Source organism: Bos javanicus, chromosome 8 (genome assembly GCF_032452875.1).
Source record: "Bos javanicus breed banteng chromosome 8, ARS-OSU_banteng_1.0, whole genome shotgun sequence".
Lineage (NCBI taxonomy): Eukaryota > Metazoa > Chordata > Mammalia > Artiodactyla > Bovidae > Bos > Bos javanicus.
In genome coordinates this window covers 83512369-83564021 of record NC_083875.1, presented here as the reverse complement: position 1 = coordinate 83564021, position 51653 = coordinate 83512369, and the positions used below count along the sequence as shown (strand labels likewise).

At 43.1% G+C, this 51653-nt stretch overlaps 1 long non-coding RNA gene across 2 annotated transcripts; it reads right to left on the bottom strand.

Moving 5' to 3' along the window:
* Nucleotides 1-6112: 6112 nt before the first annotated feature.
* Nucleotides 6113-35570, bottom strand: LOC133253012 (uncharacterized). Of its 2 annotated transcripts, none has more exons than XR_009738155.1 (4): nt 35406-35570; nt 18105-18200; nt 7173-7221; nt 6113-6517 (listed from the first exon to the last, which is right to left on the bottom strand). It is a non-coding gene; the product is annotated as an uncharacterized LOC133253012 (long non-coding RNA). The 2 variants fall into 2 exon arrangements; XR_009738154.1 differs by having other exon boundaries at nt 6128-6522.
* Between the last annotated feature and the right edge of the window lie 16083 nt (nt 35571-51653).

Genomic DNA, 51653 nt, shown 5'->3' with positions numbered 1-51653 from the left:
GGGCCAAGACCCTGATAATCACCTTCCCAAAGCAGACAGGTCGTAAAACCCAGGTTACCACTGGAATTATTTTTGAAGTTGTGGGTATAGTTTAAGGCTGTTCTGGCCACAGGAATGAGGTCTTGTAAGACAACGGGACAGGCTCATACTGAGAAAATAGTTCTAGTAGCCTAGTGGTAAGGATACCATCTACCCTTTCCCATCATCAGGCCTATCTGCTCATGGAGAGGCCACGGAGTCTATATTTCAATTTCAAAATGTAGGCCCCCTGCTAGGCTTCCACTGATACCATCCTAGCTGGGATGGGGGTGTTGCCTTGATACTGTTCCCCATGTTGCCTCCACTGACCCTGGGGACTGTGATCTTGTAACTGCTGAGTGGTGGTGAAGGCCTGACTCTCCACTAGGCCTCAAAACACTGCCCTAGTGAGGAGGGTTACTGCGGGTTCCAGAGGTAGAAGTCCAGGCTCCCTACGTGGTTTCCCACTGACATGGTAGATGGTGTGAGCATGTAGGGGGAGGGTTTTCAATCTCTCAGTAGGTTGAAAGTTTGAGCTCGCCTCTTGGCCTTCTCTGACACCATCCTGGTGACAATGTTGGGCATCTCAGGCATCTTGTTGGTGGGGATGAAAGTCTGGGCTAGTCACCCTTTTCCAGCAGAGATTTATGGGGCCTCAGTATTTTCTGTGGTGTTGGATAGAGGACAGCCATTGTTGTCTGAAAGTTCTGTAAAAGACTAAAAGGAAACCTCCAAGAACCTTCCAGTTCTTGCTCCTCTCAAAATTAATCCATGGTCAGAATCCAACTGTGTGGATCACAAGCTGGGGGCTCTGTTGTATAGACACCCTGCACATTTTTCTCCAATCCAAAAATACTAATGAGCACAGACACAAACAACCTTCAAAAAGTTTTCTGTCTTGGAGTAAGTTGCTGTGCTGCTGGGAAAGTGATGCTCAAAGGCAGAGGGCGCTAAGTTTAGTAGCAGTTCTAACATTTTAAAAACACTTAAAAAAAAACCCCAAACAAAACCAATTATATGCTAAGGCAATTGTCCAATTCCATCAGTCATATTTTGCCTCAGAATATTCTGACCATACTCCTAATACCTATTAAGCGTCTGTGTCCTCAAGAGAGGGATACTCTCTAACAGAGCAGACTCTGCAGGACTGTGATCCTCCAGGGATTCCTCCATTGACACTCCTTTCTTAGTTGGCAGCTGGCTGTCCAGTTGTTGAAACTTCCACTTGGATATGATTAGTATTTCTTTTTAAAGGCTCAGATTGTTGGGTGGTATAAACATTTTGCTTCACCACATCAGACGAACCCTTTTAGATTTAATTTTTAAATCAGATGACTGCAAGTCCTCAAGTTAAGAAATTGATTGTAAATATAATACATTCCCCCGCTTCTGTATCCTGAAGATCAATTCTGGGAGGCTGGCTATTTAAAGATAGATGTTGAGGGTCTATTTAAGCTCCTTGTTGAGCTTAAATAACAGCTCAACAAGGAGACAGTTCAACAGAAGACAATCTCTTCTGATTGGACTTGAAAGTTTTAATGCACCTTAAATTTTACTAAGGCTATTTGTCCAGTTGTGTCTAAAACCTACTGGGCTGATCCCAGGTAATAGTCACGGCAATTTCCGGATGATGATCTAAGGGCTCACTGTGAAAAGGCCCAGCAGCAATGTTCTCGAGGAGACTTAGTCTCTCCAAGAAGATAGGACCTCAATATATGAAAATTGGAATGATGATAAAAGATTCAAATAATTTGAAACCAATGGGAGCCACATGATTAATCAACCAATGACTTGTACATATCTTGCTTTGCAGGAAGGACAGAACTTTTTCCAGTTCTGAGGGGCTGGAGTTTGAACTGATTCAGGGAGAAAAACAAGGTGGGATTCGAAAACATGGACTGGGCAGAGAAGTCAGCCTAGATATGCATGAGGCATATTCCCAGAAGGGGATTAACGCATAGATGTTGGAACCCATATGGGGCTTTCTCAGGCACTGAGAAGACCAGTCTACCTTGGACAGAGGATCAGCTAAACTGAATGAAGGAGAGAAGATTTTTATCAGTGTATGATAGGGGCTAGGATGTGAAAGGCTTTAAAAATCAGGTTGACAATCAGTTAATACTTAATGATCACTCCCCAGGTGTGATGCAATGGTCTAAAGACTTTTACAGGTGTTTTAATTCTCATATTATATTGTTATTGTCAATACTAATGTATAGCTGAGAAAGCTGAAAAACTGGGAACTGGTTGGAGTAAGATTGAAGAGCAGGTATGAACTGAGGTCACCTCTGCTTTACGGCCTCTTGTTACTGTTGAGCAGTTTAACTGGTCCTCTTGGCAACAGGGACCTACTGACAAATTTGGTGCCTGGTTCTCTGTGAGGGTCAGGTTCTCTATTAGCTTATGCTGCGTATTCACCTCGCAGTGCTATTGGAAGCTCAAACTTTTCCTGGAACTGCATTTGCATCTTGTTCCTGTGGGACCAAGAAAGGCATTACCGAATCGCTTAGCGCCTAATGCCTGAGTCCAGGCACAGCGTGAAGGGCTGAGATGGGCTCTGATCCAGTTGTACAGAATCTCACATCAAGCCTAAAGGAGCCTGTGACCTGCCATTGGAGTTGGGAAGTCAGTCAGGGGAATAACATTCATTTATTTTTTCCTTCATTCATTCAACCAATATTAAAGTGTCATCTATGTGTTAGGAACTGATCTGGGTATATGGAATATGGGCAATCCAGTCTCATGTAGGTTAACATTAATTAATGAGATAATTTTAGATGTTTGTGTGAGGTCAACAGAAGAGAGTGATATAATAGGAAGTAAAATAGGTGGTGGTGGGAGGCCTGAATTCATGACGTGTGATGGACCTGAAAGATTCAAAGGGGAGGCCATGTGAAGAATGAGAGGTCTGTATTCTCAGCAGAGGCAACAGAAATACAAAGACCCTGAGGGGAGAGGGAGTCTGATGAGGTGGAAAAAAGAAAGGCCAGTGTGACTGGAGAGGACAGAACAGGAAGGGCAATGAGACATGAAGGCTTGGAGAGGTGGCAGGGTCAGGCTAGCTAGGGCCTTTAGGAGTTTTAGTAAGGAGTTTAAATTTTATTCTCAGTGTGCTGGGAAGTCATTGAAGTTAATGAAGAAGACTCATTTTATTAACACGTCTCTGGAAAGGTTTGAACAAATTTTGTCAAAATGCCCTTCTGAAGAAGAGTCATTGGTGACATATACCTGCTGTTACAGCTAATGGTTAGGTGGGTGAGCACGCTCCCATGAGAAGCCCCCCTAAGGTGAGGCAAAGGGTAGGTTGTCCTGGATTCTTCTCAGTGCCTGGAGACCAGAGGGAGCAGCTCTCGGGAATAGCGGATTAGGCCTCCTGTAGGTTTGGGGCATGCCTCACATAGAGAGGTGGGGTCTGTGCCTGCATCCCTTGAATCTCAGCATATTTGTGACTGTTTTGGCCAAGAGTGTGGTGGAGTGCTGCTGGGGGACTTCTGAGGCTGAATCATAAAAACCAATGCATAAAAAATACTCTTGGAGGCCTGAGCTGCCATGCAGGGAGTCCAGCGTTAGGCCACAGAGGCCATATGGATACAATTCCAGATGAGCCCAGTCTTCCAACCATTCCTGCCAAGGTACAGGGCTTGACAGTAAAGGGCTTGGTAATCATCTGTCAGCTGGATACCGCTTGGTATTCATCTGTCAGCTGAATATCACTGAGTGACCTTCATGGCTGCTTTATGAGACCGAAGAATTGATCTGCTGAACCCTATACAAATTTCTTAACCATAAAACCAGGCAATATAATAAAATGATGGTTGTTGAAAGCCACTATGATTTGGGAAGATTACACAGAACTATACAAAAAAGATCTTCATGACCTAGAGAACCATGATGGTGTGATCACTCACCTAGAACCAGACATCCTGGAATGTGAAGTCAAGTGGGCCTTAGGTATGAACAAAACTAGTGGAGGTGATGGAATTCCAGTTGAGCTATTTCAAATCTTAAAAGATGATGCTATTAAAGTGCTGCACTCGATATGTCAGCAAATTTGGAAAACTCAGTAGTGGCCACAAGACTGGAAAAGGTCCATTTTCATTCCAATCCCAAAGAAGGGCAATGCCAAAAAATGCTCAAACTACTGCACAATTGCACTCATCTCACACGTTAGCAAAGTAATTCTCAAAATTCTCTAAGCCAGGTTTCAATACTATGTGAACTGTGAACTTACAGATATTCGAGCTGGATTTAGAAGAGCTAGAGGAACCAGAGATCAAATTGCCAACATCCATTGGATCATCAAAAGAGGAAGAGAGTTTCAGAAAAAATCTACTTCTGCTTTATTGACTATGCCAAAAGCTTTGACTGTGTGGATCACAACAAACTGTGGAAAATTCTTTAAGAGATGGGAATACCAGACCACCTGACCTGCCTCCTGAGAAATTTGTATGCAGGTCAGGAAGCAACAGTTAGAACTGGACATGAAACAACAGACTGGTTGCAAATTGGGAAAGGAGTATGTCAAGGTTGTATATTATCACCCTGTTTATTTAACTTATATGCAGAGTACATCATGAGAAATGCTGGGCTGGACGACTGAGCTGAACTGAAGACTTGGGATACTTTGTTAAGGAGCAATAGTAAGGATGATATGAGGACAAGAAAGAATGGCCACACAGGGACAGATTGGCCTGCAGGGTAGACTCCAGTACTCCAGACCTTGGAGTCTGTCTGCATTCTGTCGGCAGAAGGCTGGGTTCTTCAACTATGGCTGCCATGAGGGTTTTACCAGTCCCTGGGGGGAGGGCAGTGACATGCCCAATGGCCAGTGGCTACTCAGGAAGGACCTCAATTATCTCAAGTATATGATTCTTAGGATCATTTCCTCATAGACTGTCCATGAAAAAACTGTTCATTGTGTTTACAAGACCCTCAACTACCTTTGGAAGCTAATGCCTTTGGCCAGAAATCAAAAGCAGCAGAATACTAACTCCAGAGCTGCTTCAAGACCTGTTACTTCTCTTCTGTGTCATCTTGGTTTTGAGAACTGAGTCCATTCTGAGACAAAATATGGGCATTGTTTCCAAACAAAATAAATCAAGATTCACAGTCTTTTTTCATAATGAAAGTTTCTGAAAAGAAAAAGCTGCGTTGGTCCCAGGTCTCTGGATTGGTAGGATGACCTCTGGGTTGGCTTCTTTTTCTTTAAACTGGAGTATAATTGCTTTACAATGTCATGTTAGTTTCTTCTGTATGATGAATTGAAACAGGTGTAAGTATACATGTATCCCCTCCTCTTGGACCTCTCTCCCATCTCACCTGTGTCACAAAATGAATTTATAAATGAGTGCTTAAGAAAAACCCCGAAAACAGAAGAAAAACATTTCTTTGGCAAAATGATAGTGGGAATGGAGCTAGTTTGCTTTGGGGCAAACTTCTTATAAGGATTCCCTGCGGCTATTCCTAATCACAAGGTAAACTGGGTTCCCTTTACTTCATTTACGTTTTATAACCGGCTCTTATTGGCCGTGAAACCGTATCTTCACTTCTAAAGGTGAGGAGCCTGAGGACAAAGGCACGATGGCTGACTCAAAGTCAGAGGTGAACAGTGTCCACACAGTTCTTCCCCTGGCACCTGGTTAAGAACCACGGGAGGTAATTCAGCCTGTGCTGTCTCAGACCCTGAGTTCCATAGGTCATTCCATCAGATCTCTGTCAAGAATGAGGTAGTGCCAACAGGTAGAAACTACTAATGGGAATGCAGATTTCTTCTTTCCAGAATTCATTGGCTATACTTTTGCTCTTTTTACCTTTAATCTCTCTTGCACTTCATTACCCACTGTTGAATACTTTGGGGAACATATTTTATACACACATATCTACATATGCATGTATTCCTATTATTTTATCTAAATTTTCCATTGTTCACTGATCCCAACTTGGGATTATCTAATTTAATAGTTAGCAAGTATCCATACTATGAGGACTCTATGGAATTTTAAAAAGTTTAAACTAATAACATAGGTTTCCCATTTCTTGAGGCCATACTTACCGTACTCCCTTAGAGAATTACAAGGTTATCATCAACATGTAGATACAAATGGTTTTAATACATATGAGTTAAATAAAAGAATAGTTCTGGACACTGAATAACAGAAAAATTGGCAGAATGTTAGTTGTTCTTATGTGCCAAGACCTTAAATGTTAATCTTCTTGTGATTCACGATTGTGAGAATCCATACTGTTTTTGTTTGTCTTCCCAGTCTTGATGCTCCATCATAACGCTGCTGACCTATACACTGGGTTACCAGAAACACAGTATTTGACGTATCTTTTTATGAAGCCACCTGGAACTCACTTTTGAGGAAGGGTCTGCATTTCCTTTTCTGGACAGGGGAAACTGTTGCACTGAAAGGTTAAGTGTCTTGGGTAGATTCGGCAAGCCTGCTGTCTCCTGAGCTCCGCATGCTGTTTCGTTTATTATTTCTCTTTATTGCTTCTGTGCTGGCAATAAAGTAGGGTTATAAAATTAGAGGGTGGTCACCACGTCCGGTTTCCTAAATTTCCATGTCATGTGGGAAGTCCAAAAGTTTGTGATCAGTGCCCCTGGGTATTTTCATCTGTCTTAGTTGAGGGCTGTGGCGAGCGACCGAACATAATTAAAAAAAAAAATAGGGGCAAGGAAACAAAGCCAAGGTTGACATTTGGAGCAAACTTGTGCCTTCTGGAAAGCAAGGTTAGTTATTTAAGGCACATTCGCCACCTTGAAGGCCCTTCTCTTGCACAAGGACCGTGTAGGCCACAGACAGCCCCCAGAACCCGCAGCCGGGACCACATGGGCAGAGCCCTTGACCAGCGGGATGACCACCCTCTGAAGCCAGAGGAGCGCCAGCGCGGACAGCGTGTGTGGGAGGCTCAGGCCCCGCTGTGTGCCCCCTGGCTCTGTCACCACACAGCTTCCCCAAGTCTTGAGCTACCCTGCAGATTGTTTGACTTTTGCCCCTACTGACCACTTCTTTGTAAGTGAGAAGGAGTGGCTCTCTTTGAAGAGGGGATACTCAAGGAGGCCTAACCACAAAAACTATCCCCAGAGAGGTTTTCTTTGCTACTCGTCTAAAGCAGAGATCAATTTAAGAAAAAAAGAAGCAACAAACCAGCAAACACTCCCTGTGCCCCTGCAAATATTCTCCCGAGATGGGCCATCTGAAAAAAAAAAAAAAAAAGAAACCTGTTTTATTGTCTCGCCAGGAATATTTTCTAATGGTATCGATAACTACCTTTGGGTGAGGCCTATGTAATACCCTCTTCTGCAGTTTTTATAACCATTCCATGAGGTAAGAACTGCAATATCCCCATGCTACACAGAAAAGGAGCTAGACCTACTTGTCCAGGGTCACACAGCTGCTAACTCCAGTGGGTGTCTGGCTGACCCTGGAGCTCCTATCCATGACTTCCAGGTTAGGAAGGCCCTTAAACTTAATGTTTTTGGCTGAGGAGTGATATTTCCCCCAGGGGACATTTGGCAATGTCTGGAGATATTTTTGATGGCTGGAACTAGCAACTGGCCAGGGAGGCTACTCAACATTCATAGTTCAAAGGATAGCCTCCACGATGAAGAATTATCTGACTGAAAACAAAATGTGTCCAGACTGAGAAATCCTGCCATAGATGCTTTCTTCTATTTCGTGACATTTAGGTTTAATGCGGTTTACTATGTTGTGAATAATTGTAAAGAGAAGAAACAGTGGAGTGAGAATAAAACAGCTCCCATAAATTGTTACCGAATTGCAATGTCAGCCTGTGCCTTTATGCACAAAACTCTTCAGAAACCGCACCAAAACCACAATACTTTTTCCTTAAAACTTGGGCAAGGTGTGCACACCTAAGGGACTCAATGTCATGGACAATTTACGGTTACTTTCTCGCTATTGTTGAATTCATTCTTTCTTCCCTTTTGGGGATAGCTTCGTCTGGATCTCCAGGAGATTCCGAAGATCGAATGTCGCCCCAGATCCTGGGGTGGAACTTGTTACTGAGAGGTGGGCATGTGACCAAAGCAGAAGGAATGTCCAGATGTTTTCTGGGAATCCTGGAACACAGCTCTCCTCAGGGTGGGTGGGAATGAAGCTTGGCTGTCACGAACAGCTCTGGCCTTTTTCCTACTGTGATGGAAATCTTAGCACCGGTGACCGTCCTACAACCTACCGACCGCTGGTTGGTATCTGTGGTATTCAGGGGTTCACCTTCTGTCAGTGGCAGCCTGACTCCTACTTCACCTCCAAGCCATCACTTAAACAGTTCCCTCTGCCTGGAATAGCCTCCCAGGGCTGTTGCCTGTTCTCCAAAGCTCAGCTTCATACTCTCTCCTCCATGAAGCCTTGCTTAAATGCTCTAAATTCGAGTCTGTATATTGACTTTAAGAGTTGAGTTATATAATGCATTTTCATTATTTGCCCAAGTAGATTACAAGACCCTGGAAGGCAGGCTTGTGTCCTATATTTCTCCATATTCTGTACTTGTTGTCTAACAAGTCAGAGGGCTGCAGGCATAGAGCCACACAGGCTGTGAAACTGGAGATCCCATTTTACCTGACTTTTTGGGGAAGAACAGACAGGTGGTTGGGGGAGACAGGCTTTGTGATGCGACACTTCTAAGTTCATCTCTGCCATCCTGGGACCCACACGTTTGTCTTCAAATGGATCTAGCCGGCTCAGCCTATGGCCTTTGTCCTCTTTTCTTCTCTTTCCTTTGTGATCATTTCCTGCTTTTTCCAGCTCCCCCACTTCTGAGCTAGGGAACTGCTAGCTAGAGTTTCACTTTCTGTGCCTCCTTCCTCACCTGAACCTGGCTTGCAGGGAAGTTATGAGGCTTAAAATCCCATGTATTGTGGGTACTCACTGAATGGCAGGTGTTATAAAAAGACACAGGGTGGGTGAATGCAGGGGAAGAAAGGGAGATAAATGGTTTTCATCAACTACTTACTATGAAGTTTTTCAGAGATATGAGTGTCTCATTCATAGTCATTCATTAGACTCTGCTGTCTAGCGTAGTGGTCACTGGCCACAGGTGGCTGCAGAGCCCCTGAAACGTGGCTGGTGCAAATTGACAAGTGGTGCAACTGTATAACACACTGGATTTCAGAGTATGAAAAAAGGAATGTACAATATTATTTCTATTTCTTTTTATATGGATTACATGTTGAAGCGATCGTTTGGCTATATTTATAGCCAAATTATAAAATCTATTGTTAAAATAAATTTCAGCTATTTATCTTTTAAATATAGTTACTAGAAAATGTTAAATTATATCTGTGACTCCCATTGTATTTCTACTGGACAGAGCTGGTCTTGGCAGAGCCTTCTGTAGTAGGGTTCCTGGATGTTGAATAGAACTTCCAACCCACATTGCATTCACTGTATTGGCTGAAATCTCACTTTAGCAGCCTCATTACTATGCCCTGGGAAATTTTAAGTCTCCCTAGTGGGTTTTAAGCTGCTATCGGTCGTTTCCACCCTAATACTTGTGAATCTTGTGAATGAGCACTGGGTTCCTTTTTTCTTTTGGTGGAAAGCAGGTTGTGGTATGAGAAAGTGGGAAACAGAAGGGTGTAAGGACCCTGAGAACAACGAGTAGGTATGAGTGGGAAAGGTTCCCCACCCAAGTGGGGACGGCACAACTGCGTCTCTACTCTTTTTGTCTTCCCACAGTCCTGTCACAATGATCTGCATGTTGCTGGTGAGCCCGCAATAACTGTACAGACTTGGTGATCAGAAGTAAGATTTAAAAGAAGGATTCAACTATACAGGACAATTTCTCATTTGGAGTGATTCTGCAATTCTTCAGTGAGCCTGAAAACCATCACTGGCTGAGTAGCTGTCAGTTCCTTACTAGGTAAGGAGTTTTACTAGGCATTTTTCTTCCCTATCTCTTTTCACAGTGTATTGAGATGGACTCAGAACCATGACTTCACTGACAAGGGAGGAACCTGAAGTTCGGCAGAAAGGCCATGGCTTGCTTTTGATCACATCGAAACCAAAAATCCAAGACAAAATTTGGCTTCTATCATCAAACCACCCAATGGACAGGCTAGATTCTCAAGGGAGGTGACTGCTAATAGATTGTCTCTGGTCCAGAATTTCAATGAAGCACCAAGTCAGAGTGACAGTCATTTGCAAAATGGCCACCTCTGAAATGGCATTGCTTTGGTGAGTCTGGTTTTTTTGCTTTGTACTACTGAAGTGACTTGGATTTCCTGATATAATTCTGAGGACAACATTACTGGTTTTTCCAATCATTTCCTCAGAAAAAACTTAAATGAGGAAAAATAATAAGTAGCTCCCACAGCTAGAGACGTGGAAAAGATACTGGGCCCCTCTCATACTGTGGGAGCTGGGTTGCCTCTGCTTCCGGGATATTAGTCTTGGGAAGACCAATCTCAGGGAAGATACCAGTCCTTAAATGCAATTTCGCTCTCTTTCTCCCCTCTCTTTAAAATTATCTCCAAGTAAATCAACTCAATTATTTCTTTTTCTTTTTTTTTAGAATATGAAAGGTGACTATATAGTACAGGAAACTCTACTCAATACTCTTGTAATGACCAATATGGGAAAAGAATCTAAAAAAGGATGGAAATATGTGTATCTGATTTACTTTGCTGCATACCTGAAACTAAGACAACATTGTAAATCAACTACATTCCAATAAAAAGATATATGTATAAACAAGTCACACACACACAAGAATATGAAAGATGATAAGAAAGCCTCTTAGAACAGAGCTTAATCTCAGGGAGAAATAGTGAACTTAGCTCCCCTGGTTTATAAAGAAAGCTTGAAGGGAATGTCCCGTGTTAAAATTTCTCTTGTTAAAAAGTCGAGAAGCCAGAAAATGTTACTGAACAATGGTTTTTCACACAAAAGGAGGCTTCTGTCAGTACTTCCCCTCTGAGCTCCAGTGCTCCCTCAGGAGCAATGAGTGCTGAATGAGTGCTCTGCTGTGAGTCCCTTCTGTTCCATGTCCTCTGCAGCTTCCCATTTGGTCTCAACAATATTATCCCCCTCTTTGTCCCTTCCTTTTTCATGTCCATTAGGAAGACTACAGGAAAACTGATTTTTTATAACTTCTAGTTAAAGACGTGTCTTTTGAGATAAATGCTGTCTGTGCTGTGGTTGGTGTGTGTTAGTCGCTCAGTCGTGTCTGACTCTTTGCAACTCCATGGACTGTAGCCTGCCAGGCTCCTCCTTTCATGGGATTTTTCCAGGCAAGAACACTGGAGTGGATTGCCATTTCCTTCTCCAGGGGATCTTCCCATCCCAGGGATTGAATCTGGGTCTCCTGTATTGCAGGCAGCCTCTTTACTGTCCGAGCCACCAGGGAAGCCCCTGATGTGCTAGTATTCTGTGTGCTAAATGCTCTCCCTGTCATGTCCATTGTTCTGAAAACATTTAGTGCATTCTGATGAACCTCCAGGTACCTGCACCTGTGTCTAAGAGCACATTTCCTACCAATCCTATACCCCAACTATCACAGCCTACGTGTGATTGGAGTTTTGTCTAAATCTGACACTTAACTTGAAAATATTTTCTGAGATCTATCTCAGAAATCTATAGATACAGTATTTCTTTCATTTCACTTATTTCTTTTCAGAATACTGCCACGAATTCCTGAAACGAAATAAAAGATTTTCAATAATTGGAATGTTCAATGAATAGGCCCCTTTTGGTAGGAAACCACGGAGGATGGTGACTGCAGCCATGAAATCAGGAGACAGTTGCTTCTTGGCAGGAAAGCTATGACAAACCTAGTGTGTTGAAAAGCAGAGCCTTCACTTTTCCAATGAAGGTCCGTATGGTCAAGGTTATGGTCTTGTGTATGTATATGTAAGAGCAGACACACAATGGCCTCACCTATGGCTTTGGAAGAGTGATGACACCACTGTGGAGTCCAGTGATCACGGTCAGAATGGAGACTTCTGAATGGAGATGCAGGACACCAGTGTTCTACTTAATTCCTCATTTGCCATCAACCTTTTTTGTGCGAGTCACTGTACTGGCTCCAGTTTCCTCTTTGATAAAATTTAGAAGCTAGTCACATTATTTCAGGGGACTATTTACAAAGATGTGGAAACCATAAGACACAGTGCAGGATCTGAGCCTGGTAACAGAGACCTGAATGGTTGAGGGCAGGAACCATAACGACCAACCAGAGAGTGCTCATGAGGGGCCCTTCTTGACAGGAAGCTGCTTTGTGGGGAGCAGAGAGCCTGAAACAACCTCCTTGGGATTGAAGGGGAGAAGGTGAGAATAAACACCAAAGCTCACTCTCTTCGCCTCCTTCAGGTCCCTCTGGGGCTCCCTGTTACCCAAACCCAACAGGAACTCTAAAGGTGAGGAAACCTTGTAGCTGCCATAGGTCAACTTCAGGGCACAGAACAGGTTGGGTAAGGGTAGTGAATAGACCTAGAGGTGCACGTGGACGGGCTCGTGCCCATTAGCCCTGCCACCTACTATCTCTAAGTCCACTGTGAGTGAACTCAGGTGGTATTAGCTTCCTCAGCAGCATCAGTTCCCTCCTTTTTTCTTCCATCCAGAATAAAGAAGATCCAACTTCAGCTAAACATGTCTAAGTCAATTTTAAGGTCCTCACTTTTGTATCCTCCTATATATATGTACTTCTGTTAATAACACATAGCTAGTCAGGCTTTGGAATGTATTGATCCTGCATTCCATCCTTCAGTTTCATCCCCACACTGAGTACCCAGCTCAGATTCCCATGGCCTCATCCTTTCACTGTTTCAAAAGCCTCTTAATTAACCTTTTTGATTCTGCTTGTGGAATCAAATTCTAAAGGCAGAACTCAAATCCTTTTCCTTTCCGAAACTCTTCAGTGAGCCCTGTTGTCTGAGGCTCTCATCTGAAGCCCTGAGCATGGGCTCTGACTTCCAACATCCCACGATATGGATGAAACTCCTCCTTTCACTCTCATCCCTGGCTTCCCTTTATGGCCCTGTGTTCCTGCAAACCAAGCTGTCCTGCCGCCTGTCCTGTCTCCATGAAGATAATCCTAGTTAAGGAGCACCTAGTGTGTGTTGGGAGCTGTCCTAGGTACCTCACCTACACGATTTCATTTACTTCTTACAGACAACCAGTCAGTCCCTTTTTACTACCTAAAATGGAACAAATGTAACACAAAAAATTTATAGTGAGCACGAAAGTCAGAAAGAGAAATCCAAGATGCTAGAAGCAACTCCAGAGAGGTGAGCAAGAGCTAAATCCAGAGTCAGTGAGAGGACTGGAACTCAGAATGTCCCATAGGGGACCTTAGGTCCAGGCAGGGTTGGGGAGCTAGAAGTGCCCTCTACACAAAGCCAGGGATCTCTAAGCATTGTGCCTCCACCACTAGAGGAAAATTCTACTCTTTGGCTCAGGGCTGTGTCAAGGAAGGGTTGCTCATTCAATATGGGGGAATAAAAAAACTTTCAGCAAAAATGTAAACCCCAGGCTGCCCATGTGCAGTTGGGTGTCCACATTATTCATGCACTGTGGGAATCCTGAGCCCATAAGTTAATATAAAACGGTAGGCTAGACCTGCAGAACTGTATCATATTGTTACAGAGACAATTGTTCTCCTGCAAAACTCTTCCTGAAGATGATCCCTCACAAGAAACTTCCAGTTGCATAGAAAATAAGCTCTCAGTGCAATAATGTACAGAGATTTCACACCCTAAAAATGCAAATAGTAGGACATCTTGAGCCCCTTGCTTAGGGAGATGAGAGCAGTAACAACCCTGTATAAGGCAAAACTGAGATTTCATTTTAAAATAACAGAAAAATTTATAAAAAGGACCAAATGAAAATTATGAGATTAAAAACAGTGATATTCATAGAAGGATAAGGATTAAACAGGAGGCTAACCTTCGGCATGAGCTGATGAATGAGAGGCAGACATGGGGAAATCATGAAACCTACAGTGACACTTCAAGGCAGGCAATTGTTTGTCCTTGTTAACACAGGAAGAGTTAGGAAACCTTCTCACGAGGGCACCTCGGATCTGTTCTACGCAGCAGCATGCTGGGGCTGGTTTGCGTCACCTGGGAGAACCCTTTGGGTTCATCTCTTCCCGACTCCGCTTTCAGTGCCATAACGTTAGTAGCTTGAAATTGACCATGGTAAGAGTATTTATACCACAGAAATTGCCAAATACTACTGTTGGGGCTTTTTTTCCCCCCCTTAGAGAGTCTGTTAAACATTTACTAGCATATCTAGCACTGGTCTGACCTGTGCTCACTTTAAATTGGAAGTCATGATGTAATCTCCTGCAGGGTACTTGTGGGACACACGAAGAATGAGGCTGGCTGAGGGGGCTCACAGTGTGGGCTTTGTGACCTTGCTAAAGTGAGCAACGGCCACAAAACTCTTTGTATTAGGTGGGCTGCAGGCCCAGTGCTAACATCTTCTGATTTCTTTAAGAGCAGCTGCAAAATCCAGAATTTTATGTAAAATCTCAGTTTTTAAACACTGGCAACAGATTCAAACATTTTTAAAGACATTGCTCAGGCCAAAAAATAAAATAAAACCCACATCTGCTGGCTAAATTTGGCCATGGGCTGCCAGTTTGTAATTTCTAGTTTCAGCCAATAAACTCCATTGCTTTGTGTTATTGTTTCTTTCTCTTTGCCCTCCTCCCCTCAAAATCTAGCTTAAATGATAGTTTCTCCATGTTTCATCCCAGAGCTGTCCATCTAAAAGTTATCTTCTGAACACTAAAAAAATGGCTCTGAACACATAAGTATTTTCTTTAAGGGAAATGTTTATGTTTTAAGTATTTTACAGAAAATACTTCTGTGTTTGATATTATTTGTGCATACATTTTTCTTTTCTGGTAGCATGTAACTTCCCTGAAGATGAAGATCTATGTCTTGGTCAACTTTGTTTCCCTGGAAATGGTCAGCAAGTCTCTCGTATATAGTAGACATTCAATAAGTATTAGATAAAACTTAATGCTAGAAACTCAGTAGATGTTCATTTGAATCACATTTTATATTTGCCTTCAGAATTATGACTCATGTCCTTAGCTAGGAAGACTAGGAAATTTCAAAGCCATGTTGATAGCACAGAAGATGTTTCTCATCATTCCTAGTTTTATGAGACATGCTTAAGGGAAACTATTTTCTTGTGTGTATTGATGCAGGTGAGTGGGTGTTTCTGCATTAAGCTTTGTTATCCAATGAAGTGACTTTCCATAGTCATGTTTGACTGAGATGTTAGAATATAAAGCATTTTCCTATTTAGTTAAACTTTTTTCCCTTAATCGAGTGAAACTTATTAAAATCAAAACATAATATTTACTAATATTTGTACTTAGAATTTTTAAAACTTTTTAATTTTAAAGTATAATGTATTGTAGAGAAAAATGTAAAGGAATACAAGCACTTTGGTGTAAATCTAAAATTAAAATTTGAGAGTTACTACTTTTTCTCCTCCCTTTCTTATGTTGTTTAAAATACTTTTTAGTTCTTTCTCTCACTTTCAATGCAGTAGATCTGTAAATCTTGCAGCTCTTCATCTCTTAAAAGTTCCCTTGGGATCTTCAAATGTCCTTGGATAATCTTTCCCTGACTGCTTTCTGCTAATTTTAGAAAAGAATTAGTTATCTCTAAATTCCAAGAAGTACAAGGATTCTTTTTGAAACCATGTAAGAGTCTCTGTGTCCTTGTTTTGAAGCAAAAGGCTGACTTAAGAGTTAATGATGGGAAATGCGGAGCTCTAGAAACAAAGAATAGCTGTTGGGCTGGGGAACTGGAAACAATTTACACCAGGATTCTGCCACAGAGCAGAATCACTGAACTCCCAGTTCCCTGACAGATACAGATAAAGACCTGACACTCATTCCTAAATTGTTTTTACAGGAAGCAGACCTCCACCTCACCCCCAGATGAAAACAGTTGACCACAAGAACACAGACCCTAGACTGGTTGGAACCTGAAGGTTGATGATGCTTGAAACTTCATCATGATGCCAACCAACCCCCAAATTGTCCCTGAACTGATCACGCCCTGCTCTTTGAACACTATAGAACTCCCTGCTACCCTCTCCAAGTACCCTCCTGTGGGTCACACAGTCTTGAGAGCATTAGCCTTCTATGGCCCCTTTGCCTGACAAAGCAATGAAGGCTACTCTTTTCTGAGTTCAGTTCAGTTCAGTTCAGTCCCTCAGTCGTGTCCGACTCTTTGCGACCCCATGAATCGCAGCACGTCAGGCCTCCCTGTCCATCACCAACTCCTGGAGTTCATCCAGACTCATGTCCATCAAGTCAGTGATGCCATCCAGCCATCTCATCCTCTGTCGTCCCCTTCTCTTCCTGCCCCCAATCCCTCCCAGCATCAGAGTCTTTTCTAATGAGTCAACTCTTCGCATGAGGTGGCCAAAGTACTGGAGTTTCAGCTTCAGCATCATTCCTTCCAAAGAAATCCCAGGGCTGATCTCCTTCAGAATGGACTGGTTGGATCTCCTTGCAGTCCAAGGGACTCTCAAGAGTCTTCTCCAACACTACAGTTCAAAAGCATCAATTCTTCAGCGCTCAGCCTTCTTCACAGTCCAACTCTCATATCCATACATGACCACAGGAAAATCCATAGCCTTGACTAGATGGACCTTTGTTGGCAAAGTAATGTCTCTGCTTTTGAATATGCTATCTAGGTTGGTCATAACTTTCCTTCCAAGGAGTAAGCGTCTTTTAATTTCATGGCTGCAGTCACTGTCTGCAGTGATTTTGGAACCCAGAAAAATAAAGTCTGACACTGTTTCCATTGTTTCCCCATCTATTTCCCATGAAGTGATGGGACCAGATGCCATAATCTTCGTTTTCTGAATGTTGAGCTTTAAGCCAACTTTTTCACTCTCTACTTTCACTTTCATCAAGAGGCTTTTTAGTTCCTCTTCACTTTCTGCCATAAGGGTGGTGACATCTGCATATCTGAGGTTATTGATATTTCTCCCGGCAATCTTGATTCCAGCTTGTGTTTCTTCCAGTCCAGGATTTCTCATGATGTACTCTGCATAGAAGTGAAATAAGCAGGGTGACAATATACAGCCTTGACGAACTCCTTTTCCTATTGGGAACCAGTCTGTTCCATGTCCAGTTCTAACTGTTGCTTCCTGACTCTTTTCTACTTCACCCAAAACTCTGTCTCTGAGTTTCTATTCAACTTTGATGAACCAAGGCTGAGGTTCGGCAACACTTCTCTTTCGTGGTTAGGGTTAGCTACATACCATCTGTTTCCTCAAAAGTATTTTTTTTTCCCCCTTAAGCAGGACAAATAGAGCCTTCTATTCTTAACTGGTTTCTGTTTTCTGTTAAAGAGTTTGGAATTAGGAAAACCCCAACCTTATGAGTACTCTGTTAAAAATAGACTTAAGCAAAACAGTAAAATGATATTAAACATAGGGCCAAAAGTTTTCTCCTCACTTAATGCTTAACTTTATTATTTGCATCCTTTGGGACAAGGTAGCAAAAGTGAAAGCATAGGCTAGTCATCTTTTCCAAACCTACTTACAACCTACTTACTTGTTTTGAAATTGAATCTACTTTCAGCTATTACATAATTTTTTAAATTGTAAAAATTTAGTCTGCAAATGGCGTAGAAAGTGTTGTTCAAGTATCAGTTGAATTTTGTTCTCATAGTTAAGAAAGATTTTGACTCTGCTAGCCACTCAAGTTGTCTTATTTCTAAAGCTTTGGAGAGTCATGTGCATGAGTCCTGTGCACTGTGTACAATCTTGTAAACATAGGTAGCACATTCATTCCACAGGTGTATGTTGAGGAGGATTTGCTCTTCAGGCTAGCTACACAGTGGTGAACAAAACAGGAAGGGCAGAGACTTAGGCCCTGCCCTGTGCTGTCAACAGCGTTCAGCCATGCAGGGACTGAGCCTACAACACGGAAACTCACTATCACATTTTAACTTCAATTGTAAGACAGCTTTGACACGCCGTGCATCTGTTTTCAATTGTCAGTAAGAGGTGATTACCATCATAGCCAAGACCTAAGTTATTCAAGTTTGAAAGGAAACTTTTCATAACATGCACCTTTATCATGAGTGTCAGTTTATCCCATCAGCTGAGGTCCCCAGTCTCTGCTCTCTACTGATGATCTTCTGCTGCACCAAACTGGACTGATCATCCCTATAAAACAGACAGAAAAACACTGGATGTGTGCGATAGAGGAAAACCTGTCACCCCAATGGGGATGGTTACCTTTTGCCTTTGCTTCTTTCAGATAAGCACCTTAAACTGGAAGTCTGGGAAGTTTCCTTCATCCAGGCTGGAATTAATTATTTTGAAACAGCATAAATTAAATGGTGAGGTTTGTTGTCACTTATGTTGTTATTGCCCAACCCCCTTATGTACCTTCTCACTATTTAATATTGTCCTTCAGGAGAGTCATGCTGTATCCATAGCTCCAGAAAGTCATAGACTCCAGTGAGGTTCAGTAAACAGGGGAGGTTCAGCTTTAAATGATCTGAATCCCAACCCCTTCTTTGACAGCTGAGGGATCTGAGGCTCAGAGAGGTGAAATGGACTCCCAAGGGCACAAAGCTCCAGCTTTAGTCTCCTCTTAGTCTACATAAAAAGAATGATGTTCTCAATACTACAATCCCTTATTTTATGGGTCCTTATCGTGTTACTCTATTACAGTTATAGTTGTAGAATATTAACTTCACTAGTGTAAAATGTCTACCAAATACAAAAGTTTCAGGCTTTATTCCATGGAGGACACTTTACTGCTCAGCTCATGACTGATTTTGAGTTGGCTTATCTTAATGGACAATGCTAGTGACTTGAGAATTAACCAAAAGAGATGTTCTATCTACCTCGGTTGATTTTTTAGAGGGCAAAGGAAAGGGAAAAGCTAAAAGTGCTTGGAGTTAGCATATATTGCTTCCTGCCTATGCTCTGAGTTAGCTGATCCAGGGCCATTACACTTCTTGCTCTTATTCCACTGAGGAGATAGGGTTCACATGGCTGAAAGGAAGTGGCTGAAAGTAGAACTGCCCGGACTTTGGGAAAGGGAAGCTGTGTATACCAGGTGGGTAATAAGTCAGGACTTCTCTTACCTATTAAGTTGAACCACATGAAATTGTCCATAATGCACCACTTTTGACCTACAAAAGTAGTAATTTTATAGGACTTAACCTAATTTTTCTTTTCCTCTTTCCCTTTTTATCCTCCCAAGCTGTTGCAAGTATTTCTCTTTGGCCTGGTGTAGGATCAATTCTTTGGCTTACTATCAAGGTTTCACTTGTTCTCTCCTCTTGCCCTTAAAAGCTTTCAGGCTCAATGTCAAAGATTTGCTCCTTGAAAAGCACAACTGGATTCAATCAAGGTTGAATTGGTTGGAAAATCAATAGTTCAGCACTATTTCCTCAATAGAAATGGTTCAACCCAATGATCAGGGTTAATATGCTTAATACAAACATATCTTGAGAGATAGTACAGCTCTCATCTTGCCCGGGCAGGTGGAGATATAGCACCTCTATCTTATCATCCAGAAGAATATTATGGTTGGACCTCTACCACGTAGAGGTCTGAATGGGGCACCCTATATTTCATAAGAAAAAGAGTATGCTGAGTTGTGCTTATCAGGTAACCAAACCTGTACGTAACCTATGAGCATCAGGCCAACTGTTGGGAGGGCTGTTGGCCAGGGAGAGGCGGATAACCTACCACAGCCATGTGAGGAACCAGTTCTTAGGATAAATCTCAAAATCTCAGTTGACTGCCTTAGTCCCTTTATCCTTAAAACAAGAGGAGCCAAAGAAACTTGCCTAAGATCAGAAATGAATTCAAGGTTGTCTGTGAAGACACATAAGGCCTGGTAACAGAAGTAGTTCTTGGTTGTAGAAATAGAGCAACAGGATGACAATTCTGGTTAAGAACTCAGGGTCAACTAACACTGGGGAAGGAGAAGGTGGAGTAAATTGCTTTAAACACTGGATGCTCCTGCTTTTTAAAAACATTGAAGTGTAGCTGATTTACAGTACTGTGTTAATTTCTGGTGTGCAGCAGAATGATTCAGATATAATTATATATACTTTTAAAGATTTTTTTTCCATTGTAGATTATTACAAGATATTGAATATAATTCCCTTTGCTACACAGTAAGTCCTTGTTGTTAACCAGTTATATAGCGGTGTGTATCCTTTAATTCCCTATTCCTTATTTATCCTTCCCTCCCTTTCCCTTTTCCCTTTGGTAACCATAAATTTGCTTTCTATGTCTGTGAGTATGTTTCTATTTTGTAGATAAATTTGTTTGTATTATTTTTTAGATAATATTTGTTTTTAGATAGTATTTGTTTTTGTGTGACTTATTTTACTTAGTATGATATTGTCTAGGTCTGTCCATGTCACTGCAGTTGGCAATATTTCATTTTTTCTTTATGGTTGAGTAATATTTCATTTTGTACTTGGTATGAGTGCGTGTGCTCAGTTGCTTCAATTGTGTCTGACTCTTTGTGACCCTATGACTGTAGGTCACTGGGCTTCTCTGTCCATGGCATTCTCCAGGCAAGAATACTGGAGTGCGTTGCCATGCCCTTCTCCAGGGGGTCTTTCCGACCCAGGAATTGAACCCACGTCTCCTGCGTTGCAGGCAGATTCTTTACCACTGAGCCAATGGGGAAGCTCCATATTTGGTATCAAAATTTTATCCATTCATCTGTTGATGGACACTTAGTTTGCCTCCATCTCTTGGCTATTGTAAATAGTGCTGCTATGAATATTGGGGTGCATGTATCTTTTTGAATTAGAGTTTTTATTTTTTCTGGATATATGCCCAGGAGTGGGATTGCTGGGTCATATGGTAGCTCATATTTTAGGTTTTTTAACGAAACTCCATACTATTTAGTTGGAGTCACCTAGTCGTCCATAGTGATGTCACCAATTTACATTTCTACCAACGGCATAGGAGGGTTATATCTTCTCCATACCTCCTCCAGCATTTATTATTTGTAGATGTTTTCGTGATAGTCATTCTGACTGGTATGAGGTGATAGCCTCATTGTAATTTTTATTTGCATTTCTCTGATAATTAGCAATGCTGAGTGTCTTCTCATGTGTTTGGTGGCCATCTATATGTCTTCTTTGGCAAAATGTCTATTTAGGTCTTCTGCCCACTTTTTTATTAGGTTGTTTGTTTTTTAGATGTTGAGTTATATGAGCTGTGTGTATTTTGGAAATAAATTGTCTTTTCTTTCTTTCTTTCCTTTTTTTTTTTTTTTTGATTTGATGGTTTCCTTTGCTGTGCATTAGGCTCATTTGCTTATTTTTGCTTTTATTTCTTTTGCCTCAGGATACTGATCTAAGAAAATATTGCTGTGATTTATGTCAGAGAAAGTTTTGCCTATGTTCTCTTCTCAGAGTTAAATGGGGTCATATCTTTTACTTAGGTCTTTAAACCATTTTGAGTTTATTTTTAATATAGTATGAGGGAATGTTCTAATTTCATTGATTGGCATGTAGCTATACAGCTTTCCCAACACCAGCTGCTGCAGAGACTGTCTTCTCTCCATTGTACATTCTTGCCTCTTTTGTCAAAGATTAACTGAATGTAGTGAGTTTATTTCTGAGTTACTTTGTTCCATATGTCTGTACCAATACCATGCTGTCTTGATTACTATAACTTGGTAGTATTATCTGAAGTGTGGGAGGATTATGCCTCCAGCTTTGTGCTTTTTTTCTCAGGATTGCTTTGGCAATGCTGGGTCTTTTGTTTTTCCATATAAATTTTAGGATTATTCTACTTTTGTGAAAAATGTCATGGGTAATTTGATAGAAATTGCATTAAATCTGTAGACTGTTTTGAGTAATAAGAACATTTTAACAATATTCATTCTCCTAATCCAAGAGCATGGAATATCTTTCCATTTCTTTGAATCATCTTTAATTTCCTCTATCAATGTCCTATAGTTCTCAGTGTATTGGTCTTTCACCTCCTTGGTTAGGTTTATTCTAAGGGTGTTTTTCTTAGATGCAATTTTAAACGAGATTCCCCTCCCCTCCCATTTTCTCTTTCTGATAATTCATCATTAGTGTAAAGAAATGCAACAGATTTCTGATATCCTGATGCTCTTGCTTTTATTTTAGGCACTGAATAGATTTGATCAATAAAGCCTGGCCCTACAAAAATGTCTACCTTGGGTGTGGTTGGACTAATGACCTTTAAGATTTTCCCTAAGTTCCAGAAACCCTGCAAAGCAACCCAAAGCACTCAGCCTTCTCCACCCTTCACTGGCAGATATAATCCAAGACACTGCCTTTTCCTCCAACCAGCACACATTTATTAAGGACCTGGTATGCAGAAGCCCTATTCTATGCCAGTGGATATCAAATGTGGCCTCCAGACGAGCAGCCTTAACATTACCCACTTATAAGAAACCCAAACTCTCAGGCCCATCCATAACCTGCTAGATCAGAAGCCCTAGGAGTGGTACCCAGTGTCTGTATCCTAATAAGTCCTTCAGGTGATTCTGGAGTAACCCTAAAAATGGAGAATGTTCTGGTGGTGGGACATGGCCAAAGTAGCAACACTGCCGGGCATGACTTCAGTGGCTTTGTTCCTGTGTGGTCAAGATCATAAAATGTTCCTGACAAACTGCTGCTCAGAAAGAATTCATTAACGTTGCCAACCAAAGAAAAGGAGTCCACATTGATGAAGAATTTATGTTTTGGTAAAATGTCACCATGTCCTCTGAAGCTATGCCACATATTAGGAAATTCTGAAATTGTTTAGCCATGATACAATGTTGTAATTTTGCTGTGAACAAGTTTAAGAGCCTTGATGAGTATTTTTCCTCTTTCTGCTGGTCCTTAACTGTAGCCTATAACGCAGTTTTGATACTAGAAAATAATACTTCTTAGGATTGTCTCCACCTGAAAACTGAGGCTATAGCTGAAAAACTCTTCCATCAGTGCTTTTAAAAAAGCATGACCTGTTCTGCTTTGTTTCCTCCCTCCCTCCCTTCCTGCTTTCCCTATTTTATATCAGCAATTTTAAATCTGATGAGACGTCTCCCTCCTCCAGCACTCATCTAAATTTATCTCACCTACCTGTTCCTTTTCTGGAAAAGAAGCAACAAAAGGAATAGGTCTGTTATATAAACATTCATTAAAAGAAAATACACACCATAGTGAAGAAACCTTTATAGGTACTTGCTTTCTACATCACCACAACAAGCTATGCCTTGTAACTATTTCCCTTTGCAGATAGGACACCAAGGTTTGGAGAGAGAGAGTGACCTGTCCACGATCCAGTTGATTAATGGCAATGGAACTAGAGTCTATATATTGTTCAGAATTTCTGCCTTCTAACCTCATGTGTGCCCCCTAGGTTTCACCACAGTTGCACATTTGCTTGGCTTGTTTTCCTTTGTACCCAAGGAGAGCTTGTTCTGCATATGTGGGGACAGGGGGTACATGAGTAATCTCTGTACCTTTTGCATAATTTTGCTGTGAACCTGAAATTGCTCTAAAAATAGTGTATTTAAAAAGTTGAATTTATCCTTAGAGAATGGAAACCTGATTCTTATGACAAATGTTTTCCCCTTCCATCTATGTGGTACACACCATCCAGCAGCTGAGAAATTATTACAGGAATTTGGATATCAGTCTGGTACCATTTTTTGAAATATAGTTGATTTAGTGGGTAAAGGATAAGTTAAATAGATAAGGAGAAAAGGCCAAACTAGCCCATCTAACTCTGCACGTGTCCATTTAGCTAAGTTGAGAAAGCTTTAGAAAAATGAAAAAACAAAAAAACACCTAATCCTCCCTCAACTTTGCAAAGAAAAGGAAAGGAAAAACATCTAGTCAGCAATTTCTTATTCAAGACATAGGTGATCTGTCAGAAGAAAGGGAAGGTAATAGTGGCTTCGTTTTATTTCACTCCAGTGAGGTTTGAGGTTTCCAAAATCGGCTCTTTTTTCACAGGCAGACCTGTAGGCTTTCGATTCCCGAACTAAATTACTAAATCAGCCATCTCCCCGCCCCTCCGCCCCCGTCCCCAGTCCCAGCCGTCCCCTGTCCCCGGGCCGCTCCCGATGCAGCCCTGTGGCCGCAATCGAAGGCTATTTCCAAGTCCATCTGGTTCTTTCAGAAACGGTCTTGTTTGTTGTCTTTTCAGTGACATTCTGTTTATTCAGCCCCCTTTTTTCCTTCTGAGGGAGACAGCTTAACATTTTATCCCCTTCTTCTTTAAAAAATATTATCTGCTTTTCTTTATCGCCATCGAAAAGAGTGAAAAGCTCTGAAGCAAAATAAAGGGAGATTTAAAGCCGGGCGGAGAAGGGCGCTCAGTGGAGAGGGGCGCCGCCCCGGGACACTGCGGCGGCGCGGCCTCACCCACGTTCCCGGGCCGCCGGCGACGCCCCAGCGCAGCCCGTCATTTCCTCGGACGGAGGCCCAGCCGAGGACGCCTCCGGCGACGTGGGTGGGCTGCTGCAAAGACGCGGCGTCCAGTCCCATTCAGGAACTGCCCCGGGCCTGGCCCCGCGGAGGGCGGGCTCTGTGTTGTTTAAGTAAATAAACGGGTCGGAGGCCGGGCTGGCCGGCCCCCGCCCTCTCCCGCCGGCCCTTACCGGGCAGGCCTCCCCACCCCCATGCCCACCCCCACCGCCCCACCCCCGGGCCGGAGCCACCGCCGCCACCCACCGCGCAGGCGGGACCGCGGGCAGTCCCTGGACTTTCCAGTAAACAGAGAAGCTCTATCTTTGTCCCGGGCCACCGGGAGGCACTTGGGCCCGTTCAATCTTGTTTTTTCAGATGTTCCCTTGGGTTCTCTTCCTGGCCCACCTCCTGCCCCAGACACTTCCCCGCGGCCAGTTAGCATCTTCTGCGCGGAAGCTGGAGTCCAGGGAGGCTCAAAGGGTGGTCCCGGGCTGGGAGCGCGGCCTCAGCTGGAAGCTGGCCAGGAATGCAGTTCTCAGGCCCTGCTCCGGGCCTGCTGAATCAGAAACGCTGGGAAAGGGGCCCAGCCGACTTTTTTACAGCTTCTCCATCCAGGTGACTCCATGCACACCCAAGCATATGAACCAAGGAGCCTGGCTGCTGGCTGCCCACGAGCTCGACTTTGATCTGTTCTGTGTGGCTGGGTCCTCAGGCCCCAAGGGCTGTCCAGCCCTGAGCAGGTGCTCAATGTGCATTTTACAAACGAACAGGTGTTGCAGAGGGGAGGGCCAGCTAGCTGATTTGGATTGGTGTTTTCCTTTTTTCCTTCCCACGAGTTCACCTCTGCCCCGGCCCTTCACAGTATATCTCAGCAGAAGGCCCAGGGTTTTTCACTGGGTTTTTCCATCCACTTATCTTTTTGAGAGGATTATGCCACAGACAAGTTCAGTGATGGAGGGATGGGAGGGCTATGGGGTAGAGGAAAACCTCTCTTCCAAGACTGCCATGAGCATAGACTCTGCCTCTTATTTTGTTGACCATATATATATATATAGGAGTATGTGGCTCATTGGTGAATAATAGGCTTGTCAATGCAGGAGACATGAGTTTAATCCCTGGGTCAGGAAGATCCCTTGGAAAAGGAAATGGCACCCCACTCCAGTTTTCTTGCCTGGGAAATCCCATGGACAGATGGGCCTGGCAGGCTACAGTCCATGGGGTTGCAGAAGAGTTGGACACAACTTAGCTACTAAACAGCAACTATACACACACACACACACACACACACACACACACATATACACACACATAGAGAGAGAGAGATGTCTTTGGATGGTCAAGCATTCAGGTTGGCCCAGTTCACTTGGTTATCGCGTAGTGCGTGAAACCTGGAGAGGATCCCCTTCAGTGCCCTTTTTCTTCTGTCAGGTCTGATCCTGTACAAGACTGTCCCTGGTAAGTATTGAGCACTTACTATGTGCCAGACCCTGGGGGAGGATGTCTGTGGTCAAGAAAATTGAGTCAGAATCTGTGCTCATGGTATTTTCATTTCACATCAAGGAAGATAGATAAGTAATTTCAATAAAATACAATGTAACAAGTGTTAGGAGAGTATTATTTTGTTGTTCAGTCACTCAGTCATGTCCGAATCTTTGCGACCCCATGGACTGCAGCACGCCAGGCTTCCCTGTCCATCACCATCTCCTTGAGATTGCTCAGACTCATGTCCATTGAGCCGGTGATGCCATCCAACCATCTTGTCCTCTGTTGTCCCCTTTTCCTCCTGCCTTCAATCTTTCCCAGCATCAGGATCTTTTCTAATGACTCAGTTCTTCGCATCAGGTGGCCAAAGTATTGAGCTTCAGCTTCAGCATCAGTCTTTGCAGTGAATATTCAGGATTGATTTCCTTTAGGATGGACTGTTTTGATTTCCTTTCAGTCAACAGTGTTATTTAAGATCCTTCTAATTACATACCAACTTGTGACATCTCTTGTTATCTTGATCTGTTATTATTTACCTATTTCACTAATTTAACATGTTTACTTCTTGTCTTTCCAGCTGGATGTTAAGTTTCTGGAGGATAAGAATAATGTCTTACATCCTTTTATCTCCTCTTAGCCTGGTAGGCTTTGTGTACATATCATTGATTCTAGCTGGGGTAATGTTGCTGGAGCAGCATCTGGAGACATTTTTGGTTGTTACAACTTGCACAAATTGGGAACAAGGTCCTATCGACATCTAGTTGGTGGAGGTCAAGGATGTTGCTGACATCCAACAGTGCACGGGACAGCCTCCACCCCCAATACAGAATTGCTGCTGCTGCTAAGTCACTTCAGTCGTGTCCGACTCTGTTCGACCCCATAGACAGCAGCCCACCAGGCTCCCTTGTCCCTGAGATTCTCCAGGCAAGAACGCTGGAGTGGGTTGCCATTTCCTTCTCCAATGCATGAAAGTGAAAAGTGAAAGTGAAGTCGCTCAGTCCTGTCCGGCCCTCAGTGACCCCATGGACTGCAGCCTTCCAGGCTCCTCCATCCATGGGATTTTCCAGGCAAGAGTACTGGAGTGGGGTGCCATTGCCTTCTCCAAATACAGAATTACCCAGCCCCAAATGTCAATGGTGTGGGGCTGAGAAGCCTGGTCTAGGGAAACCCTTTGGATTCTCCCTGCAACACCCTCCTCTTAACAAGCTGCTGCTGCTACTGCTGCTAAGTCGCTTCAGTCGTGTCCGACTCTGTGCGACCCCATAGACGGCAGCCCATCAGGCTCCCCCGTTCCTGGGATTCTCAAGGCAAGAACACTGGAGTGGGTTGCCATTTCCTTCTCCAATGCATGAAAGTGAAGAGTGAAAGTGAAGTCACTCAGTCGTGTCCGACTCTTAGTGACCCCATGGACTACAGCCCACCAGGCTCCTCTGTCCATGGGATTTTCCAGGCAAGAGTGCTGGAGTGGGGTGCCATTGCCTTCTCCGCTTAACAAGCTAGTGCCTGGGAAACCAAGGAAGCTAACAGCCCAGCAAAACTGCAGGGCTCTCCTCCTTCCTCTTCGTCCACCAGCCAGCACAGCTCTTCCTCTGCCTGCCAGACATGTCATTCCTTTTCCTTATTTGTGACAATAAAATCTGACCTGGCTTAGGTAGAAGGGGACATGGACTCACACCTCATTTTCTTTAGCCTTTGAGACCAGATTTCTAGATACCAAATTCCCAGGTCATCTTTATTCTGATCATACTTCAGGTCATCAGTCCTTAAGGTGTGTTCAGGGTCTCTAGGTCCATCCCACATCAGCCAGTATGGCTCCACCTGAGGCCTTAGCCAGACTCATGTGTCAGAAGGATCTTGACAATGAGAGAAGTTTGAAAACCACCACTAGCAATCCTTTGACTCTAACTTGGCTCTTTGAAAGTGGCAGAGTAGGGATATTCCTGGAATGGTGATGAGTAACTGCCACTCATATGACTAGTGTCCCTTACCAGGATGGTTCTAAAACTAGAAATTTCCTGACTTCTTAGCCCTACATCATAGAAGTGATTAAAAAGGGAAGTCATGTTTTAAGGGTGCATCAACATTGATTCTGGTCCCTAGTGTGATGCTGAGAAGGAACAAAGTCCTGAAAGACTGGGCAGGGTGGACTGGCTTTGTAACCATTTCTTCATGCAGCTTATCGCGTGAGACTTGGTCTTTGGCCATGCAGCTGCACCTGAAGCACCTGCTCATTTTCCTCTGTGGGAGTCCCGAAGATGAAGAGTCCAAATGCGGTTGGTTCACACCTCAGGCTAGAATATGCTGTGTTCTGTGTAATGAAGGGCAAATGCTGGCCTTCACTGGGCTGGCTGCATCTCTGCAGGAATTATTGACCCTCTGGAGTGGGGAGTGGCAGGGGTGGGGAGAAATGTGCTAGGCTTGTGGTCTAGGAGAGTCTGGGGGCTGGAGGGATGGGGGAGGTGGGGCGGGGAGGGTGGGGGGGTGGGGCGGGGAGGGTGATGGGGAGATGAGCCCGTGCAAAAGACATGGCCGCTGGTGCTCGGGAGCTGTGAGGGCTAATATCTAATGCCTATTTCCCCTTTTACTTTGTAATTTCTCAAGGTTGCTGGTTAACATCATTAAGCATGACCATCTCATTCTGTTATGGCTTAGAGAAGACCCTGGCCCTGTGGTTGGACTGAGTGGCATTCTGGAGCAGCAAGGTAGTGATGAGAGGGCTGGGGGAGAGTGGGACTGCAGAAATGCCCAGGAAAGGATATTCTTGTAATTCCTCAGGAAAGGCACTCAGATTACAATAATTTGAACTTTAGTGGGGAAGAGCAAACTTGAATTGCTAGAAAGGTCTGGGACATCTGTTTTACAGGTGTTTTCAAACATGCAAGAGTTTTAGTATCTGAAGATTGTGTTGAGAGATTCTGGTGGGATGAGTGTGCCTGCTGCCCTGGGAAGAAGCAGCGTGAGACCATCAGAACTGGCTGGGTTTCAACTGGCTAGACCAGTGGTCCTCATACAGGGTGATTTTGCTTCCCAGATGACATTGGGCGATGTCTGGAGACACAGTTGGTTGTCACAAATGGGGAGGTGGGTGCTACTGGCAACTAGTAGGTAGAAGCCAGGGACATTGCTAGGTTTCCTGCAATCCACAGGAAAATTGCATGATGAAGAATTATCCAACCTAACATGTCAGTTGTACTGGTGTTGAGCAACTCTGGGCTAGAACAGGGAGAGAGAGCTTCTTGAGAAACACATGAAGACAAGGTTCATGTGGGAGAGCCAGAATGATGCAGGAGGTCTATGCAAGATTCCATTCCACTGAGGAAAGCACTGCAGACACAAGCCACCCGAATCTGCTTGAGATGTGCTGGCCTGTGTCCTACTCTGCAAATTTAGCATCAGGGGAGAGCTAAATCCTAGAATATTTTCATGCATATGTGATTCTGAGCCAGGGTCTCCCAGCCAGGTCTTTTGAAGAAGTATTGGATGATTTTCTGTACTGAAGGGAAGTGAAAATCCCCACTACTTCCTTGAGGGACCTGGAAGAATATGTTAGCTGGAATGCTGCCAGACTCCTGCTGAGTGTGGCTAGACCTAGAGGCCTTGAGGATCAGGCCTTCGTTTGCTGGAAACATCGTATTCAAAGCACAATAGTTTGTGCTCTCTCAGTAGGGGCTCTCTCAGTGCCCCTAATGGTAACTGTACTGCAGTGATAGCCAGGGATAAAGTAGACTGGTCTGTCTTTACTCAGGCGGTGCCAGAAGCCCAGATTTCCAGCCACAAGAACTGGGGATTTCAGGGGCAAGGCAGATGGGAGAATGCCTCATCGAGGGAGGGTTAGTCTACATGAGCAAGGGAAAGACCAGGGGGGCCTCCTCTGAGGGAAGTGCCTCCTTCTATGTCTAGTCTGGGTCAGATCCTTAGACTGCCTTTGCCCATCCTATCCAGAGTCTCCTGAGGTTCCCAGCCAGCAAGGGGGTTTTTCTGTGTGAGCTCATTGGTGGGGCATCTGTGGACACATTCTAACTAATCCCTTTAATCCTGCCATGAGACGTGAGAACAAGTACCAGTGACACAAGCTGGCACCTTCTTGTAGATAGTTGCATAGAACTCTGTACCATGCATGCATGGAGCAGCAGAGTGACAACTGCTAATCTGATTTATCTACATTTGAAAAAACAAAGGTCTTTGGAAATAAATGTGCTCAATTTGAACCCAGTTCTGAAGGGCTTCTAATACTCTGTAAGATCATTACACTTTTCTGAGCCTTAGATTTCTTATCTCAGATTTCTTACAGTATTGTTAGAGGATGGAAAGAATTCATGCGACACAGTTAGTACATTATCTGGCCCAAACTACCGGGTACACAAGGAAGCTGCTTTTATTACTGTTATTATTTCTCAGGCTTCATTCAAGGCTGGGGAAGTCTGAACTGACACAGTGTTTTTGCAACTGGCCAGTAGGGTTCCTGTAGTTAGTCACTGTTCCTTAACTATATTTGCTTTAAAGCTTCTTAAAATTTTTAGTAGTATTGGTAATATATGTGTACAGATGAATTAATCAACACATAAACCCAATTATTGCCTAAAATAAAAGAATATGATAGTTTGTAGTTCAATACATACTTAAAAATAAATTGTCTTTGAAAAGGAGGTACAATGAAACTCATACTCCTAAATATAGTAACATCACCTGGCTCAAAGTATTGCCAAAGTTTTCATCGCTTGGTAAAGAGCTCAGTGAATTATCTAAGATGTTATCACAATAGATTTGTATCTGAAAAGGTAATTTTATCTTTATACTTTAATGTTTTAAAGTCTAGCTTTCCAAACCTTTCATTGACTTTGTATTAACTATCTTGGGGAAAAAATATGAGTATCAGTGAAGCAGTTTCCTAGAATTTGTATTTTAATAAGCTGGATGTGTGTGTGTGTGTGTGTGTGTGTGTGTGTGAAGAAGATAGTTGGGAAGAGTATCACCCATTTAAATAATCTCTTTGGGTAACTTTTCTAAAAGTTAAAACCCCTTCAGATTTAGGACCCAGTAATCAGAAACTTAATTCATCACTGATGTAAAGAAAGTCAACGTTATCTTTGGTTTCCAAAGTGGTTTCCAAAAATGTCTGCACATCTGTTTTCTCATGCACTAATAGTGATCGTCATAGTGATAGTGAAATTGCTCAGTCGTGTCCGACTCTTTGCGACCCCATGGACAGTAGCCAACCAAGCTCCTCCGTCCGTGGGATTTTCCAGGCAAGAATACTGGAGTGGGTTGCCATTTCCTTCTCTAGGGGATCTTCCCAACCCAGGGATCAAACCTGGGTCTCCCACATTGTAGGCAGACACTTTACCGTCTGAGCCACCAGGGAAGCCTATATCTATATATTAATTCTTTAATAATTTGCTTTTAATATTGAGTACTTTTAAGATGCCCAGGTTAGATAGGTATTGTTGGGGATGCAATGTGTGAGACAAAGTCTCTTTATTCCAGGAGTGTATGAGAGCTGAGACAAAATGCTCTTCCCTAATTTCTCCTTGAAATAGTTAAATGTGGAAGAGATTGCTACTGCTACTGCTACTGCTAAGTCACTTCAGTCGTGTCCAACTCTGTGTGACCCCATAGACGGCAGCCCACCTGGCTCCGCCGTCCCCGGGACTCTCCAGGCAAGAACACTGGAGTGGGTTGCCATTTCCTTCTCCAATGCATGAAGGTGAAAAGTGATGCTCAAAGTAGAGGGAGAAGTCTTTAAATCAAAGTAGAGGGAGAAGTCTTTAAAAGGAAAGAACATGTCCTTCCTTCCCTTTTCCTCATTCTGATGGGGATACAGTGGTGAGCCATCATAGAGTCAGGCAGAGTGACAATACGGAAGGAGCCTGGGTCCCAGCCTGTGGGGTGTTGTGTTAGCCCAGTGTGCACACCTCAGACAATTCTTGCAAGAGAAAGAAACTTGTATCTTAAGTCATTGCTTTAGTCTCTTTCTGGCAGTGGAACCCATCTACTAGGTACTACAGGAAGGGGCAGGGCCTGAGTGAGCGCTAAACATGGTGACAAGGTGAACAGGACTACAGCAGTCAGAGATTTTACGGAGAATTCACACTTGACTCAGTTTCTGATGCTGGAATTTGCAAGAGTGGAAGAGAAAGCAGAAGTCATTTCAAATGGTTCAAAGAATGATGCCTTTTAGGGGATGACAAGGAGGTCAGGCCAGCTGGATGGAATGGGGATACAGAGGGAGTGTCTGGGTGCATGGGAATGCAGAATTTCAAAACTTATCCTAGAAGCAACAAAAACCTTGAAATTTTGAAAGCAGATTGGAAAGCAGCTCTTGAGTTGGCAATTTTACAGGTGGAAGGAGATCAGCTAAAGACTGTTAAGGGTTTTCTGTGTTTCACAGAAGCTCCAAGGCTCTGCAGAACCTTCTGAGGCAGCAGGAAGGGCTGAGTGGAGATGGGACAGGCAATGGTCTTTGTTTCTCCACCTGATTTAATCAGCAAACCTCAATTTTATCCGTTTAATGTAGACTTGGGGTTTCTGTGCAAGGTTTTACTTGAAGAAAGGAGTGTGTGGGGTTAAATGTTTCAAAAGCCACAGGAGTGTGGGTGGTCTGGGAGAGTCTGTATTTGATGGAGGATGCTTAGTGTTTAGATGTTCTTTGTTTATGAGGTTAGGAGTTGTACAAACACATCTGGCTTCCTGGCTAACTAGCTGAGTTATTTTAAGCCTCAGTTTTCTCATCTGTAAAATGAGAGTGGTTTTTTTCTTTAAGGGGATTTGGTGAGGCATGAGTTACTATATGCAGAGCACACAAAATACTGCCTTGCACATATTAAATGTTCAATAAATGTTAATGTTATTGTTATTGCTGTTATTACCATCCTTACATTTATAATTATCATATAAGGATGACATTTGCGGGAGCTTAATAGCTAATGTTGACAGATGTAGAACGAAAGACAGAAACTGGTTGAGAGTGGCAGTTAGAAATTCGTAATGTTCGCTGAAATTTTTCACTGGAAATTAATTCTACTTCCGGTGAACTTGGGTATTATTGATGTTACTTCAGTGATAACTAACAAGCTATCCCGAAAACCTGAAGTATGATGGAAAACTACTATACCTCAGCTCTGCATAATCCAACATATGCTTCAGTTCAGTTGCTCAGTGGTGTCCGACTCTTTGTGACCCCATGAATTGCAGCACGCCAGGCCTCCCTGTCCATCACCAACTCCCAGAGTTTACCCAAACTCATGTCCATTGAGTTGATGATGCCAGCCAACCATCTCATCCTCTGTCGTCCCCTTCTCCTCCTGCCCTCAATCTTTCCCCGCATCAAGGTATTTTCAAATGAGTCAGCTCTTCGCATCAGGTGGCCAAAGTATTGGAGTTTCAGCTTCAACATCAGTCCTTTCAATGAACACCCAGGACTGATCTCCTTTAGGATAGACTGGTTGGATCTCCTTGTAGTCCAAGGGACTCTCAAGAGTCTTCTCCAACACCACAGTTAAAAAGCATCAATTCTTCAGTGCTCAGCTTTTTTTATACTCCAACTCTCACATCTGTACATGACTACGGGAAAAACCATAGCCTTGACTAGATGGACCTTTGTTGACAAAGTAATGTCTCTGCTTTTTAATATGCTGTCTAGGTTGGTCATAACTTTCCTTCCAAGGAGTAAGTGTCTTTTAATTTCATGGCTGCAGTGACCATCTGCAGTGATTTTGGAGCTCCCCCCCGCCACAAATAAACTCAGGCACTGTTTCTACTGTTTCCCCATCTATTTGCCATGAAGTGATGGGACCAGATGCCATGATCTTACTTTTCTGAATGTTGAGCTTTAAGCCAACTTTTTCACTCTCCTCTTTCACTTTCATCAAGAGGCTCTTTAGTTCTTCTTCACTTTCTGCCATAAGGGTGGTGTCATCTGCATATCTGAGGTTATTGGTATTTCTCCTGGCAATCTTGATTCCAGCTTGTGCTTCCTCCAGCCCAGCGTTTCTCATGATGTACTCTGCATATAAGTTAAATAAGCAGGGTGACAATATACAGCCTTGACGTACTCCTTTTCCTATTTGGAACCAGTCTGTTGTTCCATGTCCAGTTCTAACTGTTGCTTCCTGACCTGCATACAGATTTCTCAACAGGCAGATCAGGTGGTCTGCTATTGCCATCTCTTGAAGAATTTTCCACAGTTTGTTGTGATCCACACAGTCAAAGGCTTTGACATAGTCAATAAAGCAGAAATAGGTATTTTTCTGGAACTCTCTTGCTTTTTCAATGATCCAGTGGATGTTGGCCATTTGATCTCTGGTTTCTCTGCCTTTTCTAAAACCAGCTTGAACGTTTGGAAGTTCGGGGTTCATGTATTGCTGAGGCCTGGCTTGGAGAATTTTGAGCATAACTTTACTAGGGTGTGAAATGAGTGCAATTGTGCGGTAGTCTGAGCATTCTTTGGCATTGCCTTTCTTTGGGATTGGAATGAAAACTGACCATTCCAGTCCTGTGGCCACTGCTGAGTTTTCCAAATTTGCTGGCATATTGAGTGTAGCACTTTCACAGCATCATCTTTTAGGATTTGAAATAGCTCAACTGGAATTCCATCACCTCCACTAGCCTTGTTTGTAGTGATGCTTCCTAAGGCCCACTTGACTTCACATTCCAGGATGTCTGGCTCTAGTTGAGTGATCATATGCTTAGCACTCAACAAAATCTATTGGGAAGTTTCTATGACTTGACATCAGGAGGAAAGTGACTATTGTGGAGGTTAATTCCCTAGAAACATTTCTCCCCAAGCTGAATTTACATTTCCTCTGTTTATTTTTCTCCCAGAGAACTTAAGGGGTTACCTTTCTTTCTAATCTCTTTTCATCTGCTTTCCTCTCAGGATTCTCTCTCCTGATTGCACAAAAGAGCAGTGAGATAAGATATATCTTTTTTGACCTCCAAAATAAATCCCATAACCCTTTTGCCAATTTTGTTTTGTTTCAAGATTTGTTACTGCTTGTACTTATAGGGAATAGACAGATATTAACAAAAATAATAAACAATGAGAACATTACAAATTCCCAAGAAATCTATATTTCTGGCCTCCATTTATGTGCAATGAAGGCTAAATTTTTTTTTTTTTTTATCTTCTTCTCTGACTTCCTAGTTAGCTGTGCCTCTTGATTTCTTCTAATTCTTATCTTGAAATGGATCTGCCCAACTCTATGTAGGTGGGGCCTTGGATCCAATAATGTAGGGTTTAGTTCAAGAACCACCAAAAAGGTGTATCTAAAAACTCCATTAGGAACAGGAAGATGGAAAAAGAGAGACATCACCTTTTGGAATGCAGGTTGTATAAAGATAACATGAGACAGAGAAAGTGGGATTACACACCTCCTGTTTCCTGTTTGTCTCCCTCCCTTCCTTCCTTCCTTCCTACCTTCTTTCTCACTATTGTTCACAAGTCCTTGAGGGTAGATCTTCCTACCTGAGAAATGGGCATGCTTGCATCTTCTCCCTGTTTCATCTGGTTTTCCCTCCATCCTGGATGTCTCAGCAAGTTCCTCTCTCTTCTTGGAAGCATGCCTGGGCTCTGTGGCCCTTGCCTCTCCCCAGTGCCCCGTGAGGAAGTCTCTCAATTCCAGAGGTGCTTGTCCATCACCTTGGCAACGGTCTTTATAGAGTCACCAGCCTAATTGTGTTTCTCTGGGAGAATTCTACCTCAAAAGATATATAGGAAACTTTTATTTCTCAGGTGACTTATTGTAGAGAACAACTTCACACACCAACGCTAACACCAGAGGGAAGGCAAATTTGGGGGAGACTAGACAGTGTATCAAGAGATGGTTATTGAACCACTTTTATCTTAAAAAGTAAATCAATCTGTTTGATGCTTAAATCCTTAAACATGCTGTGAAAATAATGTTTGGTTCCCAAGGGAAGAGTAGATTTGTTGCTTCTTTATTCATAACAATGTTCATAATTTTGTATAACCTTGAGATGATTAGCCAGATTTCAATATGGCTTAAAATTTAAAGCTATAATAAGCAGTGGGCTCAGGGGTTAATATGGCATAGTACCAAGGTCTGAGCTTGTGTTTGCAGAGTTGGTCTTGTTTTAAAAACTACGTTTATTGAAGTGATTTCTATCAACAACTTAATATTTAGAGGAGTTGCTCTAGGCAGAAAAGGAAAAGATTCTCTGTAGCCAATAAATATCTTTGCCGTTTGTCCCATCATATCTGAGCTTAATTTTTTTCAGGGGAAACCACAAAAAATACCTACTATAGTTGTGCTGAAGGCTCTTGAGGCAACTGCTAGGAGTTGTGGTGGAGGAAGGGTTCTTGTGGAGCTGTGATTGAATTACCTCCAGGACCAGTGAGAGGTCACTAGCACTTCTTGTCTTGCTGCTGCTACTGCTGCTAAGTCGCTTCAGTCGTGTTTGACTCTGTGCGACCCCATAGACGGCAGCCCACCGGGCTCCCCCGTCCCTGGGATTCTCCAGGCAAGAACAGTGGAGTGGGTTGCCATTTCCTTCTCCAATGCATGGAAGTGAAAAGTGAAAGTGAAGTCGCTCAGTTGTGTCCGACTCTTAGCGACCCCATGGACTGCAACCTACCAGGGTCCTCTGTCCATGGGATTTTCCAGGCAAGAGTACTGGAGTGGGGTGCCATTGCCTTCTCCGACTTCTTGCCTTAGAGACATTTAATTCTCTTCTAACTTGATCTTAAGTCTTGCCAGGGTGAAACAAACTCAAATTTCTCTTGGTCTCTTATTTTAGTAGAATTCTTTTTCTGTTCTTTGGGAGTCTGAATGATATGAATTGTGCTAATTACGTTAAGACCTCATCTGTTGTTATTTGTGGATTTTCATGAAACCTGGGATACATCTCAGAGAGCCGTCCCCTGCATGCAATCCTCTGAAACAAAGGGGTCAATGAAGCCAGCAGTGGGAAGAAGGCTTGCCAAAGGAAATGCTTATATCCTCGGAGGGTGCTTGGTAGCCAGGCCATCAGCCAACTCCAAATATTTATGGAGCATCTTTTGGATACCAGAGCTGTGTAAGACTGTTTGCAAGCAATGGGTAGAAGGCAAAGAGAAAGCCAGGTGGAGTCTGACCACCGAGCTAGGAAACTGAAGACCACAGCTGTGGTGGTAACTGAAGAACAGTTTTCCATGCTTTGGAATTCTTTGAAGGGGCCATCCCGAGCTGGTAGCATCCCAAGCTGAAAGAAAAGTCATACCCTCCCCCTCTCTTAGCCCCAATTTCAAGTTGGTGAGTGTTGCTCTGCCTCTGTCTACACCTGAAGCATGATACAAAGGGCCCCCAGAGGAGCAGGGCTAGGCTTCGGCCGGCTCTGTTTGCAAAGCCGTGTGCTCTGTGAGGGTCTGGGTCTGCTCATAGGGTGCACTTTTTCTCATTCTCCCAGAGGGACGCCACAGGTTTGTGACTTTGAATTTGATTCACTGAAGTTTCCTGTTAGCCAGCTACCTAGAAAACACTGGACAGGGAAATAAAGAAGCAGATGATATCTGTGTGTCACCTGAGGCAGAAAACTGTAAGTGGAGACCTGAATATCCCTGGGTTTTCTCAAAAGCTGCGCTGAGAACACACACAGACACACGCTTTCCCTTCTCTGACTTCTGGCTCTGTTTTATTATTTGGAAAGGCATCAAGGTTTTTATCTCAGGGACAACTATGATAAAAGCCAAAGTGTGTAATACCTTCTGATAAAAACTGGAGCTGTCAAATGCTCAGTGCTTCTTCTTTGCTCCTAAGACATGTTGCTAAATTCTCCACATGGGCCTTTCTCTCCATGTCCTGCAGTTTGCGGCGCCTGATACCGCTTCTTCCACACAGCCTTACAGAGTCTACCTGCTCAATGATAGATACATGCTTCTCCCTTCCTGAAGAGCTGTACTTCTGAACAGCTCGGGGCTCCAGTGAGAACCAGGACTGAGCTCCCCTTCAGGTGATGACTGAGAGATGACACCTGGCAACCTCTCAGAGCTGGCACCCCTGGGCCCAGGCAGAGATGTCTTAGCTCTTAGAAAGTGAAGAATACTTTCTTTCACTTGTATTGTATCCGCTCTTGTATTAATAGAGCTAATATTGCAGGCATCTGGGGAAAGAAAAAGAAAACTGTGTTCTTTATACTTCCATCTACTTTTTAAGAAAAACAAAATCCTACACTAAACACTGCAAATAAAAAGAGAAACAGGGCTTTCCTATGGGACATGATCCACATACCCAGGGCAAATTTGGCCCGATTCTGTTTCAACATAATTAGCATTTGCACTAATTACAATGCATTCCTGTCTTCAGGACTGATGCTAGGCGTGGCTGCCCCCAGCTCTGGCCTTGGCATCTGACTCCTGCCTTTGTTAGGAGAAGCAAAGGAAGTAAAGACCCACAGAACCCACACTTGTCTTCCCCTCTGTTCCTGCTTGTGCACTCCCTGCCCCTCCACACTGACACACGCACACTGAGACCCTTTCATATTCAGAGGTGCTGATGGAGGCTGGAGGCATCAACACCTGGCATTTCCAGGGCCAAGAATTTCATCAGATTTTGCCCAGCTGAGCTGTCAGCAATGTCATGGTTTTAACATTTTTGGAAAAGGAAACAGACTATTCTCGAGCAGTGATCACTAAGTGTACCATGTACACTGGTTTGTATACACAAGTATGTGTGCACACACCTGCAGGTAGGCACTAAAGCCCACCCAGTGCTGTCTCACAATCCTTGTCAGTTAGCACTTTCTCCAGTAACAGAAGTGATTACTCTGATGGGAAATGCAAAATTAAGCTCTGGAGTGATTTCCTTAGAAATCAGTAAGGAGGGTTTCCTGGAACCTTTTTTTAAGATGAAAAGCTTGTTTTCCCTTAAGAGTTTGCTCCAAAAAAAGCATCTCTCACCATATGTTTCCCTGGAGGGAAGAAGGAGGGGACAGAATGTACAAGCTGAATGCTAACTAAATATTGCAGCCCTGGATTCCATTGGCAGCTCGTCACTAGGATCCTGGAAAGACCTTAGCCAGTCTGTCAAGTTGAAGGCTATTTAGGAAAGTCCTGGGCAGCATCAGTGCCTCATGAGTATCCGAGTGGCCAGTAGCTAAATGTATGATCAATAACAGCAGTTTTTCCCTAGGGATAATGAGGAGGGGATCAGTCTATGCCAAGTTTTTAAGATTCACTGAGCCAGAGTTTTACACATTTTAATGGAAAACTTTGACCCGTGACTTGAACATGGTGAGTGGGCAGGCTCAATGAAACCAGCACTAGACAAAGAGCCATAAAACCACAGAATCAGGACCCTAAGTAACTGAGTTCCTTGGTCCTAGTCTTGTCTTCCAAGTAGTATTATCGCTAAACTCATTTGGATAAGTCCCTGCCTGCCCTTCTCTTAAAGCTTTCCAGGAAATAAAAATTTACAAGCTACACTGTTAATTCCCGAGAGTGATTATCATAAATTCATTCAACAAATATTTATCAAATGTGCACTTTGTGCCTGGTCTTTTTCTGAGCTCTGGGGATATAATAATTAATTAAGTGCCCCAATCCCAGCCTTCATGGGTCTTACATTCTAAATGGGGGGAGGGGAAAATTTAGAAAACGTGAGGCTAGAAAAGAAACAAAAGTGAGTCAAATATAGAGTCTGTTATTAATAAATGGTGAAAAGTGCTATTATGAGTAGCACTAAAATGCTTTTACATGAGACGACTTCATTTCCATGGGCCAGGACGTGTATATTCTATGTGATTTTCACAACAGTAAACTGCCTGGAATATCACGGAAATCCCTCAGGTTCACATGAGTAAAAGTGACTTTTCTGGAATTAGAATGCATGTCACGGGATGCTCAGTGTCCTCCCCTTCTATAAAACTTAACTACAGAAATTCAAATGCCTGTCTTTTCTTAGTACTCACTGGAGACTTGAATTTTAGGGTCATTCAGTAATGCTGACTTTAGTTGCAAGGGCCCGTGAGGGCTAAGCAGAAATAACCACAGAAGGATGGCATCAGAGCAACAGCACCCAGGAGGCAGAGTCTGCCCTTCAGCCAGAAAGAGTCCTATTGGGGAGGGAACAAATGATTACACTTTTTCAAATGTTTTCAGAGGGGGAATGTGAAATGACAGCCTAGGCCAGGCTCTGCCATGTCATGTTGCTGTGACACAAACTGAAAACAAGAGGGCTTTTAAGACAACAAGGGACTGCGTGCTTGCTGTTGTAATATGCTGTGCTTCCTTGCACTGCTGCTGCTGCTGCTAAGTCACTTCAGTTGTGTCCGACTCTGTGCGACCCCATAGATGGCAGCCCACCAGGGATTCTCCAGGCAAGAACCCTGGAGTGGCGCTATTTCCTTCTCCAATGCATGAAAGTGAAATGTCAAAGTGAAGTCGCTCAGTTGTGTCCAACTCTTAGCGACCCCATGGATTGCAGCCTACCAGGCTCCTCCGTCCATGGGATTTTTCCAGGCAAGAGTACTGGAGTGGGGTGCCATTGCCTTCTCCAATTCCCCTTTTATTCCTACTTATTCCCCCCCCAATATAAAACAGGGGCAAAAAGAGACCCAGATGTTGCATTGTTGTTCAGTCACTAAATTGTGTCTGACTCTTTGTGACCTCATGGACTATAGCAAACCAAGCTGCTCTGTCTTTCACTATCTCCAGGAAAGTGAAAGTGTTAGTTGCTTAGTCCTGTCTGACTCTTTGTGACCTCACGGACTGTAGTCTACCAGGGTCCTCTGTCCACAGAATTCTCCAGGCAAGTATATGGGAGTGGGTTGCCATTTCCTTCTCCAGGGATCTTCCTGACTCAGTGATAGAACCATGGTCTCCCACACTGTGGGCAGATTCTTTACCATCTAAGCCACCAGAGAAGCCTCTATCTTCTGGAGTTTGCTCAAATTCATGTCCGTTGAGTTGGTGATGCTATTTAACTGTCTCATCCTCTGCCGCCCCCTTCTCCTGTGCTCCAGTGAGTCAGCTCGTGGCATCAGGTGGCCAAAGAATTGGAGCTTCAGCATCAGTCCTTCCAAATGAATATTCAGGGTTGATTTCCTTTAGGCTTGCCTGGTTTGATCTCCTTGTTTTCCAAGGGACTCTCAAAAGTCTTCTCCAGCACCACAGTTCAAAAGCATGAATTTTTCAGCACTCAGCTTTCTTTATGGTCCAACTCTCATATAGCTTTCTTTATGGTCCAACTCTCATATCTGTACATGATGGTGTTCTATAATAGTCATCAAAATAATTAAATAAGTTCAATAGTTCTCTCTGAAGTCAAGTTGGAGAGAATCATGTATTTTTCATTCTTAAGGGGAGGGAGGGTTCATGAGGAAACATGAATATTTGAGACTGATATTGGTACACTATATGGTATGGGAAATAAAAGAATACAAATTTTGGAATCAGGCAGAACTGGGTGTGAATTCCAGCTCTGCCACTCAATAGCCTTGAACCTCAGGCCCAGTTTTAAAACTTCAAGTCCCTTGTTCACATCATAGACATGTTATCTACCTGGCAAAACTGTTTCAAAGACTGAATGGGATTAATTGACATCTATGAGACATGGCAGCAACTCAATAAGTATTACAAATCAGTCATATCACATGTGAGTTAGAACTTTGCAAATTCAACTGCTCATGCTTGGCAAAGAAAGAGTGTGGAATAAGTTAAAATAACATGAGTAGTTGCAGTTTGTGTAAAAATCTTGTTCAAACAAGGCAGCTTGAAAATCTCCTGAGTTTATTTGCTCTTTCACTCAATGAACTTGTATTTGGGGGATAAGCGTCTGCTATTCCCTAACAGAGCTCAGTTCCCACATCCCCCTCGGTGTAAGCGTCTTACCATGCCAAGTGTCACTCTAGAGTTTAAAGCTGTGTACATTTCATATCTCATGTGCCCTTTCTGTAATTCAACTGTGTCATCAGGGGCTTAATTAAAGAAACAGTAATCAATGGTCATTTTGACACTGTGTAATTTTTGTTTTTTTTTCCTTAAACCAGAGAATTGTGAAATAATTAAAAGAAGTTATGATCTTCCCCTGTCATAATAATAAAGTTCTTTGAAAAAATGATAACATTTAGGGTCTGCCAAGACCCTTACTGCTGATAGTGCAAATGGGATTTCTCTGGAGGACACAATAATAGGTATAAAAAAGCGTAAAAGGGTTCTGGCCTTTTGATGCCATAATTTTACTTACAGGAATATTTCTGAGGGGATAATTAAATAGGACCTCACTGTTTTCTAAATAGGAAAGTTCATCACAAAGTAATGTTAAGGCCAAAATACTGCAAATGACTTCAATGCTCACCCACGTAGGATTGGCCAAGCGAATCATTTGTTGAACACCCCACCACAGTGCCCACTGCTGTTCCAGCCCTGGTCCTGCTTCAGGCAGCTTCTTCTCAGACATGTGGCCTGACTGTGAATTGTGACCCAATGTTGAACGCACACATTTGTAAATAGATATTCTGTGAAGGCCACATATTGCCATTTTAGAACTTCCAGGTTACATAGATACATCTGAAATTTTATTTAAAAATGAAAATAACATTTCGATATTCACTTAAGAACTTTAGTAGTTAAATTTTTTAGCAGTTAAAAATTTTTTTTTAATTTTTAAGATCAATTAATTACGTTTGTCTGTGCTGGGTTTTCTCTAGTTACAGAGAGCGGGGGCTACCCTTCATTATGGTGCGTGGGCTCTCACTGTGGTGGCTTCTCTTGTGGAGCACAGGCTCTAGGTGTGTGGGCTTCAGTAATTGTAGCCCATGAGCTCAGGAGTTGTGGTGCACCTGCTTAGGTACCCCATGACATGTGGAATCTTCCTGGACCAGGGATCGAACCTGTGTCCTCTGCAATGGCAGGCAGATTCCTAACCACCATACCACCAGGGACATCCAGGAGTTAAATTTTTTAAGTTGGATAGTACAGTAGAGTATCAATGATGTCCCAGCACTATCAACTGGCAGAAGGCCCCTTGGTGCAGTGCTCACACATGTGAGCAAAACAGAAGCCTGTTTCCAACTGAAATCAGTGGGGAGTGTGGTGTATTTGGCAGCTTTGTCAGTGCTGTGTTCTGAAGAAGTCGCTAGGGCCTGAGGAGAATTAATGGCAGCATCTTTATGAAGGGTTATCATGTACCTTTAGAAACATCTGTACTGTTGTTAAGACTTCTTTCCTATAAACCAGTGGTTTTCAGGGTGATTTTAGGTTTTACCCCCTAGGAGACATTAGGAAATGTCTAGAGACAATCTTGGTTGTAATAATCAAGGGAGACGTGTTACTGACATCTAGTGAATAGAGGCCAGGGATGCTGGTAAACATGCTACAGCACCCAGGACAGCCAGCAGCTCACGCAAAGAATTACTGATTTACAATATCAATAGTGCAGATGTTAAGAAAACTTGCTCTAGACATTAATAACCAACTAAAGTCAAGTCTTTCCGCCTCTTCATCTCCTGGGCTTGCAGATTTGGCTTAGGGAGCTGAAGCAACACTCAAACCAAAGCTGTATGCACTTCTTAAAGAGAGTTTCTGAGTATTTCAGAAGCAGAACTTTGACTGTTGCCTTCACTTGGTCATCTTTGTTTCTGCTTGGACTTCAGGAAAATTTTGTCCTTAAATGTTCAATCTAAAAATGGAACAATGTGTAAGTATCCCCAGCTCTTCCAGAGTTCACTTCTCACCACTTTGCTTTTATGGAAGACCTGCATTAGTACCTCCTTTAGCCAACCGAGAGAGATTTGAAGAGGATTTTCAATTTTATGGAAAAAAGTAAAACTGCAAAGTGGTGTCAGTGTTTGTTTTGCAGTGAGTTGTTATAGTCGGCGGGTACACCACGCTCCTCCCCAGGGAACTGCACTCTGCATCTCAGCCTCAAGTTGCTATAGCTTTGAGCTGTGTTGTGAGTCTCTGTGCTTTATCTCTAGTTATTCTATGTCTGCATTAGTGTGATATGTCCTGGGGTAATTACTTCTTAGCTTCATGCTATAAAAGATTTCATAGGAATGCTCTACTTTTGGATAGCGGGGGAAACTTGTAATTGGCTTTCAAGATAACACTATCATCCGGGAATTTCCACCTGCTCCTCAGCTTCCCGTGCTAAGTCCAGCACCTTTACAGCAGTAGGAACATAAGAGGCCCTTAAAGCAAGTTCAAGAATGAAATACTTGCCTTCTTAAAATCCATTAGGTGATTTACTTCTTCAGCATGTTTCACAAATGAACTACTTTCTCTGGAAGCAACATTTCACTATTAGTACCCATGCTGAACTGGCATGCTGCAAGATACAATTTCAAGGTTTTTTGGTACAAGTAGCCTTTGAACACACAATAGCTGCTGTTCTAGTTCATTGGAACGTTTTGTAAATTTACGTGATAAGACAGTTCCAAAATCTCTTCTATATCATATAGTTTATCTTTGGATGAAAAAGAACGACGAAAGGGGGCCCATCCCTGGTGACTACAGGCAGCAATTCTGTGCCATAATAGCTTTTTCAACATGCAGCTGAAGAGTGTGAACAACGTGGGGTGCTTGTGATCCTTAAATCACTCGTAGCCTTCACTGTGTTTGTTCCATTGTCAGAGACAATTGCCCAACACTTTTCTTGATGGATTTTTCATTTCATAAATATTTCTTCAATCTGATTCACTATGCTGGGAAGAAGCAGAACCTCTTGGCACCAAAATAAAGATGAAATGCACTTGACTTCATCACTAATCCACCATGCTGTCAACTCTTGTAAAAAGTACAAAAGTAGCATGTTTAATAACACCATTATGCTTCATGCACACAGCAGAATATAATTCAGGAAAAAGAGCTTTTTAACATTATGTTTCCTGGAAGGAACTTTGTACCTAATCACTTGAGTAAATCACAAAGTCCTTTGTCTTCATCTACTGAAAACAATTTTCAGTAGTAAAGTCTTTATGGCTGCCTGGGTACCTGTGAGGGTTGGTCACTAAGCCGTGGCTTTGGAACAGCAGCCAGGGTCTTCAGGGCTCAGTAGTAGTCAGTGGGGAGGACCTTCCTGGAGCTATTTGGGGCAGTGGTGCCTACCCGTGGTGAAGAAATTCTGTCCATTGGCAACTTTAGTGCTTTTAGTTGACGGTTCTTAGTAACAGCAGTGACCACCCTGAAGCAAGGACCATACCTGCCCTTCTCTCCAAAAGCAAAATAGCCTAGAGTTCTTAGTTGATCCCATTATAAGGCATAAGACAGAGACCCCAAGGGACTGATCTTGGCCATCTCACCAGGCTCAGCCAGAATGAGAATTTGCTTTAGAAAAAGAAATGTGACATCTCTACAAGCCAAATGTCAAGGAATTGTTATCATGTGACAGGTAGTATGTACAGACGAAACCACACTATATACAGATCAACAGAGTGATGGTAGTTTCTCTAGGTAAGAAGGTCAGGGGAGATTTTAATTTTAATTTCTAGAATGAATTTGTATTAGTTTTACAGTCCAGAAAAACAATTCTAATAAGTCAGCAGATGATTTTAAAGAAAATCTACAGGTAATCAAGAAATTCAGAATGGCAAGAATTATGTCTTACCGCCTATTGCAACTCTTTTGTTTCGGCATTAAAATAAACTATCGGATAACAGATATTTTAGTCTATGAAGGCTCTAGGGTCTCTGTTACAACTACAGAACTCTACCATTGCAGTGCAAAAGCAGACACAGGCAATATGTAAATGAATGAACGTGGCTGGGTTCCAATAAAACATTATTTAGGGAAGCTGGCAATGGGTTGGAGCCAGCCCACAGGCTGTGATTTGCTGACCCCTGCTATGGAGGAAGAAAATATCATAAACATAAAACTTCCTAAATTAATGCCTCATTTAATGCAGTTCTAATCAGGAATTTAGGATAATGTTGTTCAGCCTTTCAGAGGGGTCACCCTTTTAAGCAAGGCAGGAAACTAAAAAGTCTTAAGGGAAAAATCTGACAAGTCTAACTCCACAAAAATTCAATATTTTTGTGTGGCCAAAGATAATACAAAAATATTGACAGAAATATGATGGGACTAGAGAAAATATTTGGAACACAGATGATAGAATATTAATCTCCCTAATACTACTGATAGCTTCATAAATTATTAAGCAGAAAAAAATAAGACAGTGAGCAGTTCAATGAATAAGTATCAAACAATTGAAAATATGCCCAACATTACTAGCAGGCAGACTGTTATATAACAATAAAGAGACCCAATAGTTTGCCGATTAGGTTGGCAAAAATTAGTGGTAATATTCAATGCCAGTAAAGGTGTGGGAAACTTCTCTCTCATGTCTTATCATGCCAGTGGGGCCTGGACTGGCACACATTTTGGGAAAATAATTTGGTGGTACCTATTAAAATGAAAAAAAGGACAAATTTAAAATGACAAATTATCTAGAAATTAAAAGATACTTTATATCAAAAACTATGAATTATGGTCAGGGCTGTGTGCTGAGCAACATTTATAGTCTTCAAAAGATATTAATGTTTTTCAAAAGAATGTTGTACTCCATTTCTATTTTATATGTCTTATAGTTAAGATTGCTAGTCTCTTTGTGACCTCAGGAGGATGGGTGCTTTCTGGCTTTGATTGAAGGGGGGCCTTTCCAGGGTACTTCCTTTATGTGCTTTCCTTTACTTGTCTCTTATGCCTATTCTGGGGTTTACTTTGTCTTGTGCCATGTGGTTCTACCCTTTTGTAGCAACATTGGTGGTATTGGCTCATGAAGTTACCTGCTAAGAGTTTGTGCCTCTCTACCAGGGCATATCCAAGTGTTAATGTCCAATCACTCTGGTCTCACAAACAGCACTCATTATCTGAGCAACTCTAGGGCATTTTATCAAAAAAGGGTCCTATAAAACTCCAAGCTGAAAGTTAGTACTCAAAGGAACAGAGGTGAGGATGGAGTCAGGGGTGGGCAAAATACTTCTTAAGGTCCCTAAAGCCTTTTGCTCCAATAATTATGCAACTTCAGGGCATGATTTATTACAATGAAAAAGTGTAGTTCATATTCTTCCAAATCAGGATAGTGATAGCCTCTCTGTGAACCCAGGCTAGAAGCTGCAAAAAAATAAAGGCAATGAGTTTATATTATGTCTTCCTCTGTCTTCAAAGATGAGCACACATCTGTTGGCCCCTTAGCCCACCCGTACATCCACAGCTGAAAGTCGCCTATGAATCTTGCTAAATAATCTCCCACAACCAACTAAATGTGTTGCAGGGCCTGAATCAAACAGAATCCCAATGTGAATTGGATAGAACTGAGTGAGAAATAAAGATTGGAATTTACTCCATATGGTTCTGTCTCTAGAAATGAAGGCAAAAAATGATGGGTGGTAGGGAAAGGTTGTGGGCACAAGGCTTGGAAGTCTGATCCGGGCTTGCATATCATGCTCTAGCCACTTATCTGAACTTCTTTAATAGGAAAGACATCCCCTTATATCTGCTTGTCCTTCCCAATCATCACATCAGTGCTGTGCTTTCACTCCCACAGTTGTAGTACGGAAGTGTCAGACGTTGTATAGAATATTTCTTATGACTATTTAATGCTATACCCTCCGTGTGAAGAATTAGAGGTCTGGTTCCTTACCTAAGTGAAAAGTGGACAAGGCTTTGTTCCAGCTGATCCTGGTGCAGCCACCTTTCCCTCCAGTGCCAGCCAGTTTTCTACTCCTGGCAAGGACTTACCCTTCCAGCCCTGGTTCATCAATGTCTCAGGAGGATGCCAAGTGGGAACTAAAGCACAATATCACTCTTTATTTGGCCTGAGTTTCAGGGGGGAAGTATGACTGATACATTAAAATGTGTGTTTTGTTGGGTCACACATGTCCCAGGGCCCTGTTTGCAAATGTCCATTTGAACACCCCAGGGCCACCTCCCTTCCTTCTGGAGATGGTCTGCAGCAGGCTCTGGGTGGTGTGGTGTTTTAGATTCCATCAGAAATCTAAAACCTGTAAACACACTGACAGCAGTCAGCTGAGGGATGTGAGAAACTTGCAAATGAACAACAAATGCAGGGAGAGAAAGGCCAGACCAAATGGACTGATGTTTTTCACAACCGTGGAGGGTTTAATCCACTGGTCTCAAACCATATGGCATGCTGAACTCGAGCCGGGAGAGGCTGGGAGGTACTTGGCGGCAGACCATGGAAACATAAACGCAAGGCATTTTGTTTCCTTGTGTGTGCTTTTTTCCCTTTAAATATTTACTTTTTGTGTTTTGCCAGGACACAATTTCCATCACATATGCAGAACAGGCTGCTTTAGCAGATGGGGGTGGGGTAGGCAGGGGACAGCTCGATTCAAGGGACCTGTCATAGGATATGGATTCTGTCGTGTCCAGGTTGCTGGCTTTCCTCCCCAGGGTGACTCTGAGCAAAAACCTTCTACAATCTTTGTGTCTGGGCTTGGTGGCTCCTGGAAAAATTAGCCCAGACCCACACCCACATGGTTAGCGGTGCACTCAGACGGAGAAGGCTGACTTGGTTGTGGAAAATGTGGGCCTTTGTTGGGCCAGCAGTAGGTGGTCTCTGCCTGTCAGGTCTGAGGCTGTGGGTGGGCGGTGGAACGTGCGAGCGAACCGCAGTGGCAGAGAACAGAGTCTGTGGCATGGAGGCTGCTGATGGGGGCATCTTTCACAAACTTTCCACCCGACTGGAGAGGCAGGCCTGGGAAGAAGGGTGGCAAGAGGGGGTGGGTGGGTGAAGGGAGAGCAGCTGGAAGAGGGAATGGGGGGTGGCAAATTCCCAAGTGAAATAGAAATGTACCATATAAAAATAAATAAATTACTCCTGGGCTGTGAGCCATGTTTGAACCAAAATAATGTAAGCAATCAAATGCTTACTGTCTCTGATTCACTCAAGCTTCCAAACACATTACTTAACAGAAAATGGAAGGTTTTGTCATAAAGGAGTGTAGTAGTTGCACAATGCTGGCCACATGGTTAGAAGGCGGGCTTGGGGCTGGCAAATGTAGATGTCCTCAACTAAAAATGCATAACCCTGGCATTTTTTCATTGGTTATAAGGGATGAGAGCTGGAAGAAGCTTCCTGACATTGTCAGGAGGTCCCTGAGGGCTTCCATTTGTTCCACCCACAACCAGAGGAGTAGATGTGAGAGGTGCTATGCTAAATACTATGATCTATACAACATACAGAGCAAGCCCATGGAAACAAGACTCCAGCTAGGAAGAGGGACGCTAGTTTACGCCTGTGAACTGCTTTGTAGTTTATGACATCTTTTCATGGTCACCATCCAGAGACACTGACATTATCGTCTTTCTATTCTAATGCAGTGCTTCTTAAACTGTAGTGTGCAAAAGCAGGACAGGTTCAGGGGGCCTGCTTCCAGAGTTCCTGATCTAGTTGGTCTGGATAGGACTCAAGAATGTACATCTCTAACAAGCTCTCAGGTGATGCTGATGCTGCTGATCGTGGACCACACCTTTGAACCCTACTGTTCTCAGTGAGCTTCCGTAACAAGAGCCTTTATTCAACCAGGGTAGCTGGGCTCTAAGTCCAGGTTTCCCACCAATATCATGATGCTTCTTACTCCTCACATGCTCCCCCTGCCAGTCATGGTGCCCACATCAGTTGAGCCTCGACTTGTACTCAGAATCCATCCTGGCACGGCCTTCTTAGCAGTCACAAACAACTAACCAGAGTTAGTGGTGTTGGTGGTAAAGAACTCACCCACCAACGTAGGAGACATAAGAGACACAGGTTCAATCCCTGGGTCAGGAAGATCCCCTGGAGGATGGCATGGCAACCCACTCCAGTATTCTTGCCTGGAGAATTCCACAGAGAGAGAAGCCTGGAGGGCTACAGTCCATAGGGTTGTAAAGTGACTCAGCATGCACACACACACATGCACAATATATACATATAATGTTATCTGTCATCTTTGAGTTGGTGGAATGGGCACTGGTCTAAAATCCAGAGAACCTGGCCTTAATGACCAGGCCATTAACTGGCTTCCCTGATGGCTCAGTTGGTAAAGAATCTGCCTGCAATGTGGGAGACCTGGGCTTGATCCCTGGATTGGGAAGATCCCTCAGAGAAGGGAATGGCAACCTACTCCAGTATTCTTGCCTGGAGAATGCCATGGACAGAGGAGCCTGGCAGGCTACGGTCCATAGGATTACAAAGAGCTGGACACAACTGAGCGACTTTCACTTTTAGACTATTAACTAGATGTGGGGGCACCAGATGAGATTCTTTAACCTGCCTAAATATGTACAAATTCTGCAATAATATGAGGCCTTTTGTATTGTATGATGTTGAATTCAGAGAGGTGACAGAACTTATTAAAGTGGATAAAGTGAAAATTGTAGCCTGTGATGGTAAAAATACTGGCTCCAGAATGACTAGGAAAAAATAGTTTTTTATATCATCGTCTGTTATTCACCTCTCTTAAAAGAGAAGCATAGAAGAGACTTTTTAAAAAATTTGTTTTGCCCTGTGCTATAATATCAGATAATTTCAGTAGAAAGAAGTTTATAACTCCAAACCCTCTTACATTACCTTTATGATACAGCACAAAGAAACAGAGCATTTTAAAAATGATGAATCAAATGTTGTTGCCTTCCTAAAAGCATTCTTCGATAAATTCATTTTAAAATTAAAAAAACAAGTTTCCTCACCTGTCAAATGAGAGGGCTGAACTGGGTCAATGGTTCTCAATTAGGATGACTCTAAGAATCACATTGTATTATTGTATTAGTTTGCTCAGGTTGCCATGAAAAAATGCCATAGGCTGGGTGACAAACAACAGAAATTTATTTCTCACCCTTCTGGAGGCTGGAATTCCAAGATCAAGGTGTTGGCTGATTCGGTCCCCGGTGGCAACTTTCTCCCTGCCTGGCAGACAGTGACTTCTTGCCATGTCAGTTCTGGGGGCAAGAAGTCTGAGATCAAGATTGTCAGCAGGTTTGGTTTCTTCTGAGGCCTCTCTGTTTGGCTGGCAGACAGCCACCTTCTCTCTGTCCTCACATGGTTGTTTATCTGTGTATATGCATGTCTTGTGTCTCTTTTTAAATGGGCACAAATCCAACCATGTGGGTCCCACCCTCATGGCCTCACCTAAACCCAATTACCTTCAAAAAGCTCACCTCAGTGCATCATCACAGGCTTTCCAGGCGGTGCCAGGGATAAAGAACCTGCCTGCCAATGCAGGAAGACATACGAGATGCGGGTTTGATTCCTTGGTCAGGAAAATCCCTTGGAGGAGAGTACGGCAACCCAATCCAGTATTTTTGCCTGGAGAATACCCATGGACAGAAGAGCCTGGTGGGCTACAGTCCACAGGGTCACAAAGAGTTGGGCACGAATGAAGTGGCTTAGCATGCACGCACGCATGCATCATCACATTGGGTTTAGGGCTTCAACATATGAATTTTGAGATGGGGGGACACATTTCAGTCCATCACACATATGAATAGTTTCTGTAAAGTACAGCTTCCTGGGTCTTTCCTCCAGAGGTTCTAATTTGGTCTGTTTCGGGCAGTATACAGAAATTTTCTTTTAGCAGCCGCACTACATGAGTCTCAGGCTCACTCAGGCTTGAGAAGCTCTGGGTAAGTTGCTCACTGAGTTTCCTGACTCCCAGGCCATGAGCTTTGGGCCCTTAGGAATCCAGCAGCTGCTTGCTCACCTCTCTGCATAAGCACTTCACCCATCCCACTCATAGCTGCTGACACTGGATGGAGAGCCTGACTTATTAGGATTCACAT